The 72,089-nt window shown below is 36.6% G+C and overlaps 4 protein-coding genes, 2 long non-coding RNA genes and 1 other non-coding gene across 9 annotated transcripts in view; 4 read left to right on the top strand and 3 right to left on the bottom strand.

Annotated features, from left to right (window-relative positions):
* The first annotated feature begins 22,628 nt into the window (after nucleotides 1–22,628).
* On the top strand, nucleotides 22,629–22,735 carry LOC114417584. Its single transcript, XR_003667844.1, has one exon. It is a non-coding gene; the product is annotated as a small nucleolar RNA R71 (small nucleolar RNA).
* A 7,849-nt stretch (nucleotides 22,736–30,584) lies between these two features.
* LOC114416029 lies at nucleotides 30,585–41,095 on the top strand. The gene is made up of 2 exons (XM_028380912.1): nucleotides 30,585–30,616; nucleotides 40,627–41,095. The coding sequence occupies exons 1-2, from the start codon at nucleotides 30,585–30,587 to the stop codon at nucleotides 41,093–41,095; spliced, it is 501 nt and encodes a 166-aa protein (XP_028236713.1).
* Nucleotides 41,096–41,154: 59 nt separating this feature from the next.
* LOC114416028 lies at nucleotides 41,155–41,564 on the top strand. Its single transcript, XM_028380911.1, has 2 exons — nucleotides 41,155–41,440; nucleotides 41,548–41,564. Exons 1-2 carry the CDS (start codon nucleotides 41,155–41,157, stop codon nucleotides 41,562–41,564), a joined length of 303 nt encoding a protein of 100 aa, XP_028236712.1.
* Nucleotides 41,565–43,052: 1,488 nt separating this feature from the next.
* Nucleotides 43,053–43,427, top strand: LOC114416027 (uncharacterized mitochondrial protein AtMg00820-like). Its single transcript, XM_028380910.1, has one exon. The coding sequence runs from the start codon at nucleotides 43,053–43,055 to the stop codon at nucleotides 43,425–43,427; it is 375 nt and encodes a 124-aa protein (XP_028236711.1).
* Nucleotides 43,428–49,247: 5,820 nt separating this feature from the next.
* LOC114414144 lies at nucleotides 49,248–54,260 on the bottom strand. Of its 3 annotated transcripts, XR_003667130.1 has the most exons (5): nucleotides 49,940–50,078; nucleotides 49,762–49,866; nucleotides 49,604–49,660; nucleotides 49,409–49,504; nucleotides 49,248–49,322 (listed from the first exon to the last, which is right to left on the bottom strand). It is a non-coding gene; the product is annotated as an uncharacterized LOC114414144 (long non-coding RNA). The 3 variants fall into 3 exon arrangements; XR_003667131.1 differs by lacking the exons at nucleotides 49,248–49,322; nucleotides 49,409–49,504 and adding an exon at nucleotides 54,181–54,260 and having other exon boundaries at nucleotides 49,583–49,660; nucleotides 49,940–50,051; XR_003667129.1 differs by lacking the exons at nucleotides 49,248–49,322; nucleotides 49,409–49,504 and having other exon boundaries at nucleotides 49,583–49,660.
* Nucleotides 54,261–67,897: 13,637 nt separating this feature from the next.
* Nucleotides 67,898–68,601, bottom strand: LOC114414313. The gene is made up of 3 exons (XR_003667181.1): nucleotides 68,487–68,601; nucleotides 68,168–68,382; nucleotides 67,898–68,005 (listed from the first exon to the last, which is right to left on the bottom strand). It is a non-coding gene; the product is annotated as an uncharacterized LOC114414313 (long non-coding RNA).
* Nucleotides 68,602–71,919: 3,318 nt separating this feature from the next.
* Nucleotides 71,920–72,089, bottom strand: part of LOC114416026 — a 725-nt gene continuing 555 nt past the window's right edge. Inside the window, exon 3 of the mRNA XM_028380908.1 lies at nucleotides 71,920–72,089. This exon is cut by the window's right edge and continues 73 nt beyond it. Within this exon, the coding sequence (XP_028236709.1) occupies nucleotides 71,920–72,089 (170 nt within the window).

Below are 72,089 nucleotides of genomic sequence, written 5' to 3'. Positions count from 1 at the left end.
CACCCACCGACATTGACTAGATAAAACTAAAGCTGACATCTACCAAAAAGAATCATTAGCTTACAATGACCAAAAAAACCATAGCCAGCGTCAACCATTAAATCCAACTAATGTTGGTCGAAATATCACATCGGTCGACGTTGGCATAAAAAGTGTTGCTATTTGCCCACATTGTCCAAGGTTTTTCTTTCCACCAATATCGGTCGATAATATTATTTTTTGTTGATGGTGTTTCTCGATAGACATCGATAAAAGGCCTTTTTTTTGTCGACGATGGCAAGGGTTTATTCCGTCAACACTAGTGGGGATATTTTACGATCAACATTTGTTGAGACTATTTTTTGGATGAAACCAGCTAGGGTTTTTTGATACACATTGGTCGAGCCTATTTTTCAGCTTACATCGAAAAGATAGTTTTTGACCGATTTTGAATAACGATGTTTTTCGACTAATGTTGGCCGAAGATGTTTTATTGTTACATATCAACAAAGGTTGTTTATTGCACCCTATCGAGGATTTTTTTTTCGAACCCTACTGAGGTTGTTTTTTGCACGACATTATCCAACTTTTCTTTAGCCAGTGTCGACCCATGTTTTTTCATCTGATGCCGGCTGAACCTTTTTTCAATCTACTTTGGCTAGGATCATTTTTGAGCTAAGGTCGACCAAGGTTTTTCGTCTGACATCGTCTCGTCGATTTTCAACAGACACTGACTATGGTTTTTAGCTGACATTAGCTGGCCAGTTTTATGGTTGAGTTCGGTTGGACTATTTTTCGGTCAAGGTTAGCCATCATTTTTCAGCTGGCATCGATTGATGATGTTTTTCTGCCAAAATCAGCAAGGGGTTTTTGGTTGATATCGACACAAATATTTGAAAATTAACGTCAACTAGGGTTTTTAGGTTTTTTTTAGTTGACGCTGACTGGTAATTTTTTTCGGCTGACGTCAGCCTAGGCTTTTTTTAGCCGATGTCGATTAGGGTATTTCGGCTTGTCGGCTGAAAAATCATTGATAGATATTGATCGAAAAAAATCATAAGCGACATCAGCAAAAAATAACATTGGATGATGCCAGCCAAAAAATATCATCAGCCAAGGATTCCAATAAGCATCACCGGATGACGTCAAAGGAAAAAACACTAGTTGACATCAGCCAAAAAATAGTATTGGCCAACATCAACAACAAAATTGTCTCGGACGGTGTAAACCCTATGGATGTCGACCAAAAAACATCACAATCCCTATCAATGATAAAATAGTTATGCATGACATCCACAAAAAATAGGCCCAACCAATGTTTTCCTAGAAAACATCATTGACCGACGTTTACTGAAAAAATCGAGTTGACGTTGGCCAAAATAGTCTTAGCCGATGTTGGCCAAAAAAAGTCATACCCGACTTTGACCCAAGCCGGAGTCAGCAAAAAAAACCATTGACTGACACTAATCAGATGAAACCAAAGTTGGCATCCACCAAAAAGAATCATCGATGACAAAAAAAAATAGCCAGCATCGACCATCAAATACCCCCGACTAATGTCAGTTTGAAAACCTCATTGGTCGACGTTGGCATAAAAACTGTTGTTTTTTTTGCCGACATGGCCAATGTTTTTTTCCACCAACGTCGGCCGATAATATTATTTTTTGTTGATGGTGTGTCTTGGCCAACATCGACAAAAGCTTTTGTTTTTGGTCGACATCGGCTAGGATTTATTCCGCCCACAATGACAAGGATATTTTATGGTTGACATCTTTCGAGGCTATTTTTTGGATGAAGTAGGCTAGAGATTTTTTAGAGACGTTGGTTGAGCCTATTTTCCAGCTTACATCAGCAAGGACTACTTTTGAACCAATTTTGAGTGACGATGTTTTTCGATCGACGTCATTTGAGGATGTTTTGTTCCTTGTTGACCAAAGATTTTACGTTTGTGGTCATTTAGGATTTTTCGTTTGAACCCAACCGAGATTGTTTTTTTCCTAACATTATCCCACTTTTCTTTAGTCGGCGTCGACTCAAGTTTTTTCATCTGATGTCAATTGAACCTTTTTTCGATCGACTTCAGCTAGGACCATTTTTGAGCCGAGGTCTGTGAATCATGCAAGTTTTGATGATGCCAAAAGAATTTACTTAATGATGGTTGTCATCATCAAAAAGGGGGAGAACGTGAATCATATAGGTTTTGATGATGCCAAAAGGATTTACTTGATGAAAGCACACATTGTTTCAAGTCAACAAACAAGATGAAGAAAATCATAGATAAGGACTTGGTTAAATTGTTTTAAGAATCTAAATTTTTATTGCAATAAGTTTGGCCTTAAAGTCTTTTATCAAAATTTCTTTATCTAGCTTAATCAGTTCAAAAGTACGATATTTTTGAACTAGTAATCAATTACCAGAGAGACCATGAAGATAGGCATTTTGAAATTTTGAACTGGTGACATAACGACACAAATTTATTTGAATTTTTATCTGTGTAATCGATTACCAGAATCCTGTAATCGATTACTAGCGAAGAGATTTTAGAAAAGTTTTTTAAAAGTCACAACTCTTTGAAAATATAACTGTGTAATCGATTACCAGAATCCTGTAATCGATTACCAGTGAAAAAAGTTTCAGAAAAACTTTTTGAAAAGACATATCTCTTCAAACTGTTTTGAACAGGCACAAATGAGCCTATATGTATGTGTCTTTACTTCGAAAAATATTGAGAGAGTTTCAAAGAGAACTTAATTGTCAAATCCTCTCTAAACAAATCTTGACCAAACTCTCGCAAACCTATTGAGAATTCTTCTAGGAACTTCAATTTGTATCATCTACTCTAAAAGAGAAATTATTCTGTACATCTCATAAACTTAGTTGTAATCAAGAGACTGTTTGTCTCTTGGTGTGTGAGAATCTTGAACACAAGGGTGGGGGATCCCAAGGTGTGTTCAAAGATTGTAAAGGATTTATAGAGATAGTGGAAAATATAAAGTGGGTTACTTGAGGACTGGATGTAGGCACGGGAAGTGGTCGAACCAGTATAAATCGAGTTTGCAATTCTCTCTTCCCTTATCTCATATATTTTATTGCAACTGATTGTGTCTTGCACGTTTAAAGAACATTGGTTAATTTAATTGTTGCTTCTTCTTCTGCATTCTGAGCCTATCATATATCATTTAAAAGGGAATTAAAATTTGTTAGTGGCAAAATTTTGAAACTTCGTTCACCCCCTCTTAAGTTATTGAGGCCACTTGTCCAACAAGGTTAACCAAGGTTTTTCCTATGACACCGTCTTGTCGGTTTCGGCCGACATCAACTATGGTTTTTTAGCCGACATTGGCTGCCTATTCTTTTGGTTGACGTCGGTTTGGATATTTTTCGGTCGAGGTCGCCCATCATTTCTTGGCTGGTGTCAGTTGATGATGTTTTTCTACCGGTATTGACAAACGGGTTTTTGGTCGATGTTTTCACAAATATTTTTAAATCGATGTCAACTAGGGTTTTTAGGTTTTTAGGTTAACATCGATCGGTGATGTTTTTCAGCTGACGTCAGCCAAGGCTTTTTTCAGCCAATGTCAATCAGGGCATTTTGGTTTATCACTGACAAACATTGATCGAGAAAAATCCTAACCGACATTAGCCAAAAAATAACATTGGATGATGCCAGCCAAAAAATGTCATCAGTAGAGGACTCCCAAAAAGCATCACCAGATGACGCCATAGGGAAAAATCCTAGTTGATATCGGTCCAAAAATAGCCTCAACCAACGTCAACAAAAGAATTGTCTCGAACGGCATAAATCCGACCAATGTCGGCTGAAAAACATCACGATCCATGTTGAGCAAAAATAGTTATGCTCGATATCCACAAAAAAATAGCCCCTGCTGATGTTGGCCAGAAAACATCATTAACTGACGTTTGCTGGAAAAATTGAGTTGATGTTGGCCAAAAAATAGTCTTGGCCGATGTCGGCCTGAAAATAGCCTTACCCAACTTTGACCTAAAAATAACTCTAGCCGAAGTTGGCTAAAACACCATTAATTGACACTGACCAGATAAAGTATTTAGTCTCAGTTTATGTATGTAAAGTGCCTTTGAGACATGTATTTCGTCCCAAGTTTATGTATGTAAAGTTCCTTTTAGTCCAACTTTATTTTTTGGGCTTTGTCGCCGGTCAATGATCATGTAATGAACAATTATATAGTTTATGAATATTCCATTTGTTACAGTTTAATACAATTCTAAATGTTAATGTCATTTTACTTTACTAATATTGCCAAAATGTTAGGAACAGTTACAACACCATCACATTTTATAGGGACCTAGCACAAATTTTACAAATTTTTGTGGGGACCTATAGCAAAATTATAAATTTCTTAGGGACTTGAAAACAAAAAGGTTCAAATTTCATAAGGATTTAAAATAGAAACATCATATTATATAGGGACCAAATGGACCACATACATGATTCACATAATTCTACTTCCACCAACATGTCATTATAATTATTGATGCTTCACTATAGACAACATTAGTATACCTACTAAAACAATACTTCATTGCAAATTCAATGGTAACAACAATCAATAAGCCCCAAAGGAATACTACAATGCATTCTAAAACCTTGACCATCTTTTGTTCAGTGTTAGTCTTAGTATGTTGCTTTGCAATTTTTTTCCTTAGTTCAACAACAACTTCAGAATTTGGTTGAGATTGATTTTCTTCTTTAACCAACATCTTCTTCAAATCCATGATTTGTTCCTCATACAGAAAAACTCTTTCTTCATTTGTTGCAACCTTTAGCTTTAGCTCCTCTATTTGTGACAACAAATTATTCACATCCAAATTACTTCCACAACCCATATTGTCCACATTACTTCTAGCGTCCCCATTACTCTCAGAGTCTTAGTTCAACGTGTCATACCCTAATTTCGTCTGGGGATTATTATTTGATGATATACAACCTTTGATTGGCCGCTTCGAGATACTGGGCACCCTTTGTTGCACAATATGTGAAGTCCCGAGACCCGAAAAATCAAAAGGAAGCAGGCTTACGCGATCCGTGAAAATTCCGTAATGTGACGGAAATCGAAAGGAGGTGTTTTTCGCAATCCGTGAGTTTTCGTAACTTCTTCGAAAGCTAAAAAAAGAGTAAATACATAATCCGTGAAGATTTGTAACCTTGCGGAAGGAAAATAAGTATCGTTACGAAATTCGTAAAGTTTCGTAATGTTACGGAAAAAAGAATTACCAAAAAAGGTAAAGGGGGGTGCATTTAGTAAAAAAGGGGGTACAAATAGCAATCAGGCCCACTTAGGCCATCCAGATTCTTCCTCCAGAAAGCTGTTGCATCTGGAGGAAGCAACCTTGCTCGCCTGGGCGAGCTGGGTGGCAAGCTCCTCCTCTATTTTGCTATAAATAGGGGGAGGAGTGAAGGGAGTAGGGGTTCAGCCTTCTTGGCACTTCTTATTCTCTCGAAATTGCTGAGGAAAATTATTTCCGTGAAGAAAATCCAAGCCGAGGCGCTTCTGTAACGTTTCCGTAACGTTTCCGTGAGTAATTACGCGAAGATTCTCGACCGTTCTTCAACATTCATCGTTCGTTCTTCGTTTTCTTCACTCTTCAACGGGTAAGTACCTCAAACCGAGCTTTTCAATTCATTCTATGTACCCGTGGTGGTCCCCATTTGTTTTGTGTATTTTTATTCTCATTTTCATTCGCTTTCTATACCCCCTTTTGACGTGCTTCAGTCATTTATTTAAGTTGTTTCTCGCCTAATCTAAAAATAAAATAAATTTCCACCGATCATTTGAATTGTATCATTCGTTAATTTATGTTAAAATGAATTCCGACCGTTCGGTCGTGCCGTAACCACGTCGAAAATAAAAAAAGAGGTAAAATAATAATATAATAATAAGAAAAATACCTTTTAGTAGAATAAAGCGAAAAATCAATCGGACGTTTTCTCTTTGGGATTTCTCATTCTTAATTGAATTGACTAATAACTAAAGTGAAACTAAGGCTAAAATCAACTCGCCTAGTCAAGCTCGTCCACAAAAATAGGGTTTTGAAAGTTTATCATTTCAGTTTCTTATCAAGTAAAATGGATCATTTTTAAGGTCCAACGCCTTAAAATGATCACCTTTCAAGTAAAAAGAATCACTTGATTCACGCATAAGAAGAACTACGTAGGTCTGATTTCCTCTTCGATGGAGGGTACGTAGGAGCAAGAGCCCCGCTTTTGTCGACCTCAAAAAATAAAAAGAAATAAAAGTTAAGATAACACAATTCCACAATTCTAAAAAATAGGCTGTTGTCCTTTGGGACAAACGTGAGAGGTGCTAATATCTTCCTCAAACGTAAATACAACTCCCGAACTTAGAATTTTCATTTTGACCGGTTTCCTTCGGTTTTCCCGACGTTTTCCACAAATAAACGTTGGTGGCGACTCCGCGCATCTTTCCTCCTTTGGAAAGCGCACCCGTGAGCCTCGCCCTCGCTCGCCCGCAAAGGGCACGTTGCGACACAATGATTTCTTCAAATCATCGTCCCAAACCCAAAATCTGTAGTTCTTACCTTCTTGCAATCATAAACAAAAGTAATTTAAAATCATAAAACATGGCACAACACTAACCCAACCATGTTTCAATAAAGAGCATAAATCCTTACATTCCACTCAACACATTGCCAAAATAAATTGTTTGGATGCTTGTTGATTCGCGGTAGTAGTTTAATCGCTAGCTTCTCGCAAAGGCAATAGACAAAACTATTAAACCCAATCAATGAAGACGAAGCTCCAACTGATGCCATCCATGATGAACACAAACACCACAAATCCTACTTGACCCTCATCAAACAACCATGAGCCACCACCAATTTAGATTTGCTATCGCTAACCACCTAGCTTTTGCTATCCTCATTGTCATCATCTCAGATAGTCGATCTAATAAAAAAATCAAACAATCCAAAATGACAACGTACCAAATTTCCTTTTTAAATATCATTTGGATAACTTCATTAGATGACGTGTACTGCCTTCTGACATGGCTTCGTGTGTGTATCATTGACTTGTCTAACTAACGGACACGTGATCACATTTTGGATGGAGACTAATGGCAAAGATCTCCCACAACACTTTTGAAGTTTCAAGGACCTAACGAGAAGTAAAAAAATTATAGGGATCAACTGCAAAATTCAACTTTATTTCAAGGATCTCCAACATATTTAAGCCTTTATTTTATTTAACCTTTTAATTTTTCTTGTTTCCAAACTTACATGTAATGCAATCCTACCCCACAAGGGCATTGGATAGAAGACTCCAAGAAGATTGGGCCAGAGATGCAAGAGAAAGCCCTAGGGCTCTCATGAGCCTTAGGGTAGATTTTGGGCCCATGGGCTAAGTATGAGCCCACTTATCTTTGTACATATTAGATTAAGGTTTCATTATTTTTTGGCCTTGTATTTAGGGCTCCATAATGTAGGTAGGGTACCCTAGAAATATAGGATTTTTCAGCCCTTGTATTTTAGGGCACCTAGATTAGCTTTTGTATTAGGGGTAGTTTTGTAATTTCACATGCATTAAGTGAATATTTGATGTGTGTGTTGGAAAATAAATTTAATTGAATTGGGAGAAACCCAGTCCAATTAAATTTTAGAGGGGGAGGTGAGAATTTACTTGCTACACCCCATTGCCATATCATATAGTCACACTTTGTGTATGTCCTTCATGCTTTACATGTCTCAAGACACCTAAGCACACTTAGTGGAAAATCTTGGACTTGATCTTGGATTAGTGGGCTGAACCATAGCTAAAATTCACTAATCATAATTAGAGAAATTTTGGCTCCACAAATTCAATTTCAAATTCAAGTAAAATTTGAATAGAAATTCAAATTTCTCTCCAATTTTGTGTGACACTTAGGCTATAAATAGAGGCCATGTGTGTACATTTTTTCAACTTTGATCATTTGAGAATTGCACTTCAAAGTTTAGACCTCATTTGAGGCAAAAAAATTTGTGCTCCTTCTCTCCTTCTCCCTCCACTCATATTCTTCTACCTTCAAGCTCTTATCCATGGCTTCCTATGGTGGTGAGCTTCTTCTTGACTCATATTCTCCTTGAAGTGGCGTCTGTAACACCTTGAAATATTATTAGTAAATTATGTTTGATGTTTGATTATATTTGTTGTGTTATTTTATCCGTAATTATTTTCAAAAAGATGAATTTAGTTAATAGAAGGGTGTGGGTAGATAAGAATCTAGATTCTCAAAGAAGCCTCTCGAGAAAGCTTTTCAAAGAAGTCACATGAAAGCTTCTCGAGGAAGCCTCTTAATGAAGTTTCTCAAGGAAGCTACATGAAGCTGAATCGGTAAAAATGCTTCCCAGCCTTCGTTAACTGTTGGATCTTCTCGAAATTTGGTCTGGAGCTTCACATAACACTTGCCCACGATCTGACCATTGGGATCTTTGAGAAGACGTCTGGAGTGTGCGCGACGTTTCCATTTCCGAGAGCAGTAGTCACTTGTGCATTTTGAGCCTTGTAGTCCAAGTAGCTTTGGAAAAATGCCATTTCTTCTCCTTCTTTCTTGCAAAACCATTTCCAAAGTTCCAAGATCTTTCTCCATCTCCCACAGCCACCAGTAGCCACCACAAAATCGCCATTGTTCTCCGTTGAAACCCCACACCGAGAGGAACCCTTCAATCGAAGTGGAATCTTCCAACTTGCCTCGCGGTTTTGGTTGAGAATGAAGCCCGGTCTAACCTTCATGGTTTTCCTTGAGGTAACCATGGTTCTACGCTTGTTCTTGTTAGTTTCATCTTACCTTTGCATCATTTTGAGTTTGGAAACCGCCATTGCATGTTTTACACTTCCTCTGAAAAACCCTAGAGCAAAGAGACTTTATAAATGTTATCTTTTCATGAAATGGGTGCTATTTTTGTGACCTTCACTGAACCTCGGTCGCATTGGCATGGTCAGGATTTCAAAATGATGTCCCTTTGTAAAACCCAAAATGCTCTCAACCCTTTCATGTAGTGACGTGGGTGTTTGACCCAGAGCATTGTTATTAGCTTTGTTTTTTGAAATCCATATTAAGTCTCCTTCGTTTTGGTATGGTAGAGGCTTGCGTGGAACCAACGAGCGGGTACGAAAAAGAAATCTCCAAGTGACGTGACGAGGAACCCGCGGGTAGCTCACAATAGGTGATAGGAGTTTATTATAAAATTTACCGTTTTAACACTATAGTTAAGGTAAGGGAACTTAGCTATGAGAATAACTGTCTGTCCCTGTTGCATGCTGATTTTTCCTTTATAGAAAATGATGTTTTTAACTAATGGGATGCGATATAATTGTCCTTGATGTACATGCAGGTTTTCCATGAGAAATAATGTTTTTAACTAATGGGATGCGATGTAATTGTTATTGATATGCATGTTGGTTCTTAGGAAAAACTATGTTTTGACAAATGGGATGCAATATATATTTATTGTGATGAATGAAATTGGTGTCTTTATTTGATTTGTGTTGTTTGAAGACCTGGGGAGTGTAAATCTCAGGCATGAAAGAAATATATATGTGCGGAATGTGATTTATTGTTGATGTCGCTATTGAGGATTTTAATTGATATGTGGTGATATTGATAATTATGATGATATTGATTTGAGATGACGTTGTTAATAAAGACCATGTCAACATGAATTGATGTTATTGTTGCTGATTATGTGAATATGAAATAAGGTTGTTGTTGTTGTTGATAACGTCATTGAGACGAGATGATGTCTATGTTGAGAATGATATGAAAATGGAATGTTGATTGATGTTGGAAATGCATTGGCATGTGCATGTTGTGTATGTTCATGGGGGGGGTGCATTGACCTTGTCGGACAGCTCATTCGTGGGGGACTAGAGTGGTTAAAGAATCTAAACATTCGTTGCGGGGATGCTTAGGCGCTTTAATTTGTCCATGGTCATTGCACTTGATGGTGCCCATGTTCAATACGTTGGATGTTGTGTATGCTCGTGGGGGGCGAAGTGCATTGACCTTGTCGGACGACCCATTCGTGGGGGACAAGCGTGGTTAAAGAATCTAAGCATTTCTGCGGGGATGCTTAGGCGCTTTAATTGGTCCATGATCATTGGCACTTGCTTGTGGCCACGTTCATACATCGTATGTAGTGTATGTTCATGGGAGGGAAGTGCATTGACCTTGGCGGATGACCCATTCATGGGGGACAAGCATGGTTAAAGAATCTAAGCATTTCTGAGGGGATGCTTAGGCGCTTTAATTGGTCCATGGTCATTGGCACTTGCCTGTGGCCACATTCATACCTCATATGACACAGGAAATAGAATAACTGTGGCAGAGTGTACTTTGTACTGAGGGGGCGCGTCACCTGGTAGGGAACTCCTTTGGGCTCCAGGCTGATCACCTATGGGGGAGGGGGGCAGTTACGTGCACAACCGGGTGGTCTCGACGAACTCTGCATGGTTTCCTAAGTGAGAGTGTTGTGTGGACACGCTTAGGCTATTTCCTGCGATTTGATTGTTGGTACGTACCACATTGCATCTGAGAGTTGAGTCAGGTGCATGCATCATTCTATGCAGTCTTGATTGGACCCATGGATGGATGATGAGTAATTGTTGAATATGGATGATGAGAAATTTTTGAATGTGGATGATGAATAATTGTTGGATGTGAGTGTTGAATAATGAATGTTGTGTAAGCTCATAATGTTTTGCTTATGTTTCTTGCTAATTGTGGTTATTTTGATTGGTATTGGTTCTTTTATAATCAACTCACCCTTGCAATTTTGTATCGTGTGGTTGATACCTGTGATGATCGCGAACATTGTTCGTGGGAGCAGAATGACAGCAGCATGGTGCAGGGAGTAAGATTCTGGTGAGGAGCCGTCGGGCCGATGTGACGACGCTGGCATTATTTTGGGAGAGAGTTGTATTTTGTTTATCAACTCCTCCATAGTTGGATTATGAGTCATTTTGTTGAATCGAAGATGTAAACTTCAGATTTTACTTATATGCATGAACAAATTTTAGTTTTCCATCATGTGGATGACATGTACTAAGTTGTTGTTCATATATATATGTATATGTATTCACCTAATTAAATGTGTATGTTTTAGCGAATATATGTTGGGACAAAATTTCTTCTATTTTCATAAGCAAATTAAGGGAGTTCTTTTTTATAAAAATTGAAATTATTGCATATTAGAGTGTTGATATCGTAGCAACGAGGCGGGTCATTACATCTAGTGGTATCAAAGCAGGTCAAACCTTTCGGCCAGTGAGTTGTGAGTCTGCTATGTTTTTCTGTGCATTCTCTGTTTGCTTTGTTGAATGCTTGATGCTTGTTGTTTACTAATGCTTGATGTTCATTGTTTGCTATTAGCACTTACTCACTAGTTGTGTTTCTATGAGCTATAGAGATTTGATTGTTGTAGTCATATTGGATTTATTTTTCTGATGTTTGCTATACCATGAGTTTCAATTCCGGGTCACGGGTTATCAGACTGGCCATCTATATAAGTTATGAAGGGCAATGGGATGATATGGCAAACGATAAAAAAATACAAATGATGGAAAGTGAGTGTTAATGTCTTGAGGCATCAACTCTCAAGAGTAACTGAGTAGGAATTTGTGATGGTTGTGATTGTTGTGTGGTTCTTTTTCTTGTGTGTATTCCTTCCATGTCTGACTCCCTGGTGTGTATAGTGAGTGATGGCTGGACAGAATGATCGTGCGATAGCCGATGCCCTTCAAGCCTTAGCTCAGGCTATAGTGAATCCGAATAAGGGAGAAGCTAGTGGAGCTGTTGAGTACCAGGGGTTGGACCGCTTCCAACGAAACAACCCTCCTTCATTCAATGGAGGATACGACCCTAATGGTGCTCAAAACTGGATAAGGGAAATTGAGAAAATTTTCTGAGTTATGGCATGTCCGGAGGGGAAAAAGGTTGCTTTTGGTACATATACTCTAGTGGAAGAGGCTGAGTATTGGTGGGAGAATACTCACCAATGTTTAGAGGTTGAAGGTCAAGATGTAACCTGGGATGTCTTCAAGAAGGTCAAGATGTGACCTGGGAGAATAATCGCCAATGACGTGACGACGTTGGCATTATTTTGGAAGAGAGTTGTATTTTGTTTATCAACTCCTTGATAGTTGGGTTATGAGTCATTTTGTTGAATCGAAGATATAAACTTCAGATTTTACTTATATGCATGAACATATTTTAAATTTCCATCATGTGGATGACGTGTACTAAGTTGTTGTTCCTATATATATGTATATGTATTCACCTAATTAAATGTGCATGTTTTAGCGAATGTATGTTGGGACAAAATTCTATTTTCATAAGCAAATTAAGGGAGTTCTTTTTATAAAAATTGAAATTATCACATATTAGAGTGTTGATATCGTAGCGGCGAGGTGGATTGTTACAGCATCTCCAATCATCATTCTTCCATCTCCATTCCGCTGCCATTAATCTTCAATAAGCAAAAGACTCCATTGATGAAGAAGATCCAAGGCCTATAAGCTCCACATGGAGCTACATCATGTGGTATCAAGAGCATCTTCATCTAGGTGATGTTCTTTTGCTTCCTCTATCTTTTTGTTCGGTCAATTCACTTTAATTCCTTGTTATTCATCTTATTCTCCATGTATATCCTTCATTGTCTTGTGGTTTGGTGCTATTTAGAGTAGATTCAAAAAAATAAACCGATTAAATCTTAGATCTACACTTGTTCTTGCATTTCTATGGTTCAAATTTTATAGATCTACTCTTGAATCATGTTTTTGTGTTGATTTTAGGTTCTATCATTTTTCAGTCATAATATTCTTGTGCTGAACCTTTAGATCTAAATTTTCTTCCAAAATATTGATTAGAAAAAAAAAACACAAAAATCTAAGTGTAAATCACTTAATCCATGTTGTCTTGGAGTTATGTTTAGTCATAGTAATTGTCGCATTATGTTCTAAGTTTGTGTTGAATTTTTATTTTGTCGATTGAATTCTAGATACATTTGTTCATGTATTCTTTTCATTCATAGCATATCTTTTGAATTTTGAGTCTAATTCATGCATGTTATTTAGTTCATAGCATGTTCTAAATCAATTCCTAGAAGTAATCTTGTTGTTGAACTTTTTTTTGTTTTCTAAGTTTCTTACATGATGCCTATGATAGAGTTGAGTTGTGGTGCTGAGTTGTGGCTGGATTTGTGAATCAAAATAAGCATTAAGCTCTCTTGAATTGTGTTATTAAAGATAATTGAGAATAAGCAAATACAAAGTGTAACTATCCAAGCCTTAAGCAACATAAACACTATTTTTGATTTCTAGGTTGAAATTGCTGGTGCTGGTAGCTTGAACATACGAACTTGTATAAATTACTAGGAATTGGTCACTATGAATTTTGAGCTGAAAGTTTTACTGAATTTTATAGACATCTGGGCCAAAATTATAAAAAAAGAACCAAGTGATTTGGATTAAAGGAAAAATTAAGAAAAATCACACAAATTGGCAGAAAATCAGTGTCCAGGAAAAAAAAAGTGAAAGGGAAGTGTGCTTGTTGTTTTGGCTCGAAATTTGTTCTATAATTGGTGCCTATTTTATGCCAATCTTAGTTTTGAAATTTCAATTGAAAATTAGTGTGAAAACAAGTTCCAAAACTAGAGGTTTCTTGAGTCTTTTTTTTTTCAGTTTTTTTACTCTACTTTAGAGCCATTCTAAGTTTCTTTTTGAGTCTTAGCTTGCTTTTATGTGCTTTTCATTGCTTTCATTGTTGAATAATCCTTGAAAATTTTTCTTGTTAAAACTCTATTGGTTTAGCTTTCATTTCATTTTTTTGGTCTTTGGTTATTTCTTGTCTCTTTGTTTCCTTGTTTGTGAGTTTCCATATAGGCAATTAGAAAGGAGGATTGGTGCCATCCCTTGAAGAATTTGAGTCAAGAAGCAAGGGAAAACCACCTTAAGAGCTATTGGACTAAGAAGCACTCCAAATTGAGTGAATCACCAAAGAGATAACAACCACCAAATTTTCGTAATTTTTTAATTGACAATTTACTTACTTTCATTGCTTTCAAATTTTGTAACAAAAGGCCTTTCATTGGAAGTAAGTTGAGAGCCTCCAATAGGTTACCCTACTTCCATTTGTGTGTAATAATTTTAGGCAATTTTCCCTTAAGATTGTGAGTGTTTTGTTGGGAACCTTAAATGTGGTCATCCAAACACTCTTAGGATTCGCCTAGTTTACATTTCTTGCTTACTTTCATAGCTTATTTCCTTTACCTTTCATTGTTAAACTGCCTAGATAGCTTGCCTTTTACCAATTAGTTTTTGCCTTATCTTTCACACCTCTTTTAATGTTTATTTTGGCTAGTATCAACCATAGTTTCTTTTACCTTTTGTTTTCAAGCCCCCAACAAGAAAGAACCACAACTTAGGAACCAACATGAGTCTTCATTCTTCATTCTTCATCTAGTGTTAATGGTGAGGGTTCTACTCCTAAGGACCCCTTGTATAAGATATTAGATGAGTTGATATCCCTTAAGTTGTGGACAGAAAAAGAAGAGAGAAAAGAAAAAGGAAAAAAACGAGTGGAAGAAATAAGTCAAGATGAAAGAGAGAAAATAAGAGAGGAAGATAGAAGAAAAATAATGAAAGAAATGAAAAGAGAAAAAATGCCTCCTATAATAGTTATGACTCTTACAAGAGTTTAAGTGAAGAACTTAGAGACTATTATAGAGGGCGCCATAGTTCACATACTAAACATCACTCCCATAGAAGAGAAAAGGATAGAAGGCCTCAAGAGGTTAACATTAGCCTCCCACATTTCCATGGAAAAGATAATGTTGAGGCCTACTTAGATTGAGAAATGAAGGTTGAACAACTCTTTGCTTGCCATCATATTAGCGAAGAGAGAAAAGTTCCATTGGCCACCCTTAGCTTTCAAGGGTATGCCCTCTATTGGTGGACTTCCCTTGTTAGGGAATGGAGGATTCATGGGGATCCTCCAGTAGAGTATTGGAATGATCTTAAGAGTGCCCTTAGGAAGAGGCACATTCCCTCCTATTATGAAAGGGAGCTTATGGACAAGCTCCAAAGGCATAGACAAGGGAGTATGAGTGTTGAAGAATATAGACAACAAATGGAACTACTCCTTTTAAGAGCTGGACTTAGGGAGGAGGAAAGAACAAGCATAGCTAGGTTCCTTAGTGGGCTTAATATGGAAGTGAGGGATAAGGTTGAACTCCTTCCACATAGGGGCCTAGATGAGCTAGTCTAACTTTGTATAAGATTGGAGCAACAACTTACAAGAAAGCATTCTTCAAAATCTTATGGCTTTCACTCTTATCAAAGGAAGGACCAAGTGGTTGAGGCCGTACCCGAATCAAATAAATATTAAAATGTAGTAACTAGGAAGTGATCCTAGGTCGTTTCCCAACGAGCAATGATACACCAAATGTTCATAACAGATAGTAGGAAATAGTAACAAATTGGGGGGGGGGGGGGTTGTTTGCTTTTGTAAATTAAATAATGAGTAAAATTGAATTAGAATTTATCAGAATTAAAATACGTTGCTTCCCCTTGATTCACAAGCAAGTCTCTTATCCTAGGTTGCGAGAATTTATCCTTTATCAGTTCAACCACTTAATCCAACCCTAAATTAAATTACTAAGCGAAATTTAACATAAAACATTCATTATGTGATTAAGCATCACACACACCAATTACTCGTAAACGATCATTAAGCATGAATGTAAATTAAGCGCAGAGACAATTAATCAAGCACTAAGCATGCATGAATTAATAGCAACAAATTCAGAGTAATTAGTGAAGAGGAAAAACTGAACAGAATTTAACAGTAATAATAGTACCTCAAAGAGAACTGTTCCTGATCCTCAAGAGAAAACAAAGCTGCGGACTTAGCCTTCCATTAATCAAATAGAGAACGAAATTTTATTCATAAAACTAAAAGTCTGAACTGAAATTGTAAAAAAAAAAATACAAAAATAAAAGAGAAAGAGAAGAGAGACTTAAACTAAAAACGAAAAATAGAAGAGAGAGAGAGAGATAGAGAGAGAGAGAGAGAAAGAGAGAGAGCTAAACTAAAACCTTGGTGCTGTTATATAGTTTTTCAGCCCCAAAGCTTACAAATCTGTTTTAAATTCAAGCCCATAAGTAAAATCAAATCAAATCTAGATAAGATAAGATCTAGATGAAATAATATTTAGATGAGATCAAATCTAAATAATATCTAGATAAGATAAGATAAGATCTAATTTTGTAGAATAAATTAGCCCGCCCTCTTCAAGTCCAAGCCCAATTCTGGATTCAAGCCCAAGCCCAATGCTTCATTAATTCCTGAAATTAGATTAAAAACATCAAATTAGCTGAATGGGCCCAAATAATAAAACTGCCTAATTAATTTGACAATTAAGACTAATCAGTACTTAAAATGGTGCAAAAAGGGTTAAGAAATAGGAGAAAATAATGGCACATCAAAACCCCCCATACTTAGCCTTTTGCACTCCTGGGCAAAATGAAATAAAGAACAAAATCCAAGGATATCAAAGAGAGACAAACAAAAACATTTACATATTTCTCAATGAACATCAAGGAATGAAAGGAATGGGTAACATCTAACATGAAGAGATCCAAAGAGTCAAGACATTCATGAAAATCATCCAAGCAACCCAATCATGGCAAAATAGTTAATCAGCTCAATAATGAAAAATGATTAAGCCTCACAAGATATACACTCTATCTCTCAAGTGTCTAGGCTACTGTTTATTCTTGAAGCACCCATGAAAACAAACATCACATAGACTTGGCAAAATTCTAAAATTGACAAACAACTTGACAACACATGCATTTGAGGATCAAAAGGTCTTTAAAGGTTGTAATGGGGCCAAGGACAAGGTAGGAAAAAAATATGGAATAAGTAGCTAAATCCCAAAGGAATAGAGGAGCAATGGGGAATAAGTGGAAATTAAGCACAAGTACTAAACCCAAACCCTCTAATATCAACAAAATCAATCAAGGCTCCCAAATCAAGTCCTCATAACAAGACCTCATTTATTCAACTTCACTTCTTTTCTTCTTTTTTTTTGAATAGTACGAATTTGCAGCAATTGAATTTTTTTTTTTTTTTTTAAGAACGAATTTGAAGATTAAAGCAAGAACTAGGCAATATACAAATACATCAAGCATGGCCAAAAATCATATCTTCCAATGAAACATACCCCCCACACTTATTCCCAGCTTATTCCCAAAACAATTCCAAAGCTCCAAAATTCCTTAAGGGTAAGGTGATATCATGGTTTTTCACTTAAGGGTTGTAATGAGCTTCAAAACAAAGAAAGGGGAACATAGGCTCAAAGGGGCTATCAAAGGAATTAATTCAAGGTAAGTCCATTTGGCTAGAAGCTTATAAGAACAAAATTGCCTAAATCATTTCCAAATATGCATGTGAATTAGGAAGCATCAACAAGAATTAAGCCAAGGCTATTGTGCAAGCAATCAATGGGGCAAAACACACCAAAAGATTATGATGATGGATGACTCAAATTCTCACAAAGGTAAACTTATCACTTTCAAATTGAGCTTTCAAAACTATCATGACATGTAGAGGAAAAACAAGGATTTCAAATCACAAAATGTCAAGAGGCTTTTATTTTCAGAACAATTACCCATTACTTGAACATATCCTATAATTCAAAGACAAACATGCAAATTTAACACAAAAAAACTAACAAAATTAAACTAGAACCCAACAAAACTAACAAAATTAAACTAATTTAACACAACTAGCAAAACCAAAACCAAAGAACACTCCCCCCCATACTTAAACAACACATTGTCCTCAATGTAGCACAATTAAAAGATTAAAAGCAATTAAACCATCAAATATAATCGGACAAATGTAATAAAAGTAAAGAAGGAGATAGGAAAAGAAAAACTCCCTAAGTCATGGTAGAGGAAGAGTAGGGTGGAGTAAGGAAGTCTCTTCCACCACTACGTCCACTAAAGAAGGGTTTGCGAGGAAGGGCTTAAGTCGGTGTCCATTGACCTTGAAGCTCTTGTTCGTGGAGTCGCTTTTGATCTCAACTGTACCATAAGGAAAAACATTAGTAACAACAAAAGGACCAATCCACTTAGACCTCAACTTATCACTCATGAGTCCAAGCTTAGAATTATACAATAACACTTTTTGCCCAACCATGAAGTCCTTCTTAATTATCATGCTATCACGAAACTTCTTGGTCTTTTCTTTGTAGAACTTGGCATTCTCATACGCTTCTAGGCGGATCTCATCTAACTCACTCAGTTGCAATTTTCTTTCCTCACCAGCTTGATCCATAGAGAAGTTGCAGGTCTTCACTGCCCAGTATGCTTTGTGCTCAATCTCCACTGGAAGATGACATGCCTCTCCAAAGACAACCCGATAAGGAGACATTCCTATGGGTGCTTTGTAGGCAGTCCTATGTGCCCAAAGAGCATCATCTGGCCTGGTACTCCAATCTTTCCTGCTTGGCTGCACAATCTTCTCTAAAATTCTCTTGATCTCCCTATTAGAAATTTCTGTCTGTCCATTGGTTTGGGGGTGGTATGGTGTGGATACCCTGTGGACAACCCCATACTTTTTAAGCAAGGCATGCATTGATTTGTTGCAAAAATGGGTTCCTTGATCACTAACGATTGCTTTAGGTACTCCAAACCTGCAAAACATATTAGATCTGACAAAATCTACAACAACCTTAGCATCATTAGTTCCAGTGGGCTTGGCTTCCACCCATTTTGAAACATAATCAACTACAAGGAGAATGTAAACATAACCAAAAGATACAGGAAAAAGGCCCATAAAATCTATACCCCAGACATCAAACACCTTACAAAATAGCATAGGTTTCTGAGGCATTTGTTGTCGCCATGTAAGTGCACTTCCTGCTCTCTGGCACTGCTCACAAGTGCTACAAATCTTCCACACATCTTTAAAGATGGTGGGCCAGTAAAAGCCATAGTCAAGCACTTTGCGAGTTGTCCTTTGAACACCCAGATGACCTCCCAGTGCGGAAAAATGACAAAACTGCAGGACTGAGTCAGTCTCATGATCTAGAATGCATCATCTAATGACCTGATCACTGCACAATTTCCACAAGTAGGGGTCATCCCAAATAAAATGCTTAGCATCACTTTTAATTTTATCTTTTTGAGCCTTAGATGCTAAGGGAGGAAAAACAGAAGCAACTAAATAATTGACAATGTTAGCAAACCAGGGAGTAGAAAGAGAATCAGAAATACTATACAATATATATAAATTATCATCCGGGAAATCATCCCGAATGGGTGAGTCCTCATCAGACACATGTTCGATCCGACTCAAATGATCAGCAACAAATTTTGTGCTCCGCTCCTATCAGGGATCTCCAAGTCAAACTCTTGGAGCCAAAGCATCCATCGGATCAACCTAGGCTTTGAATCAGCCTTATGCAACAAGTACTTTAAAGCTGCATGGTCAGTATAAACAATAATGCATAATTTGATGCATCACACATAAGCTCAAAAGGGGTTGTCCAGTCGGGTGCCTGGATGATGGGGGTGGTAGTCATTGCTCTTTTGAGGCAATCAAAAGCCTCTTTGCATTTATCATTAAAGTCAAACTCCACCTCTTTTTGCAACAAGTTGGATAGTGGAAGGGCTACTTTGCTAAAATCTCTTATAAAGCGCCTGTAGAATCCTGCATGACCAAGAAAAGATCGCACCTTTCGCGCGCAAGAGGGGTAAGGCAATTGTGAAATAACAAAATTTTTGCCGGATCTACTTCAATGCCCTTATTGGAAATAATGTGGCCTAAAACTATACCTTGCTCAACCATAAAATGACATTTTTCAAAATTTAGAACAAGGTTAGTTTAAGTGCATCTATTCAAAACCCTTTCTAGACTATCCAAACAAACGTCAAAAGAGGATCCATATACAGTGAAATCATCCATAAACACCTCTATGTAATTTTCTAAAAAATCACTAAAAATACTAATCATGCACCGCTGGAAGGTACCAGGGGCATTGCACAGGCCGAAAGGCATCCTCCTATAGGCAAAAGTGCCAAAGGGGCAGGTGAATGTGGTCTTTTCCTGATCCTCAGGAGCAATAGTGATTTGCATATAACCAGAAAAACCATCAAGGAAACAATAGTGAGATCTACCTGCCAGGCGTTTAAGCATCTGGTCAATGAATGGCAGTGGAAAATGGTCCTTTTTGGTAACCTGGTTTAGTCTCCTATAGTCGATGCATACTCTCCAACTGTTCTGCACTCGAGTAGGAAACAACTTATCCTTCTCATTTTTTATCACGGTGAGGCCGTTTTTCTTCGGGACTACCTGGACAGGACTCACCTATTGGTTGTCGGAGATAGGATAAATGATTCCAGCTTGCAAAAGCTTGGTTACCTCCTTCTTCACTACATCAAGAATCACCGGGTTGAGTCTTCTCTGTGGTTGTCTTACTGGTGTAGCCCCATCTTCTAAATTTATTTGATGCACACATGTGGATGGGCTAATACCAGGAATGTCTGCTAGGGTCCAGCCTATAGCTTTCTTATGCTTCTTGAGAACTAATAACAGCTTCTCCTCTTGCTCATCAACAAGGGAGGTAGATATAATTACTGGAAAACGTTTGCTATCATCCAAGTAAGCATATTTTAAATTTGATGGCAGAGGCTTCAATTCTAGTGTGAATGGCTGGATAGTGGTAGAAAGAGATGGTTTCTCAGCCTGTACCTCATAAAGAAAGTCAGAGGTATGGCTACTTCCTGAAACATGGTGAGTTCTATCTGACTCTATAAAATCAATCTCAAGAGGTAAAACATCAGCAGACATGTAATCAATATCAAATTCAGATTCACTCTCAGCATCAAATTCAGATGGGTGTTTCATAGCATCAAGAATATTAAAGTGAACAGTTATATCACCAAACTCCATAGATAGTGTGCCTGCATATACATCTATCTTAGTTCTAGCAGTTTTCATAAAAGGTCTGCCTAGAGTGATGGGAACTGATCCTTTAGAAAATCCCTCCTCCATATTTAAAAATAAAAATCAACAGGGAAAATCAGCTCACCAACTCTAACTAAGACATCCTCTATGAAACCAACAGGATAAGCAACACTTCTATTAGCTAAATGAATTACCACATTAGTTGACTGCAAAGGACCTAGAGATAGAGAATTAAAAATAGACAGAGGCATAACACTAACAAAAGCTCCTAAATCTAGAATGGCATTGTCAAACTTATTGTTCCCTATAATACAAGGTATGCTGAATGTACCTGGATCTTTACATTTTTCAGGGATTTGGGGAACAGATTTACCAATCAATGCAGAGACATTTCTGCCCATACTAATTCTTTCACTTCCTTTAAGCTTCCGCTTATTAGTGCACAGCTCTTTCAAGAATTTAGCATATCTTGGAATTTGCTTTATTGCATCCAATAGAGGTATGTTTACCTTTACTTTCCTAAATGTTTCCAAGATCTCCCTCTCTGCCTCTTCCATTTTTTTGTTGGAAGTTGCTCTTGGGGGGAATGGAAGAGGGATATGCTGCTTCTCTTTAGATTCACCTGCATAGAAATTGTTAGGTAACTTACTCTTTAAATTTTTGTCATCATCTTTTTCTGGAGTAGAGTGAGGTTGGGCAGGTTCATTTGCGGATGAGGAAGATGCTACTGGTTTAGGTCCTTGACCTTGCTTTCCAGACCTCAATGTAATGGCACTCACATTTTTGGGATTTTGGACAGATTGAGAAGGTAATCTATCAGAATTCTGGGATTGTTGTTGATTTAACTGTGTAGCCAACTGTCCCATCTGATTAGTTAAGCTCTGAATGGAGGCTCTGGTTTCTTGTTGAAACTGCATGTTTTGCATAGTCATTTGCCTCACAAGTTCTTCAAGGGAAGGTTGCGGAGGGGCCTCAACTGTTTGCTGTTTCTGGGGTTGTTGTTGTTGTTGTTGTTGCTGGATTGGTTGAGGAATGTATGGTCTGCTTGGGCCAGCAGCATTTTGAAAATAAGTCTATTGTTGTTGCTGCTGCTGTTGTGAAGGATTCGACCATCTAAGGTTGGGATGATTCCTCCATCCGGGATTGTACCTGTTGCTGGAAAGGTCATAGTTATTCTGTTGTGGCTGATTTTGCTGTTGAGGTTGAGGAGGTCTGTTGTAGATGTTTGCAACATAAGCTTCAGGCTGTTCAATTGCTTCAGATTGTTGCCCAAAAGGGCAAAGGTCTGTGTGGTGGTCGGCAAAGGAGCATAAACCACAGAGTTTGGTGATAGGTGCAGATTTTTGATTCATGGCCAGTTGGGTTACCAGGTTAACCAAGGCATCTAGTTTACCTTCAAGCTTCTTAGTCTCACCTGGTGAAGATGAATTTATGGCTACTTCATGCACTCCTCTAATTACAATAGCATCATTTCTGGCACTGAATTGCTAGGAGTTGGAAGTCATCTTCTCAATTAAATTTCTGGCTTCAGCAGGGGTCATGTCTCCAAGGGCTCCACCACTATCAGCATCTATCATACTTCTCTCCATGTTGCTGAGTCCTTCATAAAAATATTGGAGGAGAAGCTGCTTTGAAATCTGGTGGTGAGGGCAACTGGCACATAATTTTTTAAATCTCTCCTAGTATTCATATAGGCTCTCTCCACTGAGTTGTCTAATACCTGAAATATCCTTTCTGATGGTCGTGGTCCTGGAAGCAGGGAACATTTTTTTCTAAGAATACTCTCTTGAAGTCATCCTAGCTCGTGATGGACCTTGGAGCAAGGTAATATAGCCAATCCTTTGCCACTCCCTCTAAAGAATGAGGAAAGCCCTTTAGAAATATGTGATCCTCCTGGACATCTGGTGGTTTCATGGTGGAGCAGACAATATGGAATTCTTTCAGATGCTTGTGTGGGTCTTCACATGCAAGGCCATGAAACTTTGGAAGAAAATGGATCATTCCAGTTTTAAGAACATATGGGACATCCTCATTAGGGTATTGGATGTACAAGCTTTCATAGGTGAAATCAGGTGCAGTCATTTCCTTTAGAGTCCTCTCACGGGGTGGAGGTTGTGCCATATTCTCAAAATGTACAAAATCAGAATGTTCAAAATTATAATGCTCAAAATCATCAATATCAGAATGCTTAGGATGCTCAAAAGGTACTAAATGATGTATAACTAATCTATGAAATGTCCTATCTATCTCAGGATCAAAGGGTTTTAAGTCAGATGGATTTCCTCTAGTCATACACTAAATTCAGCATGCACAACTAGTTGCCTTTTTATGAAAGTAACAGTGTAGGTTTGAACTACAGTTACCATTAAATGATATCCAAATGACTTGAAATTTTGTGAGCAACCTTATAAAATGATGAGAAGATAGCACAAAAAATTTCAAATGAAAATTCGAAGTCTAACTATATAAGCTAAAAATGATAAGTTAAGAAAAATAAGAGAATAATACTTCAAAAATAAAAAACTTTTGACAGAATCACTTTTTTTGGACGATGGAGACCTCAGCCAGACTATAGGGGGCTGCCAAGGCGTAGGAAATTTTTTCTACCCCAAATACATATATAACAATTGCGATTCTGATAACCGCAACAAAAGTTATGACCGTTTGAAGTTTTGACAAAAATCAAATTTGCTACTTTTTTGGAACTTTCAAATTTGACCAAACTAAAGGCTCTAGCTATTTTTCCCACAAAATATAGATTAAAAGAAGTTACTACAAAAAAATTCAGCCAAAAATAACAACTCTAGCTACTAAAACAAAAAATCCCAAATAATTCAGCAAGGGTGGTCGCTAAAATCCGTCGCTACATGATTTCCACTACTACTCTGTTTTGCCGCAAGCAAAAGTGGTCGCTAAATCCGTCGCAAAACACTATTCACAGCAAAACACCCAAAACTGAAACAGGGGAAGCGCTTAACAAAAAACTAAAACAGAACACACACTAAACAAAATACCAAGACACTAAACAACACTAACACACACACTAACACAACACTAACAATTAAACATAAAACACGAAAGAATTAAACACTAACACGACACTGGCTATTATGAATCTTTGGACACTGCTCCCCGGCAACGGCGTCAAATTTGATCGAAACCGTACCCAAATCAAATAATATTAAAATGTAGTAACTAGGAAGTGATCCTAGGTCGTTTCCCAACGAGCAATGATACACCAAATGTTCATAACATATAGTAGGAAATAGTAACAAATTGGGGGGGGGGGGGGTTGTTTGCTTTTGTAAATTAAACAGCGAGTAAAATTGAATTAGAAATTATCAGAATTAAAATACGTTGCTTCCCCTTGATTCACAAGCAAGTCTCTTATCCTAGGTTGCGAGTATTTATCCTTGTCATACCCTAATTTCGTCCGGGGACCTTTGCTTGATGACATGCGACCTTTCTTTGGTCCTTGTGAGGTGCTTGGCATCCATCATTAGGCAATTTGTGAAATTCCAGGACATGCCGAAAAACCAAAAAAATATTGATGCACGATCCGTAAGTTTCCGTGACACACCGGAAATCAAATGGAAGCATCGTTGCATAATTAAGTGAGGTTCCGTAACATTCCGTAAGTCAAAAAGGGGATGATTATGTAATCCGCAAGGTTCCGTAACATTACGGAAAGAAAACAAGTATCGTTACGAAATTCGTAAGTTTCCGTAACTTTACGAAAAAAGAATCACCAAAAAAACAGCAGAGGGGGGTGTACTTAGTAAAAATGGGGGTGCAAATAGCACCCAGGCCCACTTGGGCCCTCTGGAATATTCCTCCAGAAGGCGGTTGCTTCTGGAGGAAGCAACCCTGCTCGCCTGGGCGAGCTGAGCTCGCCTGGGCGAGCTGGGCGGCAACCACCTCCCCTATTTTGCTATAAATAGGGGAGGAAGGCAAGAAGGAAGGGGTTCAGCCCCTTTGGCACTTCTCTCTCTTTCGAATTTGCTTGGAAAAATTGTTTCCGTGAAGAAAATCTAAGCCGAGGCGCTTCCGAAACGTTTCCGTAACGTTTTCCGTGAGGAATCTCGCAAAGGTTTCAACCGTTCTTCGACGTTCTTCATTCGTTCTTCATCGTTCTTCGATCTTCAACGGGTAAGTACCTCGAACCAAGCTTTTCGATTCATTCTATGTACCCGTAGTGGTCCACATTGTGTTTCGTGCATTTTTATTCTCGTTTTGTTTACTTTTTATACCCCCTGTGACGTGCTTAAGCCATTTTACTTAAGTCATTTCTCGCTTAACTTAAAAATAAAATAAATTTCCACCGAACGTTTGAATTGTATTATCCATTAACTTCGGTTAAAATAAATTCCGACCGTTCGGTCGTGCCGTAACCACGTTGGAAATCAAAAAGAGGTAAAAAAATAATATAATAATCAAAAAAACATCTTTTAGTAAAATAAAGCAAAAAAATCAATCGGACGTTTTTTCTTTGGAAGTTTCCTTGAATGAATTGATTAATAACCAAAGTGAAACTAAGACTAAAATAGACTCACAAATCAAGTTTTGTCCGAAAATCACTAAAAACCGTTTTAAGGTCCAACGCCTTAAACGGTCCTCTTTGCTTTTATCGGTTAACATGGACCGTTCAAAAGCATAAAATCAACATGTAACTTTACCGCTTTTGAAAGAACTACGTAGGTCTGAGTTCCTCATTGAGGATACGTAGGAGCAAAAGCCCCGCTTTTGTCGACCACCCCAAGAGATCGTTAATGGTCCAATGCCTTAACGTTTCTCTCCTTTCAAAAACAAGAGATCGTTAATGGTCCAACGCCTTAACGTTTCTCATCTTTCAAAATCAAAAGACCGTTTAATGGTCCAACACCTTAAATGACCTTTTGTTCAAATAAAAACATATTTTGCAAAAAAGACAAAAACAAACTTAACCAAACACTTTGTTCCGAAAGAACTACGTAGGTCTGATTTTCTCATCCCAAATTGAGGAATACGTAGGAGCAAAGGGAAACGCCCTTGTCGACCACAAAAAAGAAAAAATATAAAAAGGGTATAAAGGATATAAGAACATAAAAGGGAACATAAAAATCAAAGTCATGTTTGCACATTCGATTAAAGGCTGCCGTCCCTTGGGACGGACGTGTGGGGTGCTAATACCTTCCCCGTGCGTAAATACAACTCCCGAACCTTTCACTTAAAAGTTCGTAGATCGCGTCTTTTCCGGTTTTTCCGACGTTTTCCTCAAATAAACGTTGGTGGCGACTCCGCGCGTATTCCTTTCGTGGAACACGCATCCCGCGAGTCACGCGTCGCCCTCCCGCCGAAGGGTAGGTTGCGACAATCCTTTATCAGTTTAACCACTTAATCCAACCCTAAATTAAATTACTAAGCGAAATTTAACATAAAGCATTCATTATGTGATTAAGCATCACACACACCAATTACTCATAAACGATCATTAAGCATGAATGTAAATTAAGCGCAGAGACAATTAATCAAGCACTAAGCATGCATGAATTAATAGCAACAAATTCAGAGTAATTAGTGAAGAGGAAAAACGGAACAAAATTTAACAGTAATAATAGAACCTCAAAGAGAATTGTGCTTGATTCTCAAGAGAAAACAACGCTGTGGACTTAGCCTTCCATTAATCAAATAGAGAACGAAATTTTATTGATAAAACTAAGTCTGAACTGGAATTGTAAAAAATGAAAATAAAAGAGAAAGAGAGAGAGACTATAACTAAAAACGAAAAACAGAAGAGAGAGAGGAGAGACAGAGAGCTAAACTAGAACCTTGGTGCTGTTATATAGTTTTTTCAGCCCTAAAGCTTACAAATCTCTTTTAAATCCAAGCCCATAAATAAATTAAATTCAAATCTAGATAAGATCTAGATTAAATAATATATAGATGAGATCAAATCTAAATAATATCTAGATAAGATAAATATAAGATAAGATCTAATTTGTAGAATAAAATAGTCTGCCCTCTTCAAGTCCAAGCTCAATTCTGGATTCAAGCCCAATGCTTCATTAATTCCTAAAATTAGATTAAAAACATCAAATTAGCTTAATGGGCCCAAATAATAAAATTGCCTAATTAATTTGACGAATAAGATTAATCAATACTTAAAATGGTGCAAAAAGGGTTAAGAAATAGGAGAAAATAATGGCACATCAACACGTCATTAGTCATTTCTTCAAAGGCTCGTCAAACCCAAGGTCTGCCCTTGGTGAGTTTCGCATCTCCAAACCCAAAGTACGCCTTTAGTGAGTCTCATTTCTCCAAAGGCTCATCAAACCCAAGGTTCGCCCTTGGTGAGTCTCACATCTTCAAAGGCTCACAAAACCCAAGGTCTGCCCTTAGTGAGTATCGTTTCTCCAAAGGCTCACAAAACCCAAGGTCTGCCCTTGGTGAGTATCATTTCTCCAAAGACTCGTCAAACCCAAGGTCTTCCCTTGGTGAGGCTTGCATCTCCAAAGGCTCGCAAAACCTAAGGTCCTCCCTTGGTGAGTCTCTTTTCTCCAAAGACTTGTCAAACCCAAGGTCTTCCCTTGGTAAGCCTCATCACAACTCTACAGGCTTGTCAAACCCAAGGTCAACCCTTGGTGAGCCCCTCCATTGCTAAAGTTCTGTCTTCGCAGAAACTCAAGGTATGCAACGTCTACCTTTGACAATCTTTCATATTCCTAACCCTTATCTATGCAAGAATACAAGTCTGTAGGAACATAAAAAACCCAAGGTCTGCCCTTGGTACAGAAACCCAAGGTACACCCTTGGTATAAAACCCCAATGTGCACTCTTGGTACGCACTCCTACAAAACCCAAGGCACGCCCTTAGTCCACTCACTCCTTGGGAACTATGACAACCATAGTCAAAGGTTCAGATTCCACAAGACTAAACAAGTTGCCACCCAACTGGTCAACAAGACCTTCAATCAGGTGGAAGTCATACTAACTCCTCACAACCATCAGGGGAGAAGCTCCATAGGTCAAGAAGACCTATCACCGAACTAGTTGACAAGATCTTCAACCAGGTGTAAATCAGACCAACTCCTTACAAGCATTAGGGGAAAAGCTTCACAAAGAAAAAGGAGGCACCACCACATGAGTGACATAACCTTGAAATCAATCCTGAGATGATTTCATGTCATATACTTCTTTATCTCACAAGACCACCAATGTCTTGACTCCACATCACCAAGGTCTTGCTTCTTATGCAATCAAAGACTTCATTCTCATCACAATGACCTATTCATACTACCACAAGTAACAGAGCATTGCATAGATGAAGGCAAACACACAAGATATAAAAATAGTGAAAAATTCGTCAACGAAGGATAGAAAATGCATTAGAAAAAAAATTGTCACAACTACAAAGCCTATGTGGCCAAAATCCAACAATGAAGAAAAACAAAGAAAAGGCAGCCTAAACATTGGCACCATCACCTTACTCCTTAGCATCCTACTCCTCGCCAGCCTTCCCCCTCAATAGCAATATCTTACTCGTCAAGTAGAACACCATCTTGCACGTCCTTGAATGGGTCAAAAAGACCCAAGTCAAGGTCCTTATCAAAGAACCTAGCTTTCCTAATAGCCTTGTTAAAGCCCTTTTCATGCTGCTCCATAACCTCCTTCTTGTACATAAGCAGCTCCTCTTCAAGCTCCTTATCGGCCTCCCTCTCCTAAGTCACCCACAGCTCGGACTCCTCCAGCCTGAACTCTGACTTCTTTTGTCAGGCCTTGAGGTCCACCACCACCTTGGCAAACTCATCCTTCTCCATCACAATGCCCTTCATCTTGCCAGCCAAGTCTTTTTTCTCTCCCTGCAAGTCCTTGCAGCATTCAAATAGTTCATCACTATCCAACCTGGTATGCAGCAAATTGGCTAGAACACTTCCAACCTTGGAAGGCAGTTGGTGGTTCAACTTCATAGCTTTAGTGAAGGCGACGATGGCATTGGCTACCTTAAGGCGCTCCACTCTCTAGACCGTGCGAGCAATAGCCCTCCATTTGACCACCTTTGCATCCAAGGACGCCACCTTGCTCAAAGCCTCCTGGTGCCGCTGTCCATTCTCCTCCATAATAGCCAAACTTCTCTAGAGGAAGACCCATGCGGAATGCATAGAATGTTGGACCCCAATTGACCGGATGAGATTTTTGTCAAAGATCGACACAAAGCCAACCGGGGTCTTCTGTTCGGGCTTATACCCTATTCCACATCAACATCATAGGAGGTATAGATGTGGTCCAAGGAAACATGGGGGCGAGAAGAGGAGAAAGGTGATGTCGACACCATCACAGCCAAGGGAGGAACCCGGGGAGCTGAAGAAGGAGGACACGACATCTTGGGAGCACTCATGGTTGCCACACTCGCACTCAGCAAGGGTACAATGATGGTGGACCATGACAAGACCAGTTGAAGTGGCTGGTGCATCAACTTTAGCAGCTAGAGCAATCTCTTGAATAGGCACGACAAGAGGAGGTGGAGGAGCAGAAACAATAGCAACAATAGGAGTATGAGCCTCGACGTTCAGTTGAGTCGGAGGAAGATCTCGCAAACTCGAAGGGCAACCAGAACTAGGCGTCTACCCTACAACTTGCCTATGGGCACGAAAGCTCAAGGGTCTCCCAACTTCTTATGGAATGACAACCCAACATCGTCATCTCACTTCCTCTTTGCCAAAACAAAGGAAGGAGCACCGAGGGCGGTCTCGGCAACATGAGTAACAAGGCCAACCTCAACAGCAGGTTGACCCCCTTATCTAGCAACAAGAGCAACAACAGACAGTGGCATGGTCCCACCATCAGGTCCAACCTGCTTTAGAAGTGACCTCCAAGGGAAATCAACCATAATTCTTGCAAAACTAGCAACAATAGCACAAACAAGTGTTAGTTCAGTCTGACACTTACCTCAGACACAAAAAGGACAAGGTAAGGCACTTTACTGTCCAAGGCAATGAGGGGATCACTCACCGATAGAATGATCCGCACGTCCAGCAAAGTTGACAGCTGCTCCAAGATAGCCTTGTCAACCCTCTCCAAAAGGGTCAACAGATCCTCGTTTAAAGACTTGAAGCTGGTGAGGTCAAACTGCCAATAGAACATGAATCGAGGCTCTTCTTCTTGATTGAACATCAGTGGCAAACCATAAGCCACCACATCAGAAGTTAGGAACTTGAAGAAATGGTCCTTGAAATGGAGAAAGACATTTGAGTCGAACTTAAATAGCTTCTTGGACACACAGTTCAAGGAGACCCAACCCATCCTGCTCGTCAATTTCATAATAAAGAAATAATGAAACACCGTCGCACTAGGCCAAATGTTAAAGAAGGGACACAAGACCTCAAAGGCCCTCACCATGGCCCAACTATTGGGGTGGAGTTGGGAAGGGCCACATTCAAGTGCTCAAGCAAAGCACACTGGAACATGGTCAAGGGGAGAACGAGACCTAAGACCTTAAACATGCACATGTACGTAAAAAAGAAGGGCAGCCTATAATGGAAGCTTGCTTGGGAAGCTTCTATGGAGGCTGGATCTTTGAGCTTCAATGAGGTCCTTCAATGGTGATTTTCAACCATGGAGATGCAGCTGAAGATAAAGGAGAATAGGTGAGAGTAGGCGCCATCCACTAGGGAATAAGCCAGGGAAGGAGGAGCTTCACCGCCAAGAGAGTACCTTGGATAAGAAGCTTAGAGAGGAAACTTAAATGGAGGAAAATAATGAGAGAGACGGGGGGGGCATGAAATTGAAGGAGAATAAAAGGGAGAGAAGTTGAACTTTGAAGTGCATCTCATAAGTTTCACATTCATGAAAATTATGACAAGTGTTACACATGCTTCTATTTATAGCATAGGTCACTAACTAAATGAAAGCTTCCTTGAGAAACTTCCTTGAGAAGCTAGAGCCTAACTACACACACCCCTCTAATAGCTACGCTCACCTCCTTGAGATGCTTCCTTGAGAAGCTTTCGTAAGAAGCTAGAGCTTAGCTACAAACACCCCTCTAATAGCTAAGCTCACCTCCTTGAGAAGAGAAGTTAAAGCTTAGCTATAAACACCTCTCTAATATCTAAGCTTACCTCCATGCCAAATTACATGAAAATACAAAACATTCCCTACTACAAAGACTACTCAAAATGTCATAAAATACAAGGCTAAAACCCTATGCTACTAGAATGACCAAAATACAAGGCCTAAAAGAAGGAAAACTTATTCTAATATTTACAAAGACAAGTGGACCCAACCTTGGCCCATGGGCTCAAAGATCAACCCTAAAGTTCATGAGAACCCTAGGACCTTCTTCAATAGCTCTAGCCCAATCCTCTTGGAGTCTTCTATACAATACCCTTGAGGGGTAGGATTGCATCATCCCCTCCCCCATGGAAAGGATTTGACCTCAAATCCAGAGGTTCTTGATACTCTGGGGCTTCTTCCCTCGACACCTGTAAATAAAATAAAAACATATATATTAGTGGTGTTGGGTATGTTAGAGTAGGGTAAGGTCTGAAAACCCCTTTCCTAGGCATCTTCCCATGTGGGAACATGGTTCCTAACCAACTCAATGAGTGGTACTACAAGTATAGAAAAATATGGGAAAAACCTTTTGTAAAAGTTTGTTAAGTCATGGAAGCCCCAGATTTCCCTTATACTTGGTGGAGTGGGCCACTCAGGAATGACCTTTATTCTCTTAGGGTTCGTGGGAACTCCTTGATATTTATTTAAAAAATTAAGGAAAGTAATGCAATAAAACATACATTTTTCTATATTTTCATTTTTATTATTCCTACAAAAAAGTATGACAAACCTAAGGTGTCCCATATGAGCACCTAGGTTTGTATTGAAACCAAAAATAAGAACAAACCTACCTAATGAATCCCTGTGTACACAAATTATGAAGATGTAGGATGCATGAGTGATTTCGCAAAAGAGGGTTGCACCATTCAACACATTCATCATATCACCTATTTTATGGATTTGGTGCCTAATAATACCTATTTTAGGCACCAACAAATTACAAGGATTTAAGCTCTTAGAAACCAAACCCTTATCCAACAACTCCTTTACTATAACCTCAAGTCCAAGAGGTGTGGCAATGCTGACAAGTGTCTTTTTACAAAGAAGATGTGGAGGTTGTCTATGAGGGGAAGTTTCTTTAATGTTTGTCTTTATTGCAAAATGACTTTCCTTCTTAGCTAACCTCTTGGAGGAGACACTTACCTCCTTACACTCCTCTTTAACCATTAAAGGTTATCCTTCTTCTTGGGGGCAGATTTCTTCACTAGATTCTTCCCCTTTTGCTTCTTCACTTTCATTAGAGGAAGGTGAAGTAGTAGCCTCATCTTGGCTACTATAAATGTCTTGGGCTTAGAAAGTGTCGCCCCTAAGATGCCTTGACCTTGGTCTTTCTTTGGAGAAAAGTGAGAGCCATAAGATTTTGAAGTAGACTTCCTTTTAAGTTGTTGCTTTGCCCTTATTTCCCAATCTAAGTAAGCCTCTACATTGTCCTTCCCATGGAAGCATGGGAGCTTAATGTTAGCCTCTTGAGGTTTTGTTTCCTTTTCCCTCCTATGGGAGTGAGGTCTAAGATGTGACCTATGCCTTCTTTCATAATAGTCACGCAGTTCTTCACTTAAGCTCTTGCAAGAGTCATGACTACTATAAGAGGCATGTTTTTCTTTTCTTAACTTTTTTAGTATTTTCCTTCTTTCTTTTTCCCTTATTTGTTCCCTCTCATCTTGATTTATTTCTACCCTCTCTTTTCCTTATTATTTTCTTTCTAGTTTTTCTTTCCATGACTTAAGGAAACTCAACTCATCTAAGATTATAGATAGAGGGTCCTTATGACTAGTACCCTCGCCATTAACACTAGATGAATAATGACTCATGTTGGTTCCATAGTTGGGGTTCTTTCTTGTTGGGTGTTTGCAAAACGTAAAAGCTAGGGTTCCAAAATAACTCAAGATAAGCTTGATAAGCAAGAAGAAAGTATTATGCAATAACAACATATACTAGGCGTGACTAGTAAAGAAAATAAGCTATGAAAGTAAGCAAGAAATTAAAGTGCAAGAAATGTAAACTAGGTGGATCCTAAGAGTGTTAGGATGACCACATTTAAGGTTCCAAACAAAAAACTCACTATCCTAAGGGAAAATCGCCTAAAATTATTACACACAAATGGAAGTTTGGTAACCTATTGGAGGCTCCCAACATACTTCCAATGAAAGGCCTTTTTGTTACAAAATTTGAAAGCAATAAAGGTAAGTAAATTGCCAATTACAAAGTTACAAAAAAGTACTCAATTTTGGTGGTTGTTCTCTCTTTCGTGTTTCACTTAATTTGGAGCGTTCCTCAGTCCAATATCTCTTAAGGTGGTTGGCCCCTAGCTTCTCGACTCAAATTCTTCAAGGGATGAAACCAATCCTCCTTTCCAATTCCCTATATGTTAACTCATAAACAAGGAAACAAAGAGACAAGCAATAACCAAAGACAAAAAAAAAATGAAATGAAAGCTAAACCAATAGAGTTTAAACAAGACAAATTTTCAAGGACTATTCAACAATTAAAGCAATGAAAGGCACATAAAAGAAAGCTAGGACTCAAAGAGAAACCTAGAATGGCTTTAGACTAGAGTAAAAAACTAAATAAAAGACTCAAGAAACCTCCAGTTTTGGCACTTATTTTCACACTATTTTTCAATTGAAATTTTAGAACTAAGATTGGTATAAAATATGCACCAATTATAGAACAAATTTTGAGCAAAAACAACAAGCACAGTTCCCTTTCACTTTTTTTTCGGGACACTGATTTTCCTTTCAAATTGTGTGATTTTTCTTATTTTTTATTTTCATCCAAATTACTTGGTTCTTTTTTTATATTTTTTTTTCAGATGTCTAGAAAATTCAGTAAAAATTGAAGCTCATAATTCCCAGTAATTTTTACAAGTTCGTATGTTCAAGCTGCCAGCACCAGCGATTTCAAACTTCAAATTTTTTAAACTTGGTATATTGATTGCCTTAGGTGTACTTTCAACCTTTCTATGTATGTTGAACTCACATGGCTTTTTTACCACAGTTTTAGGATTTCAATATTCACTTAGGATCAAATTTCAGCCAGCAATTCAATCACCAAAACTCAAATTCACAATAGACACAATCGTAAGAAAACCTAAAAGTTCAAGAAAAGGTTCACAATCAAAGACTCTCTAAGAATTTTGTATGAACATGTTAAGGACTAATTAACATGCAATATTTGACTCAAATCAAATAATAGGCTAAAAAAATTTCATACACTCATGAATAAATGAGTTAGACAAAGAAACAATAAAAAATAAAATTCAGCACAACATAAGGAATGTTATGTGACAAGTTTCATGACTAGACATGACTTCTATGACAAAACTACAATAGGTGAACATGTCACTCTAGATTTTTGAGGTTTTCTTCTACTTTAATGTTTTTTGTAAGAATTTTATGGTTTATGTTTCAGCCACAAAAATAGCAATACAAAACTCAAAGGAACCTAAACTCAACACAATTCATGGTTCAAGAACAAGAACAAAAAAATTGAACCATAGAAAATCAAATCTGGCTTTTATAGCAAGTTCAATAGGTGGAAATTCTAAAGAATCATGTTAACAACATTCAACACAAGACATGTGAGGAAATACATGGAGAAAAATGAAGAAACAACAATGGAGGTTTAAGGAGCACCTACTTGAAGCTCTTGTGCTTTGATTACCGATTGATGGAAGCTTGCTTGAGAAGCTTCTATAGAGGCTGGATCTTTTAGCTTCAATGAGGTCCTTCAATGGTGATTTTCAACCATGGAGATGTAGCGGAGGATAAAGGAGAAGAGGTGAGAGGAGACACCATCCATTAGGGAATAAGCCATGGAAGGAGGAGCTTCACCACCAAGAGAATGCCTTGGATAAGAAGCTTAGAGAGGAAGCTTCAATGGAGGAAAAGAATGAGAGGGGGGGGGGGCACGAAATTGAAGGAGAAAAAGAGGGAGAGAAGTTGAACTTTGAAGTGTGTCTCACAAGTTTCACATTCATGAAAGTTATGACAAGTGTTACACATGCTTCTATTTATAGCCTAGGTCACTAACTAAATGAAAGCTTTTTTGAGAAGCTTCCTTGAGAAGCTAGAACTTAGCTATAAACACCCTTCTAATAGCTAAGCTCACTTCTTTGAGATGCTTCCTTGAGAAGCTAGAGCTTAGCTACACACAACCCTCTAATTGCTAAGCTCACCTCCTTGAGAAGAGAAGCTAGAGCTTAGCTACATACACTCCTCTAATAGCTAAGTTCACCCCCATGACAAATTACATGGAAATACAAAAAAGTCCCTACTACAAAGACTACTCAAAATGCCCTAAAATACAAGGGAAAAAACCTATACTACTAGAATGACCAAAATACAAGGCCCAAAAAAAGGAAAACCTATTCAAATATTTACAAAGACAAGTGGACCCAACCTTGGCCCATGGGCTTAGAAATCTACCTTGAGGTTCTTGAGAACCCTAGGGCCTTCTTCAATAGCTCTAGCCTAATCCTCTTGGAGTCTTCTATCCAATACCCTTGGGGGTTAGGATTGCATCAAACTACTCAATGAAACCCTCAGGAAAGGAAAGTCATCGCTCCCACAAGCCTAGATAACTATCTTGTAGGAAGGCATGACAAGCTTGACAGACCTACAACTCTCATGCCTATCAAGGTTACCACTTTCAACACCAAAGAACACTTGTCCATGCTCGAGGGCTCAACAAACTCATCACCCTCCTACTTGTTAAGCTTACTACCCGAGACATCAGACAAAATCTCTCGACACGGGATAATCTCCTTCAACACTGGATAACCTCTTTCGCCAACAAGCCAGCTCAGAGCTTGGGGGGCTTATGTTCTGATGCAATCCTATCCCCCAATGGCATTAGATAGAAGACTCTAAGAATATTGGGCCAGAGATGCAGGAGAAGGACCTAGGGTTCTCATGAGCCTTAGGGTAGATTTTGGACCCATGGACTAAGTATGAACCCGTTTATCTGTGTACATATTAGATTAGGGTTTCATTGTTTTTGGGCCTTGTATTTAGGGCTCCATAGTGTAGGGAGGGTTTCACATGCATTAAGTGCACTATTTGATGTGTTTGTTGGGAGAGAAATTTAATTGAATTGGAAGAAGTCCAATCCAATTAAATTTTGGACCAACCTAAGGGGAGGTAAGCATTTGCTTGCTACAACTCATTGTCACATCATATATTCATACTTTGTGCATGTCCTTCATGCTTTACATGTCTCATGACACCTAAGCACACTTAGTGGAGAATCTTGGACTTGATCTTGGATTAGTGGGCTGAACCATAGCTGAAATTCACTAATCATAATTAGTGAAACTTTGGCTCCACAAATTCAAATTTAAATTCATATGAAATTTGAATAGAAATTCAAATTTCCCTCCAATTTTGTGTAACACTTAGGCTATAAATAGAGGCCTTGTGTGTGCATTTTTTCAACTTTGATCATTTGAGAAATTAGATTTCAAAGTTCATACCTCATTTAAGGCATAAAATTCGTGCCCCCCCTCTCTCTCTCCTTCCTCTAATCTTCTCCTACCTTCAAGCTCTTATCCATGGTCTCCTATGGTGGTGAGCTTGTTCTTGACTCATCTTCTCCTTGAAGTGGCGTCTCCAATCACCTTTCCTCCTTCTCCATTTTGTTGACATTGATCTTCAAGAAGCAAATGACTCCATTGATGAAAAAGATCCAAGGCCTACAAGCTCTACATGGAGCTACATCATGTACTGTCCAGGGTTCACAAAGTACATGTGTCATGCTATATGGAACTCTGAGACACACTTCAACCCTCCATGTCAGCCCTAGCGCCGGAGTACGAGTGTCCAACCTTTAGCAGTCGGGCCCTCAACGGAAAAGTTATCTCTAACCATTTAATTATTTGAATATACTGTCATCTCTTTATCTCTTGGCAGGTATTCAATTATCTTTAAAGCTGCAACTTATCTATAAGAAACAATTATCTACTAGCTTTTATCTCTAAGACATACATTATCTCTAATATTATCTATAAGTCATCTTTATCTACTAGTTGTTATCTGCAAGCCAGTAATTATCAGCAAGGGTTGTTACGTCACTATAAACAGCCCCTATCAACAAGGACTCACAGCTCCCTCTCCATACTATAAGTAGTTGGTTCCCTCGTACTTATTTCATTCACTCACTCATATTCTCCTAACTCACGTACTTACTTAAGCGATAGAGTCCTTGTTTTGCAGGTCCCCCTTCTTGTCCTCCTAACAAAGGCCACTCTCAGTCCAACGTGCAAAGTCCAAGAGCCTACCTTAGCTAGGTCCACTCTGATGAGTGCCAGCTCTGAATTTTGGTAAGTACAATTTTAAAGTTGTCACAAAATATATTTTTAAAAAGATGAATCAAGTCTTGAATATTCATATCAAATATAGAACTTGGAATATCATGGGAACCTTGCCAGCATATTAATTTAATTTATTTAATAAATTAATTAAATCAACTCTTTTCTTAATTTATTTAATTAAAAATATAGGATTTTGTATATATTCGGCTGAGGTAATTATTACTATTTTTAAAAATATATTTATTGTTTTATTTTAAAGTTGTAATAAAATACATTTTTAAAAAGGTGAATCAAGTCTTGAATACTCATGTCAAATATAGAACATAACTCAAATTTTATATTTAAGAAACATCTAATTAGTTACAGTTGACATGGTGATACCTGATTAATTTTCAACCCGCACCCAATCAATCAACCTCTCCTTCCAATTCTATTGATCACTAGTTGTAGTGTTGTATACGTATATGTGTCGAGGATATGGACATTTCATTGGGAGTATAATTGCTTCTAGTTAATTTTATACTATTAATCTCTCAAATATTTTTGGATACATATTGCTTCTATTTTGTTGAAAAATCAAACCTAAATAGGTCTAATTAAGATTTAACTCTAATAGTCGTTCTTCTTCTGTAGGTAGTCCAAGTCTCGTGTATAAGATCTTTTTGGAAAGCTCTACTTATCTAACATTCATAGGTTAAGTTGAAACTGTGGTAGCCACTCATTTATTTCTTCTTTCTCTTCTTTTAATCTTGGGAAGGGGGTTTAAGGTTAATTACTTTAAGGTGATGAACTGATTAATCATGTCTAATGACTGGATTCTAATGAAGTTTCTTGATCACTATTGCAGATCCGAAAGTAGCTTTTTAGATATATTATTGCTTGAAGATTTTGATTGTAATGTTTGGATAGCCCGAAGCATAATCTTTGTCTTCATGTCTTGGACCTGAATAGCTATCAAGCTCTTGCTTTCGTGAACTTATTGTTGGGAATAAATTTGCATGCGCACAATCCAAGTCATCATTTAGTCATTTCTAATTTTAATAATAAAGTATTATTTTATTTTTATTGTCATATTTCACTATTTGATTAAATGGTCCATTTGGTAATGTCCTTGATCAAAATTAAAGACTTGTTATTATAATAAAGATTATGATAATGAGGTACAAGTTTGTTCTAAATTTAATCTAAACCGTTCTTGATCATAGCATTATTGTAAATAGGATATCAATAATCCAGATAGATTAATATATATGTGATAATATTTATTGGATAAATATTAATAGATCTCATTTATTAATTTGCATATATAGATGAGTCACATGTTGATGTGATCATTGAACTAACTCAATTGAAATTTTCTAATGGTTAAAATTTACCATAAACTGTCAATAGAAAATTCTCAAGAAGAGATATAATAGCTTTCTTTGACCTGAGATTGTCATAGTAATTAACAGGTTATTTGTTGTATTTTGATTCCAAACACCTAATGCTTTAGAGCACTTGTTGAATGGATATTGGATACGATTAAATACCTATAGAATTAATGATTAATCAAGAAGGAATCCATCAACTCTTGGTAATGAGTTTGAGCTCTATGAATAAAATTATATCCTAGCCAGGAAAATTAAATGAAAGAAGAAATGAGTTTCTTAAGTCATTGTGAGTTAACTCAAAAGGGTTTGACAGTAATACCATACTCTAGAGTTAACCCAGAGCTGTAAAGATGGAAGAAATTATTACACTACTCTTCTAATGGTTCTTGAAAGTAAAATGCTACTTCATGCTATCCGGACATTAAGGAGTGTTGCTAGACGCCTACCTTATTCAGTATATTAATTTGATTTATATATTACCGGCTTAGTATTGAACCTACAGGGTCACACACAAACGAGTGTTCTAATCTATGTTAAAGAAATTATTTTAATATTTGATGATTAATTAAATTAGAGAATTTAATATGATCAAATGATTAATTGATTTTTTTAAAAAAGGTGGAATATTATTATATTTTTGCTAGCACTGAAAATATAAATAATATGAAAGATTTGGTGGAAGAAGAGAAACAAACATGTATTATTTTGTATTTGGAATTTGGGTTGAAAAGGCGGCTAGATACAAGTTTGACTTTGTCAATTATTATTTCAATTTTAATTGCTAAATGGTTAACAATAAAAGGTAACAAGAAATAATATATCTTAAAAAAGGATAGTATTAATAATGATTTTGATTTGATCAGAAATTTGGTATCGATCCTTAGCGTGCTATAAATAGAGCCTTAGGCTGCACGTTGAAAAAAATCCGAAAAATCATTTCTGTATTCTTATTTTTCCACTTGTCAAAGTTGTTGACGAATAGAGGTTAGTCTCGGTGTAGATACACGTAGAGTCTTCACACTATTGAATAATTTTTATGCTTCAAGAGCTCATCAACATGTACACTTTTTAATATGTCATCTGCTTATAATATAATTTAAATATAAAATAGATCCTTTTATTTTGTAATGTGTGTTTTTGAACACCTTTTTTCCTACAATTGGTATCAGAGTCATGTGTCTTTTGTATTTAAATTATATTTAGCAAAAAATTGAAAATGTTTTAATTTTTATTTACTTACACGTAATGTTGTCTATTATGATTGCATGATTACATTGCCAAATCAAATTAATTTTTTTATGCTATGTGTGTAATTATATAATTGTTATATATCTAAATGATAAATAGGTTTGTCATCTGATTTATCTTACATATCAAATTGTTTAATCATAAGGAACGACCTGATTACCAGGGGACTTATAGAAAAAAGATAAATTGAGACATATGATGTAATTTTTTTAATGATTAATAATAAGGAACGACTTGACGAACAAGACACTTATAATTAATTATTATCATTTTTCTCGCATAAGATGCATGTTTTTGAAATTAATTATATATTGAGCGCCTAGACAACCTAGGATTGGTGTGACACCAGGAACTTATGTGATATGATATTTCTTATTTTGATTTGAAAATGTATATGATACATTGTCTTAGAATGTGTATGAGAAACGACTTGATAACCAAGTGGCTTTCTTACAATTTTTAAGAGGCTTTATGTGATCCACTTAAGTATTTCTTACATTATTATATTATTATTTTAATTAGTGGAAATATCATTAATATTTTTGTATTTTTTAAAAGGTTTGAAAAATTATGCTCTGACATAACTATATTTTGTTGTGTGCTTAATCAACAGTATGTCTTCTCTATCGCTTCGTGGTATTCTTGAATCTGGAAAACTAGTCGAAGCCAATTATGATGATTGGTACCGCAACTTGAGAATTGTTCTCATGCATGAGAAGCTTATTGACACTATTGATAAGCCTCCCATGGAAGCACCTGATCTGAGTGATGTTGAAGCAACCAAGGTTTTTCAAAAGTACCTAGATGAGTGCCTTACTGCTAAGTGCATTATCTTGGCATCAATGAGTTCAGAACTCCAGAGGCAACATCAAGACATGGACCCATATGAGATCGTCGCACATCTTAAGAAGATGTACGGTGGTCAAAGCAGGACGGCTAGATTTCAGTTATCTAAGGCCCTATTTAGATCCTCATTTGCTGCAAATGAAAAGGTTGGACCCCATGTTCTTAAGATGATTGATCTCAAAGAACAACTTGAGAAGTTGGGGTGCACTCTTAGGAAAGATTTTCTCAAGATTTGATTCTGCAATCACTTTCTGATTCATTTTCACAATTTATTGTGAATTTCAACATGAATAAGATGAGTTGTGACTTACATGAGATGCTTAATCTGTTAATTGATTATGAGAATCAAATTGCTTCTGAGAAGAAGAAAGGAACTGTCATGGTAGTTGGCAAGAGCTCCAAGAAGAAAGGCAAAGTACCAAAAAGGAAGCATCTTGGACCTAAGGGTGGTATGACCAAACCCAAGAACAAAAGGAACAAGATTGACCAAACTGATGCTGAATGTTTCTTCTGTAAGGAGAAAGGTTACTGGAAGAGAAATTGCAAGAAGTATCTTGATTCTTTGAAAAACAAGAAACAAGGTAAGACATTAATGAAAAATGCTTTCATGATTTCTTTAACTGTCACTGATTCTTCAAAGTGGGTATTAGATACAGGCAGTAGTTTTAATATTTGCAATACATTGCAGGGACTACAGATAACTAGATGGTTGAAGAAAGGAGAAATAAATCTACAAGTAGGGAATGGAGAAAATGTTGTTGCCTTATCTTTAAGATCAGTTTCTTTAATAATGCCTACTGGAAAAGTACTAGTACTGGAAGATTGTTATTATGTTCCGAAATTTGTTTCAAACATTATTTCAATTTCCATGTTGGACAAGCGAGGTTTTAGCATTATCTTTAATAATAACATTTGCTCAAATTTATCAAGATGATGATTTATATGTGAATGGTTATCTCCAATGCAGCATTTATGTCTTACTCGATGTGAATCATAACTCGATTATGCACGTTTCTTCTAGTTTCAAAAGAAAAAGTGATAATCAAGTAAATAAAACATATCTTTGGCATTTTAGGCTAGGTCACATTGGCGAGAAAAGAATTAACAAGTTGCACAAGGAAGGTTACCTTGATAATTATGGTTATGAATCATATGAAACTTGTGAATCTTGTCTCAAAGGAAAAATGACTAAATCTCCATTTATTGGAAGTGGAGAAAGAGCTTCTGAGTTATTGGGACTAATTCATACAGATGTTTATGGGCCCATGAAGATTCAAGCCAAAGGAGGATATTCTTATTTTATCACCTTTACTGACAATATGTCTAGATATGGATTTTTGTATCTTATGAAACATAAATCTGAATCATTTGAAATGTTTAAAAGATTTCGTAGTGAAGTTGAAAAGCAAACTCGTAAGAGTATCAAAATGCTTAGATCGGATAGAGGAGGAGAATATTATAGTGATAACTTTATTGACTATCTAAAGGAGAATGGGATTCTCTCTCAGTGGACACCTCCGGGAACACCACAACACGATGGTGTATCTGAAAGAAGAAATTGAACCTTACTAGATATGGTTAGATCCATGATGGGGTTCATCGATCTTCTATTAAACTTATGGGGATATGCTTTAGAAGCAGCAACCTACTTGCTAAATAAAGTTCCTACAAAAGTAGTCTCTACAACTCCATATGAGATATGGAAAGGAAAGAAACCAAGTCTTAAACGCATCAAGGTCTAGGGTTGCTCTGCTTATGTTAAAAGATTGCAAACAGATAAACTTGAGGCAAGGTCTGATAAGTGTAAATTCATTGGTTATCCTAAAGAAACAATGGGATATTATTTCTACCAATCTTATAACCATAAGGTGTTTGTGGCAAGAGGAGCAACCTTTTTGGAAAGAGTTTCTTGTAGAAGGAAACCATGGTAAAGAAATTGAACTTGATGAGACTCAAGTCACCAATGATAACATAACTCAAGAATATGAAATGGAAACTAAGAGGTCTTTCTTTGATGTTTTGAAATTAGGACAAGGCTCTTCAACTCAAACGATTATGGCTTAAGAACCAACTATTGTTCAAGAAGAAGTTAATGAACCAATCTTAGAACAATTGTAGCACCCTTTGAACCCAACACAAGAACCTCTTAGAAGATCTACTTGAATGCATCGTGCACCTGATAAATTAAACTTAATGGTGCAAGATGACATGTCAAATGAGGTTTATCATAATGATGATGACCCTAAGAGCTATGAACAGGCCATGAGAAGCCCGGATTGCAACAAATGGCAAAAAGCCATGGAATCTGAAATAGAATCAATGAAGATCAACAAAGTATGGACTTTAGATGAAGCTTTAAAGGATATAAAACCAATTGGTTGTAAATGGGTTTACAAGAAAAAGATTGGAGCAGATGGAAAGGTCGAGACCTATAAAACTCGCCTTGTTGCTAAAGGATATCGTCAACAGGAAGGAATAGATTATGACGAAACATTTTCTCCGATGGCAATGCTCAAATCAATTCGGATTCTACTTGCCATAGCAACATACTATGATTATGAGATATGACAAATGGATGTGAAAACAACTTTCCTTAATGGTGAGTTGAAAGAGGAAGTGTACATGACACAACCTGAATGATTCACATCATTGGCTGGTTGTAATGAAGTTTGCAAGTTGCAACGATCTATATATGGATTGAAATAAGCTTCTAGAAGTTGGAACATTCATTTTAATAAGACAATCGAAAAGTTTGAGTTTGTTAAATGTGAGGAAGAGCCATGTGTTTACAAAAAGGTCAGTGGGAGTGCAATTATTTTCTTAGTTATATGTAGATGACATATTACTAATTGAAAATGACATACCAATATTGCAAGGCACAAAGATTTGGCTATCAGAACAATTCTCCATGAAGGATTTGGGAGAAGCAGTCTATATTCAAGGTATAAAGATTTTTAGAGATAGATCTAAAAGGTTGCTTGGACTTTCCTAATCTATGTACATTGATACTATCTTAAAGAGATATAACATGGATAATTCCAAACGAGGCTATTTTCCTGTAGGTGTTGGAATTACTCTTAGTAGGGAGAATTGTCTAACAACTTCTGAACAAAGAGAATGCATGAGTAGAGTACCATATGCTAGTGCAGTGGGAGCTATCATGTACACCATGAGTTATACACGTCCTGATGTCGCTTATGCACTAGGTGTAACTAGTCGATATCAAGCAAACCCTGGTGAGGAACATTGGAAATTGGTTAAGACCATACTTAAGTACTTAAGAAGGACTAAAGACCAATTCCTCATTTATGGAGACTCTGAATTGAAGCTGAAGGGTTATACTGATGCAAGTTTTGCATCAGACAAAGATGATAGCAAATCCATTTCAGGATATGTTTTCACTTTAAATAGTGGTGCAATAAGTTGGAAAAGTTCCAAGCAAGCTGCGGTAGCACATTCAACTACTGAAGCAGAATATATAGCGGCAAGTGAAGCCGCTAAAGAAGTTGTTTGGATGAAAAGATTCATATTTGAACTTGGTGTGGTTCCTTCAATAAAAGAGTCGGTCCCATTATTGTGCGACAATAATGGGACTATTGCTCAAGCAAAGGAACCAAGATCACACCAGAAGTCCAAACATATTTTACGAAGGTATCACTTGATTAGAGAGATAATAGAACGTGGTGACGTTAAGATTGAAAAGGTAGATGGAAAGGAGAATGCAGCATATTCCTTCACCAAGGCGCTTGGCATAAAAGAGTTTGACAAGCACAAATGGGAATTAGGAATGAAGTTCATGAATGATTGGCTCTAGGCAAGTGGGAGATTGTTGGGAATAAATTTGTATGTCCACGATCCAAGTCATCGTGTAATCAATTCTAATTTTAATAATAAAGTATTATTTTATTTTTATTGTCATATTTCACTATTTGATTAAATGGTCCATTTGATAATGTCCTTGATTAAAATTAAAGACTTGTTATTATAATAGAGATTATGATAATGAGAAACAAGTTTTTTCTAATTTTAATCTAAACCGTTCTTGATCATAGGATTATTGTAAATAGGATATCAATAATCCGGATAGATTAATATATGTGTGATAGTATTTATTGGATAAATATTAATAGATCTCATTTATTAATTTGCATATATAGATGAGTCACATGTTGATGTGATCATTGAACTAACTCAATTGAAATTTTCTAATGGTTAAAATTTACCATAAACTGTCAATAGAAAATTCTCAAGAAGAGATATAATAGCTTTCTTTGACCTAAGATTGTCATAGTAATTAACAGGTTATTTGTTGTATTTTTGATTCCGGACACCTAATGCTTTAGAGCACTTGTTTAATGGATATTGGATATGATTAAATACCTGTAAAATTAATGATTAATCAAGAAGGAATCCATCAACTCTTGGTAATGAGTTTGAGCTCTATGAATAAAATTATATCCTATCCAGGAAAATTAAATGAAAGAAGAAATGAGTTTCTTAAGTCATTATGAGTTAACTCAAAAGGATAGTATCAATAATGATTTTGATTTGATCAGAAATTTGGTATCCTTAGCGTGCTATAAATAGAGCCTCAGGCTGCATGTTGAAAAAATCCAAAATATCACTTCTCTATTCTTATTTTTCCACTCATCAACAGGTGCACTTTTTAATATGTCATTTGCTTATAATATAATTTAAATACAAAATAGATCCTTTTATTCTTCAATTTGTGTTTTTTAACACTTTTTTTCCTACAATACTTATAATTATAGTCTTTTAAATAATGCCATTTTCGGGAAGAGTGGTGAGAAAGCTTCCAATGTGGTCTACAATGGGAAGCTTGAGAACAATCGGTTAGTTGTTGTGAAACGCTTCTCCAAACTCTCTTTGCCTGATGCTCAACAGTTCATGGTGAGAGGAATGAACAACTTCTATTAGTCCTCAATTTGGTTTATTAGAAATTTAAGGAAAAAAAGGAGTAGGAGGAGAATGACAAGTATTTAGTTGTTTTTAGAGAAACATTGTCTATTTTTGTGGATTCTCTTGTGCATTTTTGGGGATTTTCTGGAAGATGAAGTTTTTTATTCTCTCACTTTTTTTTAAAGGATTTTCCTTTATGCAATTTTTTAAATTATATTTTGTTAATGGTTTTGGGAATGCAAGTTTTATGTTAATGGTTTTGATTGGTCAGGTAGAGACAACTAGAGTTGGAAAAGTGAGGCACAAGAGACTGGTGAATCTAATTGGTTGTTGTGCTGAAGGAGATGAAAGGCTCTTGGTAGCTGAGTACATGCCAAATGATACTTTGTCCAAACATCCCTTTCACTGTACTTCTCTTCTCTGTATCCATTCATTCAACTTTGTTAGCTGTCATTAAAGCTCTTTATTAGCTCTAGTACTTTTTCCCTCTCTTGTCATTCTCCTTGTTGACTTGTTGTCTTTAGATTTGGTGGAAAGTCCTTGTGGCCTTCATTTCTTATAAGACAGAGCTGCCTGTCTTAAACTTTTACCGCATTTTCTTGGCCATGTAGTTAAGAATACTTTTGCTTTACCAGAAAATTGTTTGATCTACAATCTTTGATGACATTTCAATAATTTGTCGATTGTCTATGATTATTATCCTAAATATTTCCATCTTTCGAATAAGATTGCATATGAAATTATTATCCTAAATAAGATTATTAACCTAGTGTGTGTAAACAACCGGTTCTTATTTTCTGTCCTCATTTTTTTATTATACTATTGCAAAAGACAAATTGGCGCAGGCCAAAGGGCATAGATTCTTGTGTAATGGCATAAATAACTGGCACTGTCTGTTACTTACTAGCCATTAGTTGTTTATACATATTTTAGAATCAAATGAAATCTTCTTAGTAAGGATATGTTAGTATGTATCATATTCCTCTATTTTTACACATGAGTACAAATGATAAATCATATTCCGAGACCAACATGCATGATAAGCCTGATGCAATAAATACATAATTTTTTATATAAGTTCTACCCCACGACTATTTGTTGCCTATACATGGAATTAATTATGTGCGTGCTATGTGCCTATATATGAAATAGGCCCTCCCACCACTACCATTTACACTTTTGGAAAATGGAATGCAGCAGAGCTTTGACAATTTTCTTCCTCCTGCTTCATTATTCCTTCACAAGGGATTGTTTAGGGATTAGGTGATGGAATCCTATCCCGCAAGGGCATTGGGTAGAAGACTCCAAGTAGATTGGGCTAGAGATCCAAGGGAAGGCCCTAGGGTTCTCATGAGCCTTAGGGTAGATTTCGAGCCCATGGGCTAAGTATCAGCCCGCTTATCTTTGTAAATATTAGAATAGGTTTTTCCTTCATTTGGGCCTTGTATTTTGGCCATTCTAGTAGTATAGGGTTTTAGCCTTGTATTTCGGGGCATTTTGAGTAGTCTTTGTTGTAAGGACTTTTTTTTGTATTTTCATGTTTTTTGTCATGGGGGTGAGCTTAGCTATTATAGGGGGTGTGTAGCTAAGTTCTAGCTTCTCATCTCAAGGAGGTGAGCTTAGCTATTAGAGAGGTATGTGTAGCTAAGCTCTAGCTTCTTTAGGAATCTTCTTGAGGAAGCTTCTCAAGGAGGTGAGCTTAGTTATGAGAGGGGTGTGAGTAGCTAAGCTCTAGCTTCTCAAGGAAGTTTTCTCAAAGAAACTTCTCAAGGAAGTTTTCTCAAGAAAGCTTCTCAAGGAAGCTACCTAGTCTATAAATAGAAGCATGTGTAACACTTGTTGTAACTTTGATGAATGAGAGTCTTGTGAAACACAACTCAAAGTTCAACTTCTCTCCCTTTTTCTTCCTTCAATTTCGTGCTCCCCCCTCTCTCTTTCTCTCCCTCTTTCTTTTCCTCCATTGAAGCATCCTTCCAAGCTTCTTATCCAAGGCTCATCTTGGTGGTGAAGCTCCTTCTTCCATGGCTTATTCCCTAGTGGATGGCGCCTCCTCTCCCCTCTTCTCCTTTGTCTTCCGCTGCATCTCCATGGTGGAAAACCACCATTAAAGGACCTCATTGAAGCTCAAAGATCCAGCCTCCATAGAAGCCTCACAAGCAAGCTTCCATCATTAGGGGTCCCAGACTCCTTCCTCAATAGCCACCACCAAGTTTCTTATTTTGTTATAGAAAATGCTTAGTGCCCACCACACATTAGGTACAGCTCTAAGGGGATGTAAAGAGAAAATAAATAAAAAATTGGCGTATCCTTCAACTGTATTGTCATGTGTCAGTTACACTCTATTGTTCGTTTTCTTATAGATGAGGGTTAGTTTGGTAAATAGCTAAGAAATATCTTGTTTTATGTGATTCTTTTTATATGGTCTCTCCATATCGACATTGATACGCACAATTACTAAAACTTTAACTTCTAAGTTATAATATATATAGTGCCTGGTTGTTGTAATATGCTAATAATGCCATGGTTGCCAAATCTCATTTCCAAGTCATAATTCTATTTCTTCTTTCATTATTATACATTACATCCAGCTATACTCATACACAGGCTGATTTTGACAAATGGGTATCACGGAATGTCAAAGAATTATTAGAAACTAGTCGGTAACCCGTGCATACGCACGAGTGGTTCGCTAATTGATTTTTGATGTATGAATTAAAAGAAATGTAGGATTACTGCATACACTACTAGAAAAATTGGATTTTAAGTCGGTTCTTATGCCCATGTCACGACGGTTTTCAACCGTCGTTAATGCCAATGTCGTAAAATGTATAAGGTATTTTACGACGGTTATGGGAACCGTCGTTGTAAGTTTTGAATATTACGATGGTTAGAAATAACCGTCTTAGTATGTGTTAAATATTACAATGTTTCTTCTATGTTATGCCAATTTATGACGGTTTTTATGACCGTCTTAGATGGCATGTCAAGACTGCATACTAAGACGTTTTATGGGAAACGTCTTTGTATGTTATGCCAATTTACGACGGTTATGGTAACCGTCTTTGTATGTTATGCCAATTTACGACGGTTATGGGAACCGTCATTGTAGGTCTACATTATGTTGTCATTTTACGACGTTTTCGGGAACCGTCTTTGTATGTCTAATTTTTTTTTATTCATTTTATTGATGCATTTTTTTTACATTGATCTCTGGTACCTATAAATTAAATCAGACCATGCAAATTAAATAATAGCATCAAATGAAATCTGAACAATAGCGTCAAATGACATGCATCCTACATATATAAGTCCATGCAAATTGAATACCCTTTTTTGAATTAATGATCCTCTAATGTATCCAACATACAAAGTTGTAGCCATAATTGTTCTAATTCTTTGATGAAACCACAGGAAAAATGTACTTGTACATAATACAAATCAAATTAAGCAACCGCTTTTCCTAAAAGATAAAAAATAAGTTGCTCATTTCTGTCGAACTGTTGTGATGGCCTCCACGTCTAACGATGAGCCATCAGAAAACCACTACAAAATTAACATTAGATAAAATTATTAGTAACTTAACAAATATTAACCAAAGTTACAATTGTAACTCCATGCATTATGTTTACCTTGTGCCAGTCATCCTTCAAACCGGCAGTCACGATGCACCACATCAAGTGCATGACATAATATCCGCACTCAAACCCTCCACTTTGCACATTACTCTACATATAACATTTTTAATGGTTACTTAACATTTAACACTGAAAGATGTACAAACGGTTCATTACAAACAAGTACTGATTACCTTGGGTTCAACCCACCGAGGTGCACCTTGATTAGACATGCCTTCAAAAGAACTGGTTATTGTCTTCATTGCACTAGTTAAAAAAAATAGCATACATATGACAACCATTTTTGTTGTATATGTAACAACAATTACCAACTAAAGGATGCCATGATTTGTATATTTGAATAGAACCTGTTAATTGCGCCTTTGATGTTAATATCAGGCTTCTTCCTCAGAGAACAAAACCAAACGACCATGTTTTCCCTTGGGTGGAGAACAAATAGTTGCCAATGTGCCCTGAATTGGACAATTATAATAACAGAATTGTACAAAAAAAAAAAACTTAAATTCGAAAAACAATTGAACTTACTGATGCAAGTAAGCTCCTAAATACAACTGCCTTTGTGATTCCTTGACCCATGTTTCAATGTATTGTTGGCATTGTTGACGTCTTTCCTTAGCATTTTGTATAGATTGAGGCTCTAGCAAACCATATAGTGACTGATCAGCTTTGCATCTACCGCACTCATTCATAAATCTATTTGGAAGACAAGTCATGATTGTGGCGTCCCCAAAATAATGACTGGTTTAATAGTAATGATTTAAATAACAAAAACCATGATAATCTTTTTTTTCTTCTTTTTCTTTTTCATTTCTTTCTCTTTTCACAATAATTAGGTTTAGAAGGAAAATCCTCACTATAGAGTCCTGAATGGCCAGTTCACAACTCTATTCGGAGTCATTTCTTTCTTACCGCTCGTACTCTCTAAACTATTTTGTTGTTTAAAAAGGCAGAGTATACCAACCATTACTTTAGGTCGTCACGTGAAAATAGTAAAATAAAATACGGTCGGTAAACTCTTTTGCAAATAAAGTTTGCTACTACTTCCTTTCCAATTAACAAGATTAAACATGAGTACATTCATCATTTAAAAGTTGTCCAAAATATGGGAGTTTTACAAAATACATAGTGTCATCCAGAGCAAAGGCGTCCACAGTGGTGGCTTCAGCCACATGTATACAATCATCAAATTCCTATACAATAGGTCTACCCATACAAAACAAAAGAGTAAACCTAACAGTTAGTCCTAGATACACCCACCCTCAAAAGTATATAAAACTAATCCAATGAGCTGACTACTATGATGAAGAGCCTCCACTAATCGCCATCTCTCCAGGGCCACTATCCTCCGTAGAGTCTGCCTCAGATGCCGACATGACGTCCTCGGGAGAATCACCTTAGGGAGTGGGTCCTCATCACCCTCTAGAAAGTCAAGAGCATCCACAGCAGGCTTGGGAGGTAGCTCCTCAGGGTCCTCCTCAGGATCTTCCTCGGATGACGTCACCTCAATCACGTGGACTGGCTCTACTAGATGGTATGGTGTAGGCGTGGGTAGTATCCACTCCACAGTGCGCTGAAGCGTGCACGCGGGTTCATCTGGATGCACCAATGAAGTAGCCGTAAATCAAATCGTGCCCCGAAATCGGCACCTCGTGTTGCCTTCGAGGGTCTCCCAAGCTCCCTCTAGGCACTCCATCTCCACTCGATCATGGATTAGCTGCGCCGCCATCACGATCTACAAGAAAGAAAAGAAAGGGGTAGACTCTTTCACGAGAGATCTAACTGCGGTAGCAACACAATGCGTCTCATAACCACTACATGCAATTAAAATGGGTATCTCAAGGCTTTTCATCTCTGATAATTGATTACACAACCTTGGTAATCGATTACCAGAGGCTAAACTCGAATCACACAGCTTCAGGACATGAAAACCTGAAAAAGGCACTGTGTAATCGATTACACATACCTGGTAATCGATTACCAGTGACCCATTCCTCTGTGTAATCGATTACACAGACTGGTAATCGATTACCAGAGGCCTCCACAATCTTCCAATTCCCTTTTTAAGCCTGGTAATCGATTACACCCCTTGGTAATCGATTACCAGAAGCTCTCCTAGCTTCCTTACCTCGTTTTCAAGCCTGGTAATCGATTACACCCCTTGGTAATCGATTACCAGAGACCATCTTAGTCTTCTGTCTTCATTTTTAAGCCTTGTAATCGATTACCCACCCTTGGTAATCGATTACCAGAGGCCACATCCCATATATCAATCAAGTTTCACAGTTGGCCAGCCACCATGCAAGCCTCCCTTGCTTTGTGGTCTTTGTTCCTTTTATCTGTTGACTGTCAGGAGCTCGCCTGCTTAGGTACATCACAGGTTCTCACTGACTGACTATGCCCGGGTTGGGTCGGGATTGGTCAAGCTTGGTTTTGGGCAATAGCACCCCACCTGACGTCCCCAAGGTCTCCTGACCCCCACGACATATCTCCAGGTACCACTCTGTGGTCAACGAATAAAAGCAGGAAGTTTCACCCTTCTACACTTCCTCATCTCAAGCTTATAGGAATATGGGGTACCCATCACATGTGGTACTAGGTGGCGGTCGGGCGATGATGCACAACAAGTTTTCCACATCCACAAATCACGTATAAACCCACCATCCCCTGTTGCCCACCTCCAACTGAGCTCACGTACTCCCACGTAGCCCATATCCTCGTTTCTCTCAACACCGGGTCCCCATCAATCCTCCCAAGCTTCCCCAACATCCAGGTAATTCAACATCCAAATCATCACAAACTACAAACCAAGCAAAACAGGGCAAAGGCAGAAAACTCTGCCCAAAACTCAAACCAAAATCACAACTTTTTCTCACTTAAAGACCCCAGTAACATTTCCTTCGTTCCAATTCGTTAACTGTTGGATCGACTCGAAAATTTTACTAGAAGTCTCTAGTACATAAGTCTACATTTTGACAGTTGGGATCTACTAGAAAACATCCAGAACTCATTCTGTACTACTCTTTTCACAGCCAACCACACACAAGCATTTTTCTGCACAAAGCCAAAATTCTGCTGCACCTATTTGACAGCAAAATTCTGCATAAGTGCAGATTTTCGAAAATCACTCTTGCCTTCATCCAATTTTGCCCAAATTGAATCCTACAAGTCCTAAATCATGTACCAATCATGTCTAAACCAAGGACAAGCTTCAAACCACAGCAACACAAAATCTAGATATCCAAAACCCTTCAATTTAATGGATTTTCAAGGTTTGAGAAGTGAAATTGAGAATGGGATAAATTTGAAGCAAACTCTCACCTCACACAAGTCTATAACATCAATTTAAACTTGTTCAAACTGGATTTACGCCTAAAATTTCACCGAATCAAAATTTGACTCCTCAACACCCAAATTTACCCTAGAAATGGCTCTTTGTTCACTTTGGTCATTTGTTTTTCTCTCTAGCACAGCCCAAACTTTCTCATAAGTCCTAAATGGCATTTCAAGCTAGGATTAACTCACTCTAACCTCCAAATACCACTAAATCCAGATTTGGCCTTCCAACTCTCAAAGTCTCACTCTTTTTCCACTTACAACACCATACTCTCACCTTCTAACCCTAGGTTAACTCTACCCTTCATCTCTAACAATTTTCCATAAGCAATTTCAGCACATAAACATCACAAGCATCATCATAAAAACCCTAAAATTGAATGGGTAAGCTTAACTCATCCAAACATGGCAAGTTCGACATGCTTTCAACAAATTTCTTCACAAATAACCATCATGAAGTAGAAACCTAGCAAGACTACCCATCATATCTCCCAAAACCCAATACCCACGAAAATCAAGTGAGAAAGAAGTCCACCCAAACCTGAAATTTCGAAGTCCCACACGTAGAGATGCGCTTCACGACTCTGAAAATGCCCTCCTTTCACGATTTGGAGCAGAAATGATGGTCAAAGGTTGGAGCTTTGTTGGAGCTTCAATGGTGGAGGAAGAAGAAGGAGAAAAGCAACGTGAGGGAGAGGGAGAGAGAGAGCTGTCTGAAAATGTGGGGCTGAGTGAGGAGAGAGAGAGTTGCTTTTTAGTTTTAAAAAGGCTTTTTCCTCTTTTATTATTATTTTATTTAAGCTATGTCACATGTCTCCATTTGAGTGGAGCAAAAAGGGCCCACTTTCTCTTTTGATTGTGACCCATACACAGCCACAGAAAGTGAGAAAAATCTGACCTTTGAAACGCTAAAATCCTACCTCGGTTTGCGTGCCATTTCTCTGGTTTCAGTCCCCCGCGTTTCTCTGCGCCCGTCGGGGCCAATTTTTGAAAGTAGGCAATATATATATCAAAACGCTCAGAATGAAACCCCGAGCGTGGTTCAGAGGTTGGTTTTGTTAAATTTTAAGTCGCACGCAAAACGATGATTTTTAGACTAATTAATTAAGAATTAACCCATAACCTCCCAGTTATGGATTTCTCTTCCTTAATTAGCCTAACCCGCGTATCTTGCCCCCACTATTCCTACTTCTATCAAGAACATATATGCATATACACTGAATAATACTTATATATATATATATATATATATATATATATATATATATATATATATATATATATATATATATATATAATCATTCAAAATACATCGTTTCCAAAAATTCCGGGTAGAAATTTCCAGGATGTCACAATGATTATTTTAAATGTTTTAGATTTAAAATAATGATTATCAGGTAATCAAACATAAAGGTTGCAGGAAAATGACTTACATGGTCCACAATTGTAGTATCGCTATGTTTAAACACTTGTCACCTGATATTATTTCCGCTAGATCTGTATGAGTGATGTAAAATTTTGCCCCAATATCAGGAAGTCCAGATTGGTTCGCCTCCCACGGCACTTCCACTGGATTCTGGTACACATAAAACAATATCTTCATCAACTCTCCCAATGGATCGGATTCACCTGCAAGCTTTGCATCACCACTATGTTCAACTGGCTTCCGCACATTAAGGTCAGAATCCTAAGTGGTACAAGAAAATAAGTATTAAATTTAATCAATAACTTAACAAATATTACAAGTGTGTATTCAAATGACAATATGGCAGGGGGATTACTATATTACTTACATAAGATAAAGGTTTCACTAGATGTCTGGGCCATCCAATGAATGAGTTCACAGCGTCCCTGACATACTGAATCTTTGAAGTGGGTAACGGGACAACGACTTCACCATCGTATATAGTGTCAACACACACCCTTACTACATCATCTCCATAAGCAACAGTGTGTATCGTGCCACCTACTCCAAAGACCTTTCCCCCTGCCACCAGCTGTGTACTGTCACCACAAACAATGTAGAAGCCCATACTACATGTATCAAATGTAGACCGCTCGTTACCAACAACATTATTAGCAGCTTCAGCATAACTCTCTTTCGTGCTAACACGTGCAACAAATACGTCAGGGTTAGACGGTCTTGGGGGAGCTGACTGTTGTGTATGAATTTGGGATAATTCACTCTTGATTGCATCCAACTCCATTTTCATCTTGTCCATACGGTCTTTGTTCTCGTCTTTTACCTCTTTCTTCACCTCTTGCTTTATAGTTTGTATGATTTCAACCAATCTTTTGGCGGTGATCGCAGGCGAAGAACTGTGGGACCCACAGGAAGCATGTCAAAAGTAGCTGGTTATGGTCACACCATGTCCACCGACACGAACACGTCCAGGATGCTCTGGACGACCAATGGCAATGTTTAGGATGTCTTGACGACCATATGGGACAAAAGCTCCCTGTTTAGCTTGTTCTTGTAATTCATCCTATGACATTGACAACAAATTAACTCGTTGTTATGGTTACAAATTACAATTTATAATTGTGGCATATATTCAACTTACAATTTTGTCTGCGATTTCTTGAGCTGCTGCAAATGTCATCTTTCCAAATTTGTTTGTCCTAGCCTTTTTCCACTTCTCATGTCTCGCAATAGGGGATGGAGGGTCGACGACCATATCTGCATTTTGACTATTGTCACCTTCATTCAGTCTTGACTTTGTTTTCTCGACCATTAATTTTTTTTCAAGCACATCGTAGCCTCCACGAGAGAGTACGTGGGGAGATTCATTGAATTTTTGAATTTCCTGTGCTTTTTTGCGTATTCCCTGTCAGCATTTTCAAATACAACTCAAACATGTTTGACATTAACAACTAAATTACGTAACTAAAATGTTCTGTAAAAAGATTGAAATTTAAACCTTCCAAGTAGGAGTCTGTTGAGTCTTTGCAAATTCTTCCCATGTATTTCGATCAATACCATACTTAGCAGATGGATCCTTGTTTTGTTCATCGTCATTCTCAGCATATACATATCTGGTCGTCTGGGAGGACTTAAATTGCCCCCATCTGGTCCCAACGGTGGACATAACCTTCTTCTTCGCAGTTAAACCTTCAGGTATGTCAAATTTGGCCTAAAATAATAAATAGACAAAGTTAAATTTGTTACTGCATAGACCACATTTCCACCACAATTAAATAATATATATACCAGTCACTAGAAGGTTGCAAGCTACTTATAAAAAGTTGACAAAACAGTCTGGTGTACCTTACCGCTGTACATTACTAAAAACTACATATATGGAAGCATTTTTCCCTAATACAATGCACAATCATAGTATGAGATGGCCTTAATACAATGCACAGTCATATGCGAGATTAAGATATTTTTTCTTTTAAAATTTGAGAACCAGAATTGGATTCACCCTAAATTTTAAAGACTATAAACATAATTAAGCCTTTCAATAAAATAATAATCACATGCATTTTGTTTTGGATATATAGAAAGTAAGTAATAACTTAAGTGAGGATTGCAAGTGATGCTTTTGGAAAAACTAACTATTAATTCATGTCCCTGTTCTAAAATAACTAGTGATAGATAAAATAAATAAATTATCCTATTGTCTCAATTACATGGAGCATACCATGTGCGCTGTGGCGTGTTTGCAGAATGCAGAGTAGAGAAATAATTACGGTGCTGTGGGCATGGGTACTAACTGGCCCAATAATAGCCCACATAGACTCAAAAGTAAGAGAATGGCAGACCCACTCAACCATACTCAATGTCTGTGTAAATCCTCAAGGTTGTTTGTTACCATATTTATATTTTATTAATATACACTTTATTATATTTTAAACTGTTAATTTTTAATTAACAATCATAATTTTATATTTCATCTTTTTAATTGTGCTCCTTATTTTAGCAATTTCGAATCCTTGCAGTTGTTACCTTTTGACCCCTAATCATAATCTCCCTATCTCTCTGGTTATTACTAATCATTAGTTATTCATTACTCCCTCCGGTCTTATATATTGATCACTTTCAATCGAATCATCAAGACTAAGGATTCTACATTTCTTGAATGAATGATTAGTATGGAACCCCTTCATTTTCGTACTAATTTATATGCTACTTTATATGCTACTTTGATGAAAGCAACAACCAAATAAACATCCAATATTTGCAACAGCATGTGTATATTAGGTGGTACACGGAAGCAAGACTAGAGGGTTTGGGTTGAGCAACGAAAGTCTCCTATTTTCTTACTTTATAGCAGCAGCTAGCCAACATATTTGAGCCTAAGAAGTCTCTAGAGCGATTTGCATTGGCTAAAACTGCTGCATTGCTTCAAACACTCAGGTCCCACATAAAGGATGAAGAAACTAACAGTGTTTTTCTAGAACAACAGCATTAACGGACGAGACCACTCAAACAAGTAACTAATTAAACATGCCATTCATAGCTTTGTCCTATCACACATGTTTTGTACTTGCATGCCTAATTAATTACGAGTTCCTTATGGTTGATAAAAAATTCATGCTAGCTTTCTTAGAAGATAATAGTTTAAAATAGAATTTTTATAATATAAAGTTTTAGATTTAATATTATTCAAGATAATATATATGTGAAAATGGGTGGGGGGGATTGTTGGCTTTGGTGCTGAGCAAGTAATTTTGGTACGAGATGATTCTGCTCGTAAGGAAGTTTTTGACTATGTGGAGAAGCAGGCTCTTGTTTTAACCATTTTAGAGTGCAAAGTTTTAGACTATGTGGAGAAGCAGGCTCTTGTTTTAACCATTTTAGAGTGCAAAGGCCTTGACTTTCAGGTTGTGAAAGAATCTTATCTAATTCATTTCTACTTTGTATATTATGTATATTTTTTAATGGCTGATGTGTCCTTTTGCAGGATGTATTGTTGTACAACTTTTTTGGCTCTTCACCTTTGAAAAATCAATGGAGAGTGATATATGAGTATATGAAGGAACAAGAAATGTTGGAACCTACAGAACTTAAGTCGTATCCAAATTTCAGCGATTCCAAACACAATCTCTTGTGCTCTGAACTTAAGCAGTTATATGTGGCTATAACTCGTACAAGACAAAGATTGTGGATATGTGACAATACAAAAGAGTACTCTAGACCTATGTTTGATTATTGGAGAAAGAAAGGTCTTGTGCAATTTAAAGAACTGGATGATTCACTTGCTCAAGCAACTTGTTAGATTTTAGACACTGGAATCAAACATAATTTATTCACACTTGTTAGATTTCATCTCATTCTCGTTAAGATTCTTAAAATTGATTGTCATGCATTCTGAGACCACTAAGATAATTTTTATCCCAGTGTACATTATTCAGAATTTTTCCTAATTGTTCACAAATCACAATCATATCGATTCATGCTCATATGTTATTGATGTTGGAATTGACTCCTTGCTGAATGTTTTGTATTTGATTTAGGTTCGTATATCTACTAAGCCTGGTGGTCAAGGTGCTAAAGGTTTGGCTTGGCACCATGCCAAGTGTCTCATGGAACTATCACCATCAATTGACGTGTATAAGTTATCTGGATGGAAAAATCTCTCATCTTCTGATCAATCAGCTGTTAGTGACTTCGCTAAAAAAGGCGATTGATATTTTTAAGAAAGTTTGGTTTTTATTGCCATAGTGGTTGTTTAGAGTAGGCTCAACAATGGTTTATCTCTAACAAATTCAATATCTTTGAATAAATTCTTATACTAAAGAAAAAAATGAAAACTGTTTTTGTAAGTTTTGGGGTGTGGTTAGAGAATCAAATGTCAAATGGTAAATAGGGAGGTTATTAGCTTTTTGTCTTTGTCTAAGCTAAGTCACTTCCTTTCTTTGTGAGGCATCCACTCACCAAACCATTCAGCTTCATTGATTTAGGTAAGCTTCAATTTTATTCTAATCTATGAATTTTAGACACTACAGCCCCTAATCTTGTCAGTCATAGTAAGTCTCATTTCACCAGACTACATAGTATTAATCCCATCAGGATGGATCTAAGAATAAAGCAACTAAACTAAACCTCAAACTTTAGGTCCATTGACAAAAGAAATTAGTTTTTCTTAGTTATTATAAGGCAAAAAGGCATCATATGTTGGGAAGAATGGCATCCACCATCTAGCAACTTTTAATTTTATTAGCTAACTATTCAGACATATATAGGGATAACAGATGGTCACTACAAGTAGAGACTACATTACAAAAGGAAACAAGGCAGTCACATCTTCTCAAACAAGAAAAAGGACAATCACATCATCGAATAACACAAGCATAACCTACCTAAGTAAGTAATTAACTCACTAACCTGCTTTCTTTGAAGTCAGACCAATGTCTTTGTTGCCGACGTTGGATCGAAAGCCCTGCTGGCAATCCTTGATTCAGAAGCAAAATTTGTAATAGAATCAATATATAATAAAAAAAATTAGCAAAATATAAAAATCATTCTTTGATATTGCATCCTTTGATAAAATGTATTTAATCTTTTGGCCTCATAATGCTCAGAACAAGTCATGAATCGATTGATAAACACCAATGAATGTACACGAACACGAACACGAAGATACTTGAAATCATGAGCAGGTTGACAAAGAAGCAGTAAGGTACATAAACTATATAAAAAAAAGTAGATATTTTCTATAAAAAAATAGTAGAGACTGTGAATATGGGGAATTTTTGCAAACAATAATATAGAAAGATTTATTTTGGAAATATAAAATCGGGTAGCGCTGAAAAGGCAGTGACTTTACCCCACTTGCAGGTAAGGTTGGAGGTCGCAGCTGCTTGTTGTTGTCCACGGTTGGACTCCCCCAACTTACGAATGATGAAATCAACCCGACCGATGGAACCCTCCCGACGCTGGGAAGGTTAAAGTCGTCAGAAGGAATGAAGAGGCTGTGGAACAGAATCAAGCAGGGGTGAGGTTTGAAAAAAGGGCAAGAGGTGCTGAGCTTTCAGCGCGAAAGGGATGACCGTGGGTTAGAAGAAAAACCTAGAGGCGCTTATGTTACACTACACACTTTGTCGTGGCCGCGACTAGGTTTGAAGAAAAACCTATAGGCACTGAGGTTTCAGGGCGAAAGGGCAAGAGGTGCTTCAACCAACAGGTGCTGACACTAGGGTTAGAAGCTACAACCAAGGTTTAAGCGCGAAAGGGGAAAGAGGTGAGGTTCAGCGCGAAAGGGAAAAGAAGTGAGGTTCAACGCGAGAGATTTGTTTTAATCCAAACCAATTAAGACGATTTTTTTTAAACCCGTCGTAAAATTAATTGTACATAAAATTCTAAGGCGGTTTTATATAGCCGTCTTAGATTTAATGTCGTAAAAACCACTTATTGTTCGAATAATTACAAAAAAACCACCGCACAACTTTCTAAGACGTTTCCCCAGCAACCGTTGTAGTGCTCGTGTCGTAAAATACCATTTTTCTAGTAGTGATAGGAAAACTGGTAAACAAATGGAACTTTCCCAAAAACAAAGCAGTGAACGAAAAAGAAAAACAAAAAGGAAGAAGGAAATACCTGAAGGTGAGTGTGTTGCAGTGGAGACAGAGAAATGCAAAAAGGAAGAAAGAAATACCTGAAGGTGAGTGTGTTGTGGCGGAGAAAGAGAAATGTGAATCCGAAAGAAGAAGAGATAAATGTGGCGGTGGAGGCTGAGATATATCCTAAAGGAACGACGATGAGATAGATGAGAAGAGAGTCATATCAAGAACAGAACATGCAACGTTTCTAGAACCCTCAAGTTACTTTGTAAGCTTTTTTTAATTGCAATATAGGCTTAAAACTAAATTCAGAATTAAATTATGAAGAAAGTTAATATTTATAATTAACTAATTGTTCAAAGTACATCATTCAAAAACATTTCTCAAAAATTGTAAAAAGGTAGTTTAATCAGTGTCATTGTCATCCCAATCCTTTTGTCTTCTAATTACCAATTTATTTTCTTCCCTAATCTTTTTTATTTATTCTCTGATTAGAAAATAAAGCAAGAAACTATAGAAGAATAGAGCCTACATCATCATCATCATCATCATCATCATCATCATAATAATAATAATAATAATAATAATAATAATAATAATAATAATAATAATAATAATAATAATAATAATAATAATGTTTTTTTAGCATAGCTTTCTTGCCCAATTTCTTTTTGTTGACTCTTTCTCTCTCTAGGAATGACCGCTACCTCTTTCAAAATCAAAGAATTGAATAAATAATAAAAATATTTTAAGCAATTATAATATAAATGTTTACAACAAACAAAAATCAGATAATTGCAAATCAATACACAGCGAGTGTAACAGAGCATGATATTTTATTTTTAAAAAATTCAAGTGAAAAAATAAGAGGAACACTAATGTCTTCAAATCTCGTGCTTACCTTGATCTACTCATGGTGGAGAGAAGAGATCACAAAAGCGAATAACGAACGAAAAAATATGAGAATAACATGACTGCAATTTTTAAGAAGAAAATGAAACACGAATTAATAAGAATGAAGAAAGAAGAGATAAATCTATAGCAGAATAGCATGAAATTTGAAGTTGAAGTACCTCTCAAATAGCTTGAACCTTCGATCAAAATAATAATAATAATAATAATAATAATAATAATAATAATAATAATAATAGTAATAATAATAATAATAATAATAATAATAATAATAATAATAATAATAATAATAATAATAAGCATGCATAAAACAAAGCACAAAGAAAGAAACTTGTCGGCCAAATGTTTTTTTGTGGATCACCTTGCAAGTGGGAAAATCCGAAAGGGGAAAAAATCGGGAAAAATCAGTAAGGAAGGAAAAACATGAAACAAATAACTATAACTAAATAATAATAATAATAATAATAATAATAATAATAATAATAACAACAACAACAACAATAACAACAACAATAATAATAATAATAATAATAATAATAATATAAATGTTTTTTATCAGAGCTTCTCCAATCTCTTTTTCTTGGTTTTTTCTCTCTCTAGGAATTGTCGCTACCTATTTCAAAACCAAAGAATTGAACAAATAATAAAAATAATTTTAACATTTATAATATAAATGTTTACAATCAATACACAGTGAGTGTAATAGAGCATGAATTTTTTTATAAAAAAAATTCAAGTTATAAATGAGAGGAACACTAAAGTCTTCAAATCCCGTGGTTGCCCTAACTTACTCATGGTGAAGAGAAGAGATCACATAAGCGAATAACGAATGAAGAAATATGAGAATAGCATGACTGCATTTGTAAAGTAGAAAATGAAACACAAATTAATAAGAATGCAGAAAGAAGAGATAAATCCATAAGGTTGAAACATGAATCAATTAAATATTAAACATTAAATATATTGCAACTTGGGAAATTTGTAGCAAGCAACGACAACACCCTTATTAGAGATGGTATCATATCTCTTGATGAAGGAAAAATCAAACAGGAAATCTTAGATAGGCTACAAAATATTGAGAGGGGAGAGTTGGAGGTTGAGCTTGAGTGTGTTCCCCTTACTCAATAGCTGGATAGATGTTAAGGATCAAAACTCAATTGAAACTACATTTTGGAGCACAAATCATAGGATCATTCTCTCTTGTACATTATTCCATGACTTTGATGGGATCACTTCACTATCCAAGTTTCTAACTTTAAATATTATATTTATTTTAGTATTATTATATATTTATTGTTTTTTAGTATTTAATAGTTAATATTATTAGTATATATAAATAAGATAATGTTAATAAATAAAACTAAGTTGTATTAGTATAAATAACTTATTTAGTAGTAATAAATATATGCCTTTATAAAAAATTAGTCATCAGTAAAATTAATTAATATTTTATACTAATGCAATGTTATGGTGACTAAAAAACTAAAAAAATCAAAACATCTCTATTTTAAAAATTATTGTAAAAAACAGATTAAAAAAACAAAAACACAATCAAAGACGTCTTGAAATTGCCTTTTTAAAAAAATTGATGTAAAACCATTTTGAAAGTGAGGTAAAATTAATGTAACTCAATTTTGCTCAAATTTGCTTTGTATTTAAATTTTAATTTGTAACTATTCTGAAAAATAGATTGACAATAATCAATTGAATTTGTGAAGATTTTAAATAGAAAATTAGAATTTAGAATTCTAGATAGAAAAACACCACAAAACTAAATCAGCTTCATTTTAAAAATAGGTGAACTAAATTAGTTAAATAAATTTAAGGTTATACTTTTCCTTTAAAAAATACTCAAAAGGTTATATTTTTCCTTTTTTTAAAAAACTCAAGAGGTTATACTTTTCCTCAAGAGGTTATACTTTTATACTGCACTATGAGCAAGGAACGTACTTAAGATAATATACTTAACACGCTGCTATTATTTATGGAAGGTTGATTTTTTATTTTTTTGAAAATTAGATACCAAGCTGCAATGAAAGAAAAAGAAAAGGAAGCACGCACATCATATAATAATAATAATAATAATAATAATAATAATAATAATAATAATAATAATAATACTAATACTAATACTAATAATAATAATAATAATAATAATAATAATAATAATAATAATAATAATAATAATAATAATAATAATAATAATAATAATGGCAATGCCATGTGAGCTTTCCAAATGTTGTCACTAAGAAAGTAAGTAAAAAGTTGCATAAACCTTTCTTATGTCATCTAGACCTCCTTTAAAAAATCCATATATAAGATACTCAGTAGAAAATTTGTTCAACGTCTAATAACAAAACAAAAAAAGTTGGTGATGGAAGCTTGCTTGTGGGGCTTCTATGGAAGCTGGATCTTTGAGCTTCAATGAGGTCCTTTAATGGTGATTTTCCACCATGGAGATGCAGCGGAAGACAAAGGAGAAGAGGTGAGAGGAGGCGCCATCCACTAGGGAATAAGCCATGGAAGAAGGAGTTTCACCACCAAGATGAGCCTTGGATAAGAAGCTTGGAGAGGATGCTTCAATGGAGGAAAAGAAAGAATGAGAGAAAGAGAGAGGGGGGAGCACGAAATTGAAGGAAGAAAAAGGGAGAGAAGTTGAACTTTGAGTTGTGTCTCACAAGACTCTCATTCATCAAAGTTGCAACAAGTGTTACACATGCTTCTATTTATAGACTAGGTAGCTTCCTTGAGAAGCTTTCTTGAGAAAACTTCCTTGAGAAGCTTTTTTGAGAAAACTTCCTTGAGAAGCTTTTTTGAGAAAACACACCCCTCTCATAACTAAGCTCACTTCCTTGAGAAGCTTCCTTAAGAAGATTCCTAAAGAAGCTTGAGCTTAGCTACACATACCTCTCTAATAGCTAAGCTCACCTCCTCGAGATGAGAAGCTAGAGCTTAGCTACACACCACCTATAATAGCTAAGCTCACCCCCATGACAAAAAACATGAAAATACAAAAAAAGTCCTTACTACAAAGACTACTCAAAATGCCCCGAAATACAAGGCTAAAACCCTATACTACTAGAATGGCCAAAATACAAGGCCCAGACGAAGGAAATGCCTATTCTAATATTTACAAAGATAAGCGAGCTCATACTTAGCCCATGAGCTCGAAATCTACCCTAAGGCTCATGAGAACCCTAGGGCCTTCCCTTGGATCTCTAGCCAATCTACTTGGAGTCTTCTACCCAATGCCCTTGCGGGGTAGGATTGCATCATTTGGCACATAACTAAAATTTCATGTGTAGAACATTGATTAAAGCAAACTTATAAGCAATGGAAATTAAATGTGAGTAAGATATCAACATAATATAGCTAATACTTTTGCAGAATTAACATGCACGAAGTGGAAAAGTGTTAACAATCAACAGATATAGTTGTAAACAATATATGGTAAGTCTACATATTTTAATGTACTGCTACACAAAAACTTTGTCATATAGGTAAATTGTGACAAAGGTCAAAGCCAGATTGCTAGGACAAACAAAGCTTCTAATAGATATAAGATAAAATGAATACAATAAGCATGTACATATATAGCAGGATGAAAAATGTTGCTGACTTCTTTCTAAGCCAAATGGTTATTTGAACAATGCCCTTACTCAGGGACATGATCGTTTGCTTCTTCTTGCCTTTTTTCTTTAGAGACAGTCTTAGCAATCGTAAAGCTGGGCAGATTTGTTGAAGATAGAAGCCTAGCCCACATTCTATCAATAATTACCACATTGTTTTGTCCCTCAGTGATTCTCTGCATAACAAAGCAACCAACATAATGCTTCTAAATTCTATAGTTTCCTACTCAAAATTACAACTTCATTCACCCAATCATAAACTTGAAAACTAACTTTGAATTGGAAAGTTTAAATCCACTACATTCTTAACAAATAAATCATATTAGTTATGAGAGAGCATTTGAGCCTGCTGCTTTCACTCTTTAACAACAATTTGGTTGGTTTCAAGCTCAAAAATTATTATAAATATATATGCACTCACTTTTTTTTCATTTTATTTATACTTTGATTTTCTTTTTCAATCTCATTCTCTCTTTACTTTCGGTGTAGCTTGATAATAGTTTCCTCCTCTTCCTTGGTGCAGTTTCCTCTTTTGAGGTTTGGCCTTAGGTAATTCAGCCACCTTAGTCTGCAACTCTTTCCACATCTCGCAAGACCTGACAAATTAATAACAACAACAACAAAGTAAAACCAATTACAATGGATTCATATATGATTTAAGTATAATCTGTGCATGTGTATAATTAAACATTGAATATATGGTTCCTACAAATTGATGTAGAAGTTAAACCAAACCTTGAAAACAGAGAAGAAGAAAAATTGAAAGCCACATTGGTGACTATATTGATGATACATACTCTCACATACTTAATTTGTTTATGACCAAACTATTTGGTAAGTTCCATTCCCACCTGAATTGCATAAAAATAACAAACAAACAAAAAATAGCAGTGACAACAATATACTCTTAATGGCAGTCATAACAACCATTATTGCCTATCCAAAAGAAATAATTTCTTTGTAGTATCAAGTATGATCATATACACAGGTAGTTGAATTGTATTTGCATTAACAAATGTTGCATGTGTATCTATAATTATATTTTTCGAGAAATAATTTAAAATTAAGTTACTAAGTTTATGAATTAATTTATTATCCGTAGGACTAATTTGTTGCAGTTTTTATCCATTCATGAACTAAATTTTAATTTTTTATCTTTCAAGATCAATTCTTCATCATATAGGATCAATTTTACTATTTAAAAAAAACCAAAACTTGTTTCATTAAAGTTTGGTTAGTACACTTACTGCCGGTGAGGACCAGGTGCCACGACAAAGAGCAAAGGTGACATTGAGCTCTGGATATCCCAGACCATAAGCATGACGCAATAGCACTTCCTTTTCATCCACAGGACCCTTTTGTGAACTATATAGTTAGTTGGGTGTTAAAAATAATAAGACAAATTAAGTGGAATGAAAAATTGTTGGTTTGAGATTATATAGCAAGTCGTAAAGGTGTTTTTCTTTGACTGAAATTGTTGGTTTGAGATGCAAATCTGTAAATACAAAATTGTTTATTTTCCTGACAAAGGGAGTCTTCCACCACATGCTTTACTACCTGACCAATGTGACTATGCAAACGGTTTATTTTCTTCTTATTTTGCAGCTACTCATAATTGGAGAAAACAAAATTCAATTAAATAATTAACTATTTTTCATCTACAATTCGACTAAATCTCTACAATGCTTCAGTATAAAATTGACCTCAACAATGGTTTTGTAAAACTATATTTTTTTATAATAATTAAACAACTGTTATGAATTGAGGACAAAGTATCACTGAATATTTTCCTTTCTATCATAATTGGCTTCCCCCAATAAGGTCACAGTTAGTTCAAAACCTTCAAATGGGTTGGAGCATTCCTTTTCCATTTCTATTGCTGATGCCTAATATGCAAGAACATGAATGATAGAACTATAAAAAAAATATTGGTGTTGCCTATTCAAGAGTCATGCTTTTAGTGTTGCCCGCACCTTGACACTCCACTGTTGATCCTTCTGTCATAAAGCATTAAAGAACTGTTAGAAATTGACCATGTACTAATATTTTTCCAAAGAAAGTTTCAATGGATAAAATATATTACAGGCACAAATAAGCAAAAAGTAATCTCAATTGATAATTTGAAAATCAACTCTTGATATTTTTATTACATCCACAATTCGTTATATATTAATACCATCAATCATTGATTTTCTAATTAACGACAGAGATAACTTAATTACTTTGTTCTAAATATTTTCTACCTTATATTCTGCAGATTTGAATACATGGAACAACTTAGAAAAGGTTGAACTAAAAATAGGTTGTTAAACTTAAAGGCTAGATAGTCCTAATACACCAAAAGAAAAAAGCTGAAGTGGCTGAACATAAAAAGGAAAAAGACTAATCAGAGTTATTCAATCATCATATGCACATACAACAAAGAGTTTAAAAAAAATGCAGTCTAGAAAATCTCAAATCAATAGCCTGCCCTGAACAAAATCCCTTATCTAACTTCATGGCCTGACATGGGATTAACACCACAAACATACCAATAACCTTACAAATAGGAAGAACAACAATATAGATCTGATTTTAAATTTGATTAGCTGTCAATGTAACAGATTTTCACTGTAAGGAAACCACAATACGCTGCATAATTATCGTAACTAATAAATACTTTACACTGCTTGCTAAAGCATTTAATTGTTTTTCAAACAGGTGGCATCATATAATTCACCGATTGTGTAAAATCTCTTGCACTATAGATGGATCAAAGTCAAATCCTACAGTTTAACCATAAAGAACATTCCAATAATCATTAAGTACCAAGAGTGTCCATGTCCTTGTAAGAAGACAAAAGATAATAAACTTATGCATGCACAGATGCACACTGGCCAACTTGCACAGAAATGAGGCATGAAACGAAAGCTGAAAAACACAGTAACCTGAATATAAAGAACATTCTCAGAAGGGTGAGCATTGATGAGAAAATCAGTGATCCACTTGAGTGAATACTGAGCGGCGTCTAACTGGCCAACGTGATCCATTTGATCTCCATATTCCAGAATGGACCAAGACTGCACCGTGGCTGTAAAAGCCATCGAAAAACCAAACTTCATGTTATCCCCAACATCATACATCCCTTTTGATAGATCCAACTTCGCTTGGCTCCCATCCTTAAGAGCCGAATTCCCTCTCCAAGATATTTTATTGTCAACTAACCTCCCAGCTGAATGACATTAATCAATTAACCATTAAAGCATTAGCATACCATATTTCAGGGGAAATAAAATAAATGCCTTGATAAATATATATTGAGCCACATTGTGAAATATTGAAATTAAAAGAACGGAAAAGGACGTAAAAGAAGAGAAGGTTAAAGAATGAATACATTTCTGAACATCGAAGAATTGCATTGCGGTTTTGAGTGCAGTGCGGTATTTTTGGTCAACGGCGCCAGGGGGACCGGGAACTGGAGCAGGCTTATCGGAACCGCAGTGACTAAATTTCTTCTTAACGGTAAAAACAATGGCAGTGACGGGCCTCCATTAGGAGCTTGTAATAGGCCTCTTCAATAAAGCACCATCCTTGATTTCCACCATACACCTGAAGAAGCCCCCACACCACAAGTTAAAAAGTAAACCAAAATTATGAAAACAAAATATTTAGCACTTGTTTTGCTTTAACTATTTGGAGAAGAGAAAACCAACATCGAGAAGCTCATTAACCGTTCGTAGAATCAGTTGTGTCCTAAATCCAAGTGGACGCATTGCGTCCAGGGCAGCATCCATGCGCGTGATACCCTGCATCTTGTTCTGCAGACAAAATAAACACTACTAAAAAAAAGCTTTCTACATCGCCCAATTAACATCGGTTATAGCAAAAACCGATGTTAACGAAAGCGCGGTGGCATTTTTGTAATTAAATAGAGTTACTTAACATCGGTTTTAGCATAATCGATGTAAACTAATTGATGTTAACATCGGTTATTTAAAAAACCGATGTTAACATGATGTTAAGATGAATATGGTAACATCGGTTTGGGCAAAACCGATGTTAACTTCATAGAGTTAACATCGGTTTTGAGGGAGCCGATGTTAAGGAGTTGATTTTAACATCGGTTTGTTAAAAAACTGATGTAATGTATTTGATGTTAACATCGGTTTTTACAAAATCGATGTTAAGTACATTCAGTTAACATCGATTATCCATAAAAAACCGATGTTGTTGTGTTTATAAGTTAAAAAAATAGAGATTTTAGAAGCCGCACGCGTTCGAAAACCTTGCCCTACCTCTTCTCTTTGTCATCCTCCTGCCTGAAATCGCTGTTCTCTTTCTCCTCCCGCCCGAAATCTGCCGGAAACCGCTCCGTCGACACCCACATTGTCATTGGTCGAACCCACAGAACCCTTTACACTGCCGGAAAACCCACATTGTCCTTGCTGGAACCCACAGAACCCCCTACACTGCCGAAAAACCCATATTGTCGTCGCTCGAACCCCACAGAACCCACATTGTCCTGGCTCGAAGAAAACCCTAGATACAGAGTTGCTACTAGGGTGCTGAAACAGTCGTCGGTGCTCAAAGGTCAAAGCTTTCTCCGTGAGGTACGTAGGTCAAATTCGTGTATGCTAAGTTTTGTTGGGAGTGGTTTGACCCGAATTGGGAGTGGCATCGGATAATAAAGAAAAGGTTTTTGTTTGCGATTGTACAGGCTCCGCTGACGTGCGTGTGTTGCTGGGTTCTCTTCATCAAGGTAACACTAACTTCTATACTTCATTTGACCTATTTTATTTTTTTTGGGTAGTAATAAGTAATGTTGCTTGATTTTAGTAAGGTGTTATTCTGTTTGCACTATAACAGAGAATCAACCATGATTTCTGTAGATGGATCCACAGGGTTGTTGAAATTGCCTGCAATTGCTTTAACATTTTACTGTCCAACAGAGGGGGCTTCACTATTGTTGTTTTAACATATTTTTTGTTTCTTTAGCAAGTAATGCTTAAGTATAGATAATGTTTGTGCCCATTTGGATTTGAGGAACTGGGTTGCTTGCTCTCTTTTCTATTTTATTCGCTTAATTGTTGAATGCTTCCGGACTGTTTATAAACTATTCACTTGCGTCGTATTGGCAGTTTCTAAAAGTTCTCATATCCTGTTATTGCAAATTATGCTTGTAATTGTTTTAAATAGGTAACTGTTGATATTAAAATAGGTTATTGCATTTAGTTATTTTACAATGTGGGATTAAAATAGGTAACTGTTGATAATTGTTTTGGACTATAAAAATAGGTAACTGTTGATATTAAAAACAGTTACCTATTCAAAGTAACTGGGTTCGTCAGTTCTCATATTCTTGTATTGCATTTAGTTATTATGCTTGTAACTGTTTTACAATAACATATCTTGAAGTGAACTGCTTATCTGAAAATGATGAAGGGTTTTAGCCTTTATAATGTTAGGATTTTCCACCCAGGTGTCACGAATCTGCAACCCCCTCAAAGCATTTCTCCTCGTCCTCAAATTAATAACTCTATGAAAATAGGATGTGTTGCTGTCCCCCTCTTTGATCCATCTGCATCTTGATTTCTGCTTATCTTGTTTTTATTCAATAATCTATTGCCATTTGCCTGTTATATCTAGCTATAGAAAATAAATCTTGGGTTATTAGATGAGGGTTATTCTGGGAGGGTGAGACATGATAAATTATATTAGGCTCTTGCAATAATTTACTTCTATGCTGCTACTACCATTTAGATTGTTTAAATGGATGTGTGGCTTGATATTGTATTAACTGACCTTTATGTTATATAGATCTTGAGGCTTGCTAGGGATCTTGGAGATTTTCTACTTGTTGGAATACACACAGATCAGACAGTCAGGTTGGCAACCTTTATATCTCTGCCTCCCCACTGTATTTACTTTTTAATTTTTTTTTGTACTTTTTTTTGGAAGGCATAATGTATAATATATTATTGAGATAAAAAAAAACAGTACAAGTGGTACTGAATGAAAAGATAATACAAAGCACCTCTGGTGCTGCTTCCATTTACTCAGCAAAGCTTCATTAAATTTAGATATTTCTTTAATCCCCAAACCACCTTCCTCCTTAGGTAAGCAAATAGCTTCCTATTTTACCCAAGGAATTTTCTTGTAATCCTTATCTCCCCCCACAGAAAGTTTCTTTGCAGTGTTACCAATCTATTTGCTCTCCTTTTGAGGGATCTTGAAAAAGGAGAGCAAATATATTGGTAAAGCATTGAGCACCGAATTGATTAAAGTCACCTTCCCTGCCATGGAAATATTCTTCTGTGCCCACTTAGATAACTTGGATTCATATTTACTAATCAAAGGCTCCCACACCATGTTGCTTGAGGGTTTAGCCCCAACCGGAATACCCAAATAGCAGAAGGGGATTTGCAGCTGCCTACAGTTCAGAATTTGTGCAGCCTGACTTACCCAATTGACTCTACCTTCTATAATCCCAAACTAGATTTTTGCATAATTAATCTTCAGACCTGAGGCCAATTCAAATCCCCTGAGCATAGCCTTCAAAACAACAACATTCTCCCAAGCAGCCTCTCCCACAAATACTGTGTCATCTGCATACTGCAAAATATTAATGGGTTCCTTTTTCTTTCCAGCCATATAGCTTCTATATAAGTTCTTCTGAACTGCTTCCCTCATCAATCCTGTGATGCCTTCTCCAACTATATTAAAGAGTAAGGGAGCTAAAGGGTCCCCTTGCCTCAAGCCTCTAGTAGGAGTAAATTCCTTTGTAGGACTGCCATTCACAAGAATTGAAATGCTTGCTGAATTAAGACAGGCAGAAATCCAGTGTCTCCATTTGGGACAAAAACCCATTCTTTGCAGCATATAATCCAAAAATGCCCATAAGATTGAGTCATAGGCCTTTTCAAAATCCACCTTGAAAACCATAGCTGGCCTTTTGCTTCTACAAGCTTCCTTAATCACCTCATTAAGAACTAGTATGTCATGTAGGATGTGTCTGTTTTTTATGAAAGCTGTCTGCCTCTCATCAATAAGACCAGATATCACTTGTCTCAATCTATTTGCTAATAACTTAGCTATCACCTTGTACATACATCCAATCAAGGAGATTGGTCTGTAGTCATCAAATGACTAGGGGTGTTTGGTTTTGGGAATTAGAGCTATGAAAGAAGCATTATTGCCTCTAGGGAAGCTGCCATGCACATGGAATTCATCTACAAATCTTCTGAAGTCAGTTTTCAGCATTTCCCAAAATTCTTTAATGAATTTGAAGTTGAAGCCATCAGGTCCAGGACATTTGT

This window comes from Glycine soja, chromosome 6, assembly GCF_004193775.1.
Source record: "Glycine soja cultivar W05 chromosome 6, ASM419377v2, whole genome shotgun sequence".
NCBI classification, from domain to species: domain Eukaryota; kingdom Viridiplantae; phylum Streptophyta; class Magnoliopsida; order Fabales; family Fabaceae; genus Glycine; species Glycine soja.
The sequence above is the reverse complement of the archived record's forward strand: the minus strand, read 5'-3'. Positions and strand labels throughout refer to the sequence as shown.

What these genes read in the sequence shown, in the direction of transcription:
- LOC114416029 (XM_028380912.1), top strand. Translation starts at nt 30,585, where the DNA reads ATGGAGATGCAGCTGAAGATAAAGGAGAATAG. An exon ending in CTGAAGATAAAGGAGAATAG is followed by an intron (nt 30,617 to 40,626) that starts GTGAGAGTAGGC and finishes CTTAATCAACAG; the next exon opens with TATGTCTTCTCTATCGCTTC.
- LOC114416028 (XM_028380911.1), top strand. Translation starts at nt 41,155, where the DNA reads ATGAGTTGTGACTTACATGAGATGCTTAATCTGTTAATTGATTATGAG.
- LOC114416027 (XM_028380910.1), top strand. Translation starts at nt 43,053, where the DNA reads ATGGTGCAAGATGACATGTCAAATGAGGTTTATCATAATGATGATGAC.